Source organism: Apteryx mantelli, chromosome 10 (assembly GCF_036417845.1).
Source record: "Apteryx mantelli isolate bAptMan1 chromosome 10, bAptMan1.hap1, whole genome shotgun sequence".
NCBI lineage: Eukaryota > Metazoa > Chordata > Aves > Apterygiformes > Apterygidae > Apteryx > Apteryx mantelli.
In genome coordinates, this window is record NC_089987.1 from 16,430,235 (window position 1) to 16,502,323 (window position 72,089).

At 38.5% G+C, this 72,089-nt stretch overlaps 1 pseudogene; it reads right to left on the reverse strand.

Annotated features, from left to right (window-relative positions):
- Positions 1 to 15,614: 15,614 nt before the first annotated feature.
- On the reverse strand, positions 15,615 to 44,182 carry LOC106483291 (plasmanylethanolamine desaturase 1-like; annotated as a pseudogene).
- Between the last annotated feature and the right edge of the window lie 27,907 nt (positions 44,183 to 72,089).

Sequence of the window (72,089 nt, forward strand, 5' to 3'; positions counted from 1 at the left end):
AAATCTACAGCGGGCATAACCTGTGAGTAATATATTCAAAGAGAATGACAATCTACACTGACTGAGCATTTACCATTTCGAAGAGAGGCAATCCTTCAACAATTGCATTTGGGGATTTCACTCATTTCCAAATACCTAAGTACCATGCCACAGTTCTGAAAAAGTCCTTATACTTGAAGAAACCAAAAACTAAAGAAATTGGGCTTCTCTTAAGATCAACTTGGCATTAATTTTGGCAGTTGCTCTAGTTTTGGGATTGCTTTTTGCAAGGATAAAATTTCACATGAAAATTATAAGAGTCAAATAAAAAAAAAAAAAAAGCAGGATAAAAACCTTGAGCCAAAGCCGTTTCTGAGATGGCAATGATTTCATTAATGGCAGAGGATGTAGGGGGGCATGCAGAGTCAGACAGGTTTTACGAAGCCTGTTTTTGTTTGCTTATTTTTAAAAGTAGGTGGTACAGGTAGAGGGCAGATAGTTTATTTTTGTATAACATTTACTAACTACGTAATTTCATAAATCTACTAGGGATTTGGAGACTTGCAGGAGGAGAAAGCGTGAAGGTAAAGATTTGCTTTACCTTTAAACAATCATTATAGCATCTTCTTTGTCAGACACTACTGAGTTAAGGGCTAGTAGCTTTCCAGTGCATACAAACTGGAATGGGCACTTTCTTGCCTCCACACCTAAATCTCTCACTTATTGTCAAACTGATTCTTCTTTCTTGGGAAAGATTTAAAGATAGGAATTACAATTTCTCCTCTTTCACTACTTCACTCACTTTGGGGGAGACAGACCTAACCTGGCTCTTGAGTTTCTAAGACTTCAGGACACCTCCTGGTGTCCTTAGCAGTACATCTGCATCCCTTGGGAAACACTGACTCTCTCAGGCATCTGTCTCCTGTGGTCACTTGTGAATACAGAAGGAAAGTGTTTTAAATAAATAAATAAATAAATAAATAAATAAACAGTGTATATGCTCACCTTCTGTCAATGTAAAAAGCAGCACACCAATAGGGCAGACACCTTTTAAATGCCTATTTATTCTGCTATTCAATTTAAAATGTATGCTAATAAAGATCACAGTATACATCTGTTAAACTTATGTTTACCTTGGTTGATACTGGCAAGCTGCTAAGCACTGCTGTAGTATATCTAGAGTATTAAAATCTGGTACACCTTAAACACATGATGACTATTCAGTCCATTCTGGTTTGATGACTCTGAATATGGAGAATGATTTATTGCTACCTAACAAATGGGTGCTAAGGACCTGAGTCCCCTCCCCATGCCTCAAATGGAACAAATTCCTTCTCCAAACACCCCAAATCTGCCTCAGCACTTACTGATGATTGCCATCTAGACAGGCTTTTTAGCTACATATCACCTGACTACAGTAAACATTAAGAACATATTTCCAAATAGAATATATTAAATGGGATTTAATGTTAAAGACACATCAGCAACTTTAGAATAAAATCATTACAGGGGTTCTGAAAATAACTGTAACAACCTCTAGTGTTATAAGTGCCAAAACTTCAGAATTAACCTTAGCTTGCAAATATGCAGGCTTTACCAGCATGGAAAGGAACAGCTTTGACTCACAGACAATATTATTTATGCTTGTTTGTGTGGGATGACCAATTCGTAGCCATTAATGCTGGAAAAGAATTGGTGGCTGTTTTGAGAAATGGGATCTCCACTAAAAAAAAACCTCTTCTGTCCTCACTCCTTTTTTCACACCAAGCCAGAAGGAGGTGGCAGACAGTTTGGAAGAAAGCACTTCTGAATAAAATTCTCTGGGGAAAAAATATTTTAATTAAACCTCCGCAGAGTATGAAAATTTCACTCATTGAGAATTATCCAAAGTTACTTCCTTTGTTTTCCGCAAAGCTTATAAAAATTATTTTAACAGGACAGATTGATGATTCTGTTCATCTTACTAAGACTAAGGCTACGAGGGAAGAAAATCATTTGACATGGGGAACTAAATGTTCTGAAAGATGTGTGTTTAATTATTTTTTAACCTGTAAATAAAATCAATTCTCTAATTTAAAGGGAGTGCTGCGGCATAATCAAAACATGGTATTGTTCACACATAAAAGAGTGTTTTGTCGGCCCACATTTATGCACAAAACTCAATTCATTCCTAATTATGGAGCCATGACCAGTTCTTAAGTAACATATTTTTCCAGTTCCAGTACATGCTGGTAGTATTTGCTTCTTCAGAAGAATGAATGCAAATTCCTTTCTGTTTGCACTCAACAGCAATTAAAATGGTGGCTGCCATTCAGAGGGTGAGTAGTGAACAGCATTTGAAACTTAGTAATGAGAAAAATCAATTACATCCCAGTTGTCCTGCAGTTAGAGCTACAAAGAGGCCCACAATTTGACCAATTAATTAATATCACTGTTTGGTTTGGGTGGACTTGATTTTAAATTCTATTTTATTCCTATTTGACATTTAATTTTCTTGGAATGGTTATCTAAACATTTAGTTTGCACCTGTAGGATCTGCTAAAACCTGGTCAGCCTCTCAAAAAAGGCCATATCTGATTATCATGTATATTGGCAATTAAAAGTACTAAACATTTTCTTCACAAGGTGCCACCTAATGAAGTGAACCCAGAAACCAACCTATTACATCCAGCCTCAGAGAGGTTCAAGAGAAACTCAGTGGAGCCACTTTGGTGACCATTTGCCCAACTTTGTCCGCTTCCTGCAACTATTAACAAAAAGAACAGGTTCAGATAGGTAACATCATAACAGTCATGTCATTTTTAAGGGAATTGATTTACTTACCAGATTTAGAGATGTAATCCATTTTCCTTACTACAGCAATTAGACTGTTTGAATCTGAAGAGAATTCCCCCTTTGCTTTATTGACACAGCCCTTTAAATCTAAATGATAGTTTTAGAAATGCTTCCTGAATTGTAAAATATTATTTTTTCCTGTGTTTTTCATTTTAATAAAATTAAGAGATAATATCAATGGAAGAGAACCTTGCTAGGAGACAATGATATTATGCTGACAAAAAAATGGTAAGGTGAAAAAGAAGCATTTAGTGAAAATAATTTTTTTTAATCTAGTGATTTAAACTACTATTACACCAATTGATTAGCATCTAAAGTACAACTGACTGACAGACTGGTGAAGAAGTAACAAAGCTGGTACCATAAATGTTCTTCAGTTTACATTCTCACTCTTTTTGGAAATTGGCTGGAGCAGCCAGGGAGAATCCTTTCCTCCACCCTCAACTGAACCCTGTTATGTTGCATGAGCAGGGCAGGTGCTTATCTACAAATATGTCACAACAGACACTGTGTTCTCTCCCACTCACTGGATGTTCCTGGTTGTAAGTGCAGCACAAAATGCAGCAGGTCCCTTTAGGAAACCTGCTGTTCATATCAATAAAAGATCTCCTAGCCCAGTGCTCACCACCATTCCTCTTACATGATCAATTCTCTGACAGGGTCTGATCCTTCATGGTGCTGAGTGTGCTCAATATCAGTATTGTATTTTTTAATACCCTACTGGGAGACAGGTTCTAAGATATAGCAATATCTAGGAATATCAGGTCTTTACCTTGAATATTCAGTTCCTATCATAAGAAAGATTAAAGAAAGATTTTCAGTGATAATACATCCTCTATCTTCAAACTTTTGTACATAGCTCATAACGATGTCAGTTCCCCAACTTTTCAAACTGTGCGCAAAGCAGTGGTTGGGCAAGTGAATGCTTAGTGACATGGATGCATTTGCACTTCTTAGCACCATACGCAGGTATTTGTGATAGAGGCACATGTCAATTCTCAAAAGTGGAAGTATTTGTGGGGCGCTATATATTCATTTTTTCAAGGTCTGTGGACATCGTGGACCCTACACAGTGTCCCACATTTAGGCAGGCAAAGGTGGCATAAGGTGCTGAAGACTGATAACAAATGAAAGAAAAAGCAAATAGGATTTTATAAGAGGCAATTTGAGAGTGGTAAGAAAGATGCTTAAAACATAAAGTATGAATTATAACAATAGAAAGTAGGGCCAAACAGCATTAGCACTGTGGTATAAGATACACACAAAGGCAGGAAGAAAAAGGTACTATTTGACGGCAAGTTGACAAAAAGGGAGCACGCAATACTATCATGCAAGGGCACAAGCTAGTATTGGTCTTGGATGAATTACAGGGAATGTGAATATTAAGTAGGCATTAATAGCATTGCCCTGCTTAGTGATCACTACAGCTGGCTCAGGTGCTCGGAGTTTAGGAAGAGTGTTTAAAATACTAGAGGAAATTCAAAAAGGCAGTAGAGGAATTAGAGGATAAGATGTGTGAGGAGAGACTGCGGGAGCTAAACTTATATAGTCTCAAAGAGAGAAGGCTCAGGGGGCCTCAATCACAGTCTATAAATACCTTCAAGGTAATAATATAAATGAAGGAAGGGAATTCTTTGGTCTCAGAAGATCGCAGGACAAGGAGCTATGGCCTGAAGCTAAGGAAGCAGCAGTGTAGGGGAGATTCTAGGGAGAAGTTCTTAACTGCAGCCTCAGCTGCACGGGATGAATTCACTGCAGGGAACAGGAATTGTTCTCTTTCTGCTGTTTTGGCTGTGCTTTACCCGCAATGCATGCACATGGTACTAGATGCATCCAAGAAGGTGCTAATCAGCAAAAGACCCTCTCAGAATTTGCACAGCACAAAGTTGTACACCAGCATGGGCAAAGAGCCACACATCTTGTGGACTACTGCAGTCAACACACTGACTTGCTGGTCTTCCTGGAAGCATGTTTATTGTTAATAAAAAGTAATTTTAGAGTGAAGGCTCTCATTAACCTGGTACCACTTCTGCTAGTAAATAGCATTATGTTTCTCCACTGCTGCACTTCATTACACTGGGATTTTTCTCCTTAGTGCACTGTTTCAAAGACTGGTTTTGCATATTCTGCAAAGGGTGAATGAAGCTCAAACCACGTACTAGCTAGCACACTTGGTGATTTGACTTCCATATAGCCTCTTGGTTCAGTAGAGAACACAAGTTCAGAGCACTGTACCAGTTGAGCGGAATGAGTCCTCATTTGGTTTATCTACTCCTAGGGTACATTCAAGTGCAGAAACAGTAAAAAGATGACTGCTCAGCTATTCATGGGACTGCCCCCTTTGTCCTGGGAAAAGACTATACCAACGTTCTCATTTTTTGTGCTAGCCTATAATTGAATCCCAATTTCAGGTTCTCTGGCCATTTTCTTATCTTCCAGTCCACCTGACATTGTGTTAAGGCAGTTCACAAGCCCCATAGCAGAAAGGGAGAAAATCTTGCAGAAGCAGGGGAGCATCTACATCCAGTAGAGGCAGAAGAATTAAAAATGAGAATGAGCTATAGAGGCCATGACAATAACTTGAAGTTTCTGAAGCAGTTTGGCTGCCTGTGACACAGCTGGTGGCAGAAGAAGAAAGTAATCCAGAGAACATGAGCAAAGTACAGCAAATAGTCATAGCACCCTCCCTAGGTACTGTGCAAGGGGTTCAAACAGGAACAGTAAACAAAAATGGCTTCAACCCCAGTAACCCACAAAGAAGTCACCACAGTTGTCCTGCATTGATGGACAGCTTCCAAACAAATCAGCTCCTCTCCTTTGCTGACAACAGGAAATCGACCTCCTTTCACTTGGAAGGAAGACCCTTTTATCTTTAATAGAGCCCTAACATAACACTTAAAAACACAAAATGGAACAAAATCCCCAGATACCTTATCTGACTGTTCTGTTTTTGTTGCCAATACTTACCTCTATATCCTTGCTTTGATTACAGGGAAGGATTTCAAGCAAAGGGATTTGATGGGCACACTGTTGGTAATAACTATAAATAAATAAATATATATATACAAAAAAATACATTATATATATAGTGTGTAATATATACATAAGTGTTTCTCTGTTTTATTCAAAAAATACCAAGCCTCCTCACATGCTGGCTCAGTGCCAGATAAGAAATTCCTAGGTTGCAACTAACCACCTCATTGTTTCAAATGAAGCAGATCACCCACCCAACTGCCCATCAGCCATGCTCCTCCCTACACTGAAAGCGGAGGGGGTGGGGGGGGTGTCAGGAAATGTTTTGGCTCCATAAGAAGCTGTTGCTTCAGGTTCCTCTAGATTTTCTCATTTGACATCTCCGGATTTTTGCTGTGTGTTTGCAGTCTTGCTATGAATAGGCATCTTGAACACCTCAGCCCCAAAGCTACCAGGCCTCTTAGTGAAGATTTATGTTTTAAAATCCCAACTTGTTTCTAAAAGTTAGAGCTATTTTAAATTATGGTCAGACACTTCACACACGGGGCTCAACCCCTCTGAAAAAGCAGCCCTCTTAATGTGATACTTACACACGTATAAAAACTGGATAGGCAGAGAAACCTGAAGTGTTAACCTGTTACAGACCCATTGCCTTGTTGAACACAGACACCTCACGCTTCAAATATGGAGTCAAAATGAAGTTCGTGTACAGAACTTACGAGTTTCAGAAGGTGTTTTTGTGCTGCTCTGTCCCCTAAATAATACAGTTACCACACAAAAGATTTGAGCAGCTATAAGACATAGTTGTTCAAGGGTTTTTAAAATCTTTTCTAACTCTATAATTGAACATACACAGTAGTATTGTCTCCAGTGAGGGCTTCCCAGCTAGTATATGCATGCTGCAAGTTACAGCTTAAATGTACTAGAGCATATATTTGTGTAAGCTAACATACTAGATATTGATTGAAAGGCTAGGCAGCTTTGTAAGTACACATTAAAAAATGATCTGCCTTATTTGTGCGTTGTCAAGAGACTGGAATTACTTCTGGGTAAATAAGATGCATTTTTAAAATTACCTAATCATGTATCGTATTTAACTTGAAAGACCTGTAGCCATTTTGGTCTCTTAGGAAAAGAGCATACATGTTTTATAACACAAAAATAAATATTTCTAATAAAAATATTAGGAAATATTACAGCCTTAGAAAATTATATAGTCCAAATTAGAGAGAGAACGTCAAGTAAGGCATATACTTGGCATGCTAACCAAATCATAAGCAAGGCACTGCAAACACCTTGAGAATTAATAAGTTTATTTCATTTCTCTTCTGCATATGCTTGCAATTGCTATGAAAATCTGCCCCAAATATTTCTCCTAACACTAATCATAACAGGACATTTGAAAAAAATTACATATAGGAGTTGGTTTTTGAGGGTTATTAATTTTTTTCTTTTCTTGTTTCTTTGTGATTTCTCCTCCAAATTTATGAATCATAAGCCTTGTTTGCAAACCTTCCCTCAGGCAAGCAGTCCCACTAAAATTAATAAGACCACTTGTATAACTAAGCTATTCTTGCATAACTTTTAAAGATTACTTTTTGAGAGGTTGGATGGTAACATGAACTTTCAGTGTGAAATGCTTCTGTAGCAGTAGTTGTTTTCTTATCACTTCTTGTTTACAATATTTTTAAATGATAGTGGTTTTGATTTATATATTCCAAAGCAGAGAAAAACTCTCTAGTTTTGGTATCTACCTTTACATGATTATTTTATAATTTGGAAAATCTAAGTTGCTTTTTTAAAACAGGTATCAGTGATCACCATTAATGCTTACACTTTGCAAATTCCAGAGCTATTCATTATACATAGAATAATACATAACTCAGCAATAGCTCATGACAAATGGCAATTTTACTTTTTTAAATACCAATCACCAAAAATGTGTCTGTCCTAACTAGTTATTCTGGAAAAGTATAGCAAGAAAACAAGCAAGCATTTTAAGATGAAAAACACTGACTCATTATTACAGTTCTTTGAAAGTTTTATTATTTTGTGATTGTTTGCTAATAGAATGTATCCAGAGTTGCATCAAGTGATGGAAATTCATGCAGAACTATGTCATTATGCTTTGACATTCATTATAACCCAGCTTTCTCTTTGGAACAGTATCCTCTGCACTTCCAGATTGGCATTTTATTTTTTAAGACACATTTCTAAATTGACATCTATAGCCAGAGTCTACCCTCTATAATGCACAGTTTGTCAAAACTGGATAAAAAAAGGAGACAAACAAAACAGGAAAAAAGGGAGCGAGAGAGAAAGAGAATATAGCCCAGTGATTATGGAGGGAATCTCAGGCTCTGGAGACGTGTGTTCTACTCTCTGCTCTGCCAAATTCCCTGCATAATGTGAGGAAATCAATTAGTACCTTAACTGTGAAATGGGGATACTCAATTACTCACAAGGGGATTATGAGGCTAAATAAATACTTAAAAATTTCAAGTGATTTGGACAGTATAGAAGTAAAAGGCAAAACAGTACCACCAACAGATAAGCACGTTAAGAATTCTGTTGTTTTGTGCTTGTGCACACACACACACAGAGCAAATCACTTCAATAAATTTATACCCTTCAACAGAAACTCCTCCTCTACACCATAAGTTTTAACTAGAAATTCCAGTGGCCCAAAAGGCAGGTCTCAAATTATACCCCAAATGACCAGTGTCTCCAGGACTGGTAGATTTATAAAATAATTTAACATGGATAACAGTAGCTTACCCAACCAAGAAGCTACAGAAATGTTTCCTTCCTTGCAAAAGTTATCAGCAATGGGAGAGAAGTTCTCATATCCTTAGCTTCCTATTCATGAAACAGTTCCTGCATCTCCAGCAGTTGTCAAAAGATTGAAGGTTACCTCTGAAAGCGGTTGTGATGAAGACACATTCAAGCAAACAATGACCCTACCCCCAATCAGACCTGAAGCATTACTGGCTGCAGGTTAGACCCGTGTTTCTGAAAATAGCAAGGAGAACATCTCCATGGTTTATAGTGAAAATGAGGTATAATTGGTATCATTAACAAGTCACCAACTCCCAACAGTTAGCATACAATGTAACACGAGCTACTGTATTTGGTTTCTGGAGTTAGCGTAGGAAACAACTTACACTTAGCACTGTGTGCTGCTGCTGGCAAATGATATTTTAATGGCAACAGCTATATGGGGCTGCTTCCATTCAGCTACTGCACTGCAAAATGATGATAAATGGTAATGAGAAATTATTACAACCATCAGAAGTATTAGTAAATATTCCTACTGCTTGGTATTATAAATCTAGAGAAGTCTTTAAGACTGATGTCAAACCACACATAGCACACTAAGTAGTTAATTTTATAGTTGATAACTTGAATTTTGGGAGTAAATTCAGCACCACTGGAGCAGGAATCTATTAATTCTTTAGCATGCTATAACAACAGTCAAGTCATCAGTGAAGGAACTTTAAACACTTTAGGAACTGAAGGAACTTTAAAAGTGAAGTCCCCTCCCTTAGCCCTTTTTGAAGGCTGAACAGACCCAGCTCTCTCAGCTTTTCCTCCTCCATCATGTGCTTCAGCCCCCTAATCATCTTGGTGGTGCTCCAGTGGACTCACTCCGGTATGTCAGTGTCTTCTTTTGGATTACAGAGCCTAAAACCAGGCATAGCACTCAAGCTGTCATCTTAAAGCTGCAAAACAGAAGATACTAATCACTTCTATTGACCTGCTAAAACACTCCTGTTAATACAGTGCAGTATGCTACCAGCTTTCATTGCTGCAAGGACGCAGCACTGCTGACTGATGCTGCCCCCATCGTCTCAGACTACTGCCTATGTAGCAGCCACGTGTAAATTCTGTGCTAGAGCACATGCATCTGTGATGACAAAACCTATGACAGAGGCACTGTCCAGATAAAACAGGCCTATCTACTGAAATACTGGGGAAGTGACATAATCTATGCATGTATTATCAAACATTACCAAGACAACAATCACCTGGCAGCTCTGGGTTACCCATGCCTACTGAAGGTGACAAATTCAAAGCTTTTAAAAACAGGTTGCAATCATATAGAATTATCAGAATATGCATGCAATTTAGGACAGACATGGACTAAGGCTAATTAGGAGATCTTCAATATGTGCCAAGCTTTGATTTCACAGGTCTGAATTTATCCTGCCTCATCCACACCAAATTGTATGTATTTATATGAACTTGTAAAAACATCTCTGCATTCCTACTATATACGCACAAATTACATAATTTTTATTTGTCCGTCAATCACTCCAATCAAACCACCGATCCACTTAGCCGCAACAGGGTTTTTATACTGCCTTAAAGGCACACCCTGACAAGAGGCAAAGAACTAACTGTAATTATCCCTTTGCATGAACTTTAGCAAGATACTTGCTTGGATTAGGATTTGGATAGGATTAGGACTCCAAGGGTCCTATTCCTCCTAGTAGTGCTGTAGGTTCCCCATTCCTTGGATCCATTTAATTTTAGCTTCCCTCAGCACACACAGGAACAGATCCTGTTGCCACAGCACAACTCCAAGCAGGTGACCCAAGTGTTTGCAAGCTATTCTTGGATACCAACTCCTGAACCATCTGCCTGAGGCCACTGAGTCCCCAGTAGACATGCAAACACTCACCCAGGGCTCCAGACTATTCCAACTCACTTTTCTTACATAAATGCTAATTGTAGCATGTAAACAGGATTTCAAAACAAATTTGTACTCCAAGAACATGACCATTTGGCTGTGCGTTTCCAAAGTCTCAGCATTTTTTTGCTACCATTTCCCTCACATTGCCACTGACAGTTTCCCAAGGGTGCTCAAAGTTCTTGTCCTGCATTTCATAACTTTTCTAATCCAGTAAGTGTTCACTTGCTGCACATGAACATAAATCAGAGAGAATGAGACCCTTTTCCTTGCAATTTAAAACCACCCTTAGGGATTAGCCTTGCCAAGTTACCAAAAAGCCTATCGTATCGCTACCACTTGCGCTACCACTCTAGCTTTCAAGTTAAGACTTAAAAACTTGGTTTGCCTTTAATGCCTTTAGAAAGGTGACAAGCTACAATCATGATCATTTGTACACTGGTGTTTTTTTTATACATCCACATATTTGACAAGGGGAAAATCCTGTCCTTCTTTCTGAGGGCTCAGAAACAATCAAGTCTCATTTAATCACAGATCAAGAATCCAAGTTGCAGGGGCTGCTGGAGTCTCAGGATACAGTAAGTGGGAACAGGGGGGAAGATACATTAGCACTTAGCAGACCACTGTCTGATTCCTCCTACCTGGAGTCCTCTGGATCTCCTCTAATCCCAAATCACATTCTCTGGCCTTCCCTTGTGCTCAGCTGTGACACTGAGTAGGCTGGCTGAGGTAGACTGAAGGGAGGGAAAGGAATAAGCAGATGTGCTCCTTAAAGATTTAGGACTGAAACAAACAAAACAAAACAAAAACAAGAACACCCAACCCCCAAACCAGCCATTATCTTAACTTGTCCTGACTTCTTCCGAACAACTAAAAGCTAAGGTGATAACCTGTCCTACTCAGCGATGCTTTCTGCTCTGATACTGCTATAGAAGAAGTCTGGCTTTGTGTGGTTGCCCAACCTTTGCTCCCACCCTGTGGCTCTTGGGGCACAGATAGGATGCAGCGAGAATGCCTTCCAGATTGCTGAAAAACATTACCCTTCATAATATTATAACTAGGGACTGAGATCTAAAGAAGAGCCTCCGTACAGGATTGTTACCTCCCAAGAAAGGTTATTTATTAGAAATGAATCATGGGGTGTTTTTTAGAAGATGCCAAACTACTGACAAAATGTTTTCCTTTTTATTCATTTTTTTTCAGTTAGCTAGTAAACATACACACTGTTGGGGGTTTGTTAGTGATCTGACTATTCATTAAAATAAATTAAAAATATAATCCAACATTTTCTAACACCAACAGTTCAAGCCAGGCATATTAATAGGTTACCTTTTCTTCAGATACTGCTGAGCATGCCGTAGGCTGCCATTAGCTTGAAATTACCTTTATTAAAGGAGGATGCATGTGTCTACAGCACACAAGTCAAGAAATGTCTCTAATGAAGCAATATGAAACCACTTAGTGACAGCTATATTTGGAAAACCCAAACAAAAAAAATTCCAAAACATTTGCAAGAAATGTTGCTGTGTTCTCTCTTATGCAGGTCTCTACACTTCTCTCTGTGCAATATTAACACTACTACAGCTGTGTGAGGAGTTGGGAGCTCAGACAGACATTCATGCTCACATGAAGGAACCCGAAATCAACATCAACATTGTTCTCTCCTCGAACCTCAGCACGACACTATACAGCTTAAATTCTCTCAACTAGCATTTACTGTCATTAGATCAACTTTTAATCATCTGAAGTTATGACAACAGCACGTTAAATCAATTCTCATCTCTTTCTATCCTTGAAAGCAACATGAAAAGCATGTTTTGTTTTTTAAAGATATCACCACTCAGTCCTTTAATTATATGACTATGTAAACATTTCTTTAATCAGGATGAGACAGTGATAAAAGACATATATGGTAAACAATATTCTTGAGAACTGAACTTAGATTTCAATAGCTTTTCAAAATGTAATAGTTTTTGAAAAAAAGACAGTGTTCAATTAGAACTGTTTTCCATTTAACTCCATGAGTTCAGATTACAGGTCAACTGCTTGACATTAGAGCAACTCATCTGCTTTTACCATAATTTCTGTCTCTGAATAGATTGGTCACAGATACAGCTGTATTAGCATTATCAAACCATAAGAGGGACCCCTAAGGGTAACTGAACTAACCCAGTCACCTGCATGATGCCATGCCATGCATTTGCTAAGATAGTACATTCCGGTTTTGCTCTGGTTATCTAATACACTTCAGATCCTGCACTGTAAGTTTTGAAATTTTTTTTTTAGAATTAGACTCATTTTTTTTAATGCAATTTTTTATTCTATTCATCCTTCTCATAAATTGAAGCTGTAGATGCTATGTAAATATTCAATGGGTCACTTGGTTGCACCAGCCACCTTCTGCCTCCCCATATATAACACGTTGAATTTGATGTCTTTTTAACATTACTGAAATGCAAATAAATGAAATAATTTTCAAGAAACAACACACTCATATATTATAAGATCAATACTCAAATTGCTGCTCTGACATCAAACCTCCAAAGTAAGAAGTACTCTTGGCTCCTCAGAACTCAGCAAAAACTACAGGTTTTCAGCACCTCAAAAAGCAGAGCCCAGTCTTCCCAACAATTACACTGAACTCATTCTTAAATCATCACAACTTGTGGTCTGGTTTTTATATTTTGGGTTCATCTCCTTCATGGCAGACCCTAGCCTTTCAACTTTTAATCAGCTCAGGCTCATTCTGGCTATTCAGATCAAATAATATTTTCCAAAAACCACATAGAATATTTTAGCTGTATGGACCTTAATGGGTGGTGCTAAGTGTTCTTGACCAATTTTCAGAATATGCTTCCGTTTTAGAGGCAAGATTATTGAGTAAGAGGAATAGCCACAGAGTTTTAATTTTGCTGGAGATTTTACCAGATTTGGCAGTGATCTAGTGCATGGATTGTTGGTGTCCAGGGTGAATAAATTTGACTGAATGCCACGAACTTGTGTAGCCTTTTATCAGTCTCACAGAAGATGCAAGATTCTTATAGATTTGTACATCTTATAAATTAATAGCTTCCAAAATACAGTCCCCCTGCTTTCTCTTCTGACACCAGTAGATAGAGACAAGAGTGTCCCTCCCAATTTTCCTAGATATTTTATTCATTATATAACTCACCAGGATGCTTGTTTCTTTCAGTAGAAGTCTTGGCTTTTTCAAAATATAAAACCTTCTTCCCCACCTATTCTGTGAGTAAGGCAAAGAGATCTCAGGCTTGAGAATGGGACCTGATTTTTTTTTCCTCTCTTTTTTTCATTAGCCATCAGTCAGGCATAATTCCATTAAAGATGATGCAGTTACACCAGTCTGTGAAAAATATGAAACCAGATTCAAGCCATAAGTTGCAGATGTATGGAACATCCATTTCCAGCATTAATAAAAAACTAACATATTCTTCATTCTAATACTTTGGAATGATACTTAAATTATTACAGGCCACTGTGAACAGCTTTAGTATATATATAATTTTTTTCCTAATTGTAAAATGCCTTTAAAAGGCAAGACATACATTTGCTTATTATACTTTTAAAGCAGAACTACTAATTCCACCATTTGGATGTTGCTTATCTTCTTTAGCCCTACCGCAGTAATGCAGCTCTCCAATTCTGGTTGAATCCTGAGGGTGTTAATGCTATGAATACATTGGATAATAACCAACAGCAGCTTCCTCAGGGTAAAAACAAAAGAATCCCCCAAAAAAACAACCAAACAACCCCCCCCCCCACAGCCCCACAAAGGACATGATTTTTAATTCAGGTGTGCCCTGCTAATGATGCAATGTTTATATCAGCAGTAGATTATCGCTGTATTTTATAACTTCAATAAACATCCAAGGAAATTAATTAATTGATTGATAGGATAAGAAAGCCAAATTAAAAACAAAAACAAAAAAGTAAATGACCCTCACAATTTCTGGATTTCAGACACTTTGAGCATTTGCCTTTATCCTATTTCAAAGCGAATAAATACGTATATATGTTGGTTGTAAATGTACTTTCTTTCCAAACTTTCCAATATGAAATTTTTTTTATTACTAGTGACAGTAACAACAACAACATACATCACGGTCTGAAACCCTTTACCATAATATTTCTATTTTATCCTTAATATTAAAGGAAGCTACTATCACTTGTAAACCTCTCCTAGATCAGTCAAAGTGTTTCCCCATTTGCAGTGAAAAGCTTTAAGACTTGATCAAAAAATAAGAACTAGATATAGTGCAATGCTATTAAGTAAAATATACATATTACTTTACAGAATACATTTACATATTTATAAATAATACTGCTTGAAAGTCCATAATATTACAGAATGAGAATACAATAGGGAACTTGTTTATGAAAACATTTTTTTTCCTGAAAAAGGAAGGCTTAAGAGCTTTCCTGAAAAGCCCTTAAGAAAAGTTTGATTTTGTGGAAAATTTTAACTTTTCCCCACATAATGGGGGAAAGTCATGGTTTTGATGAAAATGTTCTTGCAGGCAGCAGAGAACAATTCAGAAAGATGGTGGAAAAAATTTAAGACCTAGGTTAAGGTCAGGTCCACTTAAGGCAAGATCTGGTCAATAACTTTACTCTCTGCTAACACACTACATTATGCAAATCAACACAATACAAACTCTTCAGCACACAAATGGCACACAGCCAATTTCTACTTCTTATTTACATGAAGCCAAACTGTACTTTATATCAATTAACATTAAAAAACAACAAAAAATCATCTCTTAAAGCTTTCTTTTTCCGCTGGTACATTCATAAAGTAAGATTCACTGTGTGTATCCATCCAAATACAGCAACACAAGAAAGAAGTCCTAACAAATACAACTTCGGGAATCATAGCCTCTTAAAAGCAATCAAGATTAGCAATTATGTTTCATGGTTATGTGCTCCAAATATCACTGTGCTCCGGCTCCTAAGGAGATCCACACTGGCAAATGATCAAACTCAGCCATCCCTTTACATACAATGCTGCATAAAATTTCAAAGTTTTTATAAACCCACTTGGGTGATAGTTAAAATCCTCTGAGCCAAAGAAAGACTTATTTCTATAAATGAAATGTTAGTTGTGTGTGAAGCTGCTTTATTCAATATTCTCTGCTCACTATAAACCATCAGTTTGAGGTTTGTGGCCTGTTAAGGCTTCTATAGTATTTTCCATTTTTCTCAAAAAAATCCTATTCTATACAAAGGATTATTTAGCCAGTCTGGAAGACGAAAAAACATTTGGGTTTAAATAGTTTATATAAAATTTTCCAAATCACACCTTCCCTTACCCCCAGTCCCATTCTTTTCCCTCTAAAATATCATCCCTCACTTGCTGGTTGTTGCTCCTCTCAGACCCTGTTGCTGCCCACCCACACATTACTGATGCTACTGGAAATACACAGCGGTTGGCACTGCAATGCAGTATTAGTTCCCTCTGTCCTCTTTCCTCTTCTACTTTCAAATTTTTGTCCTTACCATGGGTTACAACTGTCAGACATTTCATAGCTTTTATTTTACCTAGTGATATAAAAATAGGCTTCATATGGCACCACATGACAGATTCTGTGGTGTTTTCTTGGTAGAACAATGTGCAGATCTTGAGAACTGAGACCCAAAGAGGCTGCCCAAAGTCAGAGCGGGACTACTCATGAATCTGCTTAGTCTTTATGTCAAAAATAGCTAGTGCAAACAAAGCACTTCCAAATGTAAGTCTCATATATAGATTCTGTAAAGGGAAGAATAAACCAAAACAAATACACCGTCCATTTAAAAAGCCAAAGGTAGAAAATAAGAATGATATGTATGTTATTAAATTATGCAGTGCTGTTACAGAAAAGAACAACTCAGACTTCAACAGCTACCTGTATCATTTCAATAACGAAATAACCTTAATAGTCCAGCAGATGCTTTTGCTCCTCAAATAAGTTTAAACCACAAACTGACAACTTTGACCCCTAGAGAGGCATCAACACTATTTTTAGTTTTGGGACCTAAAGCCTTAACGAAAAGCTAGACTACAAACTCAATATAACACTAGCTGCAGCCGCTGCAATCAATTAACGGTTCATAGCAATTCCATTGCAAATGCCCACTTTCATTACAATTGCAGAGGCACGCTTTTTAAGACTTCACAGTTAAAACAGCTCAAAAGAGAACAGTAAATGGCAGCATGGAAATTGGTCTCTGTGAGAAATGCCAAGTACTGCAGTGTGAAATAATTTCATTCAGCCTTGTTAGAATCCAAATCACAGCCTCCCCAGCCCTCCAGCAAAGTGGGAAAAGGGTTAAATTTACACAATTTGTACAGCACAGGAGGACAGTGCTGAACTGATCCTCTTTTCTCGTGTGTGGGGGGAGAAGGAGGATCTCAAAGTCCCTGTGCAGAACACCTCTGCCACAGAGCTTCCTGAAGTAGCCTCTCAGTGAAGGTTCACAGCAACTTCATAGCACCAGATGGCATAAAACGATCCAAATATTTGTTCAAGTCGACGGGGATGCAAAGTGCTTGCCTGGCTAGCTTAGCCATAGCTCAATTTCACAGTCTTCTAAAACGTCCTCAAACAGCGTCCTTTCCAAGTTGTGCTAAAGAACAGCACGTCCTGGAAGAGGGCCTCGCTGGTGTTATAATTAACAGGTAAACCTGAAAGCCATGCAGTTCATTAACAAGAACTAGAGCAAAAAGAAAATGATTTAGCTAGAACTAACAGAACTGTAATTGAAAGACCCACCTATGCAAAGAATGGCTAGAACATTACTGATTAATACTAGCCACAATAATGCAGAATTCGGCTGCTCTATCTACTGTTCAAACTCCAAAAATCATGTATACAGAATTTAAACATTTACAAGTATACGAAACTCATTCTTTCCTTCCTACAAAAAATTGTGCCACATCTATTCCTCTGTAATTCTCCCTACAATACCAGAGGTGAACGCAAAAGCAAAAAGCAAGAACTGGTATATTTATCCCCAGCGACAATGATGCCATATTGTAACAAGCAAAAACATGAGTGTAACATTAACTAATACCGAGCAGAAGTGAGAGAACAGTTAAACAGCATGTCGACAGTCTCTGTTCAGAGGCAGCAAAGCAGGCAGCAGCAGCTCTTGCTGTTACCTGACAGACACTGACAGCACCTGCACCTCTTCCCTGTGCTGAACACACTGCCACAGTGTGGTCCATCCTCTGACTAATGTTGCAACACAGCAAACTAGTCACCAAATACTTCAGCATTCCTAAATCTAACAAATTTCTAAATTAAAATTTTAAGCATACTTAATAAATCAGTTTAACATTAGGTGGAACTAGGAAGAATATTGGCTGTATAAAGCTATGGAGCTTTACAGAGATATGAATGACTAACCTTGCAGAAGAGTGGTATAAAATATGCATATATTGAGAAGTGAATGAGATTTAAACTTCTGCCTATGGAATAAAATAAGAACAGAAATTGATCATTTTGGATGCTTATTCCCAACCACACTCTCCAGAGAGGCCTCTGTGCAAGGCTAGGGCATAGGAACTCCTAGACCCGATAACCCTGCAGCTTTCATTCTCTGCTCTTTGCGAGCCTTATTCATCCGCTGGTCTAAAGCGGGAGTGGGCCAACCTTATCAGGCCGGCAGGCCGCACACCGAAACCTTCCCCCGAGGAGAGCGCCCAGGGCGCAGAAGGGGAGCTGTTTCTATCGCTCAGGCAAGAAAAGGCAACGGCTCTCCAGGTAGCTGAGACCGGACGCAGGCTGGGCAGGGCGCCCGGCTGGGCCACGGGGGAGCTCGCGATGCTGCCGTCAGCAGTCCCTACCACGTTCCTGTTTTCCAGGCCACGCTAGCAATCGCTATGTCAGCTCAGCCCCTTTCCAGCCACGTGATGTAGCTCCCGGAACAGAAATTGCATCTGACCTGCTAAAAACCCCACACCTCCTTTCTACTGCAGTTGGGACTCCCCGTGCAAAACATAACGTTTGCCACACGGTGACCACAAAGCTTACCCCTGCAGTCAGGCCAAAACAGGCGCCGGTGTGGCAACCCTTAACTCCTCAATGATCACTGCTAGATTGATCAGCTTTCGAGGCCAGACTCGATTCCAGAAGAGAAGAGAGATGGCGATGCCTAACCTGAACCCCCTCCCCACACAGTGCAGCAGTTCCCCCACCCCGCTTTGCTCTTCTTGCTCTCCTTAGCCAGCACGCTGCTGCCATGTTGTGCAACAGAACCACAGGAGCTTGCGACAATTCAGTTTTTCCAGGAAGATCATTGAGCCCACAAACAAAAACCTACTCAGTTTTGTTTTTCTGAGCTAGCAGAGACATGAAAAGTTAGTGCACCGCAATCAAGTTTCCTTTAAAACAAAACCCGCACAAAAGACAGAAGACTATTTGCCCACCTTCCAGAAAAGTAAAATAACTTTTTTCATTCTTTGTTAAGATACGGCTATTAGTTTCCACTGTAGAGTTGAATGATTTAGAAAAATGTGGAGATAACAGTGCATCTGTATTGCATATAGATTCATGTGTATCATCTATATTAGGTAAATCTTTCATCTTTTGAAAAGAGATTTAGAGTATTTTGTGAATATTTTCCATAGTTATAACAATTTTAGTTACTTCCTTACATCACCACCAGATGGAGCTCCCTTATAGCTGAAATCGTTGGACATTACACAATTTTACATTATACACAATTTATGTTGTACACTCACAGACATTTCTATTACATGCACATTCATTTTCACAGCATATTTGCACACTTTTCATCTCATGAAAAAAATCCATATTTTCAATTTACCAATACAACTGGTTATGGATTTTTTTTTTTAATATAACTACATTAATCTCCGAACTAGTGTTACACTGTATGCCCAGTTTAACTCAAGTTGATAGCAGCAAGAAGAGGGGATGTGTTGTTCAAAAATTATAGCGCCAGCTTTCTAACTAGTTGCCAGGTTCATGAGACCCGTGATGTAGGCTGTCTCATTACATGGTTCAGAATTACAGAATGCTTTAAAACATGCTACATGCACTTCCAGTGTAATCAACAACAGCAAAATAAAATGCAATTCTTTTAACCAGAATTTGAAATCTATTATTCTATTATGAAACATCCAATATTGTTTTGATGTACAAACCCCCCCCCCCCCCCCACACACACACCTTTTCTTTATCTTTTTTGACCTTAAAAAAGAAAAAAAGAGAAGAGTGAAACCTCTTGCTGTACAGCCTGGAAATTCAGTCAGGGAAATGCCCTATTTTTATCACCTACTTTCTCTCTTTCTGAAGGCTTTCCTTGCTACATTATTTTCCCCCCTCTTCCCAGTTATACATGAGCAATAATTCCCATAGAAAATAACTGAGCTTCCATTTCAGCTATTCAAATTTCTCAGGACTGACTTTGTGAGTGAGAAAGGGCTTTAGCCTGTTCTCTCAGCCCAAATAAGCAGCACTGGGTACTCTCTGGTTCATGTCAATCAGAAACATACTGTGCTTAGGATAAGCAGCAGCAGGAACCCCCAAACGCCTGTTTGATAAAGAGATGCCATAATGGCAGCCAAAAAGAGAAGATAAGAATCGCAAAATGGGAGAGAATAACTAAAAGTCCATCAGATGCTTAGCCACAGTGGTGAGAACAGACAGCTAAAATTAACATGCATGCCTGTAAATCCATTTCATTATTAATAGTTTAGAGCCATAGTCAGTATATTAGAAAAAAGAATTTCTGTGATTCCAGCTTTGAAGACCCCAGGAGGGCTTATCAGACCTGGCTCCTGCATAGGCTAATCCCCAATCTGCAATAAAACCCATTTCTCCAGCACAGAGCGCCTCCAACTACAGGGTTTGGCAGCACCCACTTGATTCACATGGTGCCTACCACTGTAGCACCCCATCAATATCTTTCAACAAAGATGATCACAAGTGCATCTTTTCAGACCTCACAATTGATTAGCTTTCAAGATGCGTCAGATTTTAAATAAAATCTGAATGCAGAAAAGAGCCTTTTCATCCAGCATCAGCAACATACAGTGACATGAGTCAGCCCTGAACCGACAATGTTGTATTTGATGCCAGTTCTTTTTTCTAAATGGGTGCCTGAAGTCAAAACCCTTCAGTCCTAAGGCAGGACTCCACAGAAACACACAGATTTTGCAGACCACATCACTCATTAAAGAGAATCAAAAGTTAAGATTCCAAATAATTAGGCACTTAAAAATATTAGCCTACATCTGCAATATTTTGTTTTTGTGAATACTGTATGTTCCTCCGGCATTTTGAATTTTATTTCACACGAACACACTTCTGAGATAAAAATCTCTGAAACCATAAAGTTAGAAAAACATAATGTTAGGAAAGCAACTTAAGATTTCATGGGTCTTTCCGATGACACTTCCTAATTTCTGCCTTTTGCAAAACACCACTAGAGGTGCCCCCATTTTTAGAGCTCTTCATTTCCCATCCAATGCTGGAGATACTTTTCTGATTACCGAGCTAAAAAGGAGATCAGCTGCTTTTCCTGGCCAGCCACTGGAAGGCAGCGCCTCTGCCCCTGCTTGCCCGCCTGGCTGCGCAGCCCCACGGGAAGGCAGGCGCACGGAGCCGCCAGCTCACCAGGCACCGGCTGCCACAAACAGCACCCTGTCCCACTCCCAGGCTGCTGCTACAGCTGGGTGGCAGGAGGTAAAAGCAAAGAAACGAGCAACGAAACAGAAGAAAAGGGAACTAAGGACTGCTAATCAAAAAATAAGAGAAGGTGGAAAGAAGCAAAAGGAGTTAGCTCCTGCTTTGCCTACTCTCCTAGCAGTCCGAAGTAGCGGACAAAACTACTTTTGCACATGCAGAGAATGGGAGGAATGAAGTGCCGGGGAGCTGTGTGAATAAGTAATGAACATCACCACATACAGTGCTGAAAGGTGTTCATAAGCTTCAGATCACTTGGACTGAACTTGCTTTTTAGATGTTTATATGTATCACCCTCATTTCCCAAACTTTCCTGGGTTCTTCCATTATGTGGACAATACCTAGTTTTGCATGATAGCATCTGTGCTAACACTGACTCACAAACATTCAGTTTCTCCCAAGAGTTCTGGGATCAGGAAAAGAATAATTTTAAATGAGAAATATGGCCAAAATTCCCAATATAATTTCTAGAGAGGCTGATTCCTCTCACACATTTCAACTTCTCAGCATAGGCAGGAAGGGTTAAAGCTTAACAGTGACCTCCTCCAGAGAGGAACAGTGACTAGGGATGCTATTTTGTTACTTAATATATTGTTATTAGAATGGATTTGGAGGGAAAAATCAGAAGTTATTCTGTGGTCAGGACAGTAGCAGGCAGTGATAGTGGAACGCCACCAGTATTTAGTTGTTTATATATCAGCATATCCAAAACCAAAACTAGCAGCAAAACAGCTGCTATTGAGCAACTTTAAAAGCTGGATGAATTCACTCAACTGAACAGCTACAGTTCATACCCCAGTTCATTTACTCCTGACTTCAACCACCATATCCAGCAGCAGAAGCGCACTTTACATCAGAAGGCAATACACACTCATTTGAAGTCTCCATTCCTTTCTTCTTCTGTGTCCCAGACTTATGCGGTACAGACCAGTAAGGACACCTTTGAAATGTGTTTTTTGTTGTGCTATTGGAGTATGCCTGCATGTTTACCAGATCCAGTTTCTCCAGTTTTCTGTAACATATAAGCATATTCTTTTGCATTCTAGCCACTACCATTACTTCCTCAATCCTATGAACAGTCCCTATCAATATCCTCGGGTCCCATGCAATCTGTCACAAATTTATGTTTCATGTTTGCATGGCCTGAGCCAAGACATTATTTCTCTCTAAAGGCAGCGGAGTCCTGGTGGATAAGGGCCGATTGCCATTCTTAGTCCCATCCATATCCTTCAGTGTAAGGCTCATGACTCAAATATATCTGAAAATAGGTTCATCTTCTGCTGTAACAGCCCTTTGGTAAGATGAGCACCAGGAAAAGGTTAGACCAATGTTGCAGTAGCTCTAAATTACATCCATAGTTTGGCAGTAAAGGCTAGTGGACATAAATCTTTGAATTTGCTCATTCTGCTGGATCCAAAGCACAGGAGAAGAGTTTTGGCACATCAAATAAACTTGAGTAGACTGACCTTGAACATTCATTTATTCTTACAGTGCACCAGCAGCTATAAAGAAACATATTAAAACATAAAGCCCTTCCCCGAAGAGCTTACATTTGAATGCCTGACAAGACCATGACGAGTGATAGGGAGGGAGAGGGATGCACGCTGAGAAAAGGAAGAATCACAGTAATAGGATCACAAGACAACTTCACTTAGCAAGGGTACAGTTTGCAGGTCTATGAGCTTTCTAAGAACTAATTACTGCTCTTGTGGGTGAAAAAATAAAAGTGAACACTTAAGAGTTTTAAATGGAGCTCAGTAAATGGGGAGACAGAAGTAATGTTTGAAGCAAAGTGTAAAGGAAAAGCTCTCAAGGCTCATATCATTTACAAGGGAGGCAAACAAGAATTGATAGGTCACATAGGTAGGCCAAGGCAGAGTTGTAAGCGGCTTTGGAAAAGCAAGAACAAGCTGTGGTGTTTCTCTCAGGGAAGAAGCTGAAAGGGTCAGGGAAAAAAAGGGGTAAAAAGCTAGACTTGAGACAACATAATAAAATATTAAAAAGTCAAGTACTCAAATGTGGCATTTCTACTGAACACACTTGACTGTCAACCCAAATGCCATAAAGTTTAACATTTTAGTTTGAACAGATGCTTAATTGTATGCACTTAATGAACCATCATAAACCAAGGAAGATTCCTGTTATGGTTGTAAGCAAAGTGTTACACTGCATAATGGCAGGGACAGATAAAGGAATTTCAACCTGATGATGAAATGGTTACAGTGAACAGGGTATGGCAGATATACGAATAACCAAAAGAAGTGCTAAGATCTTGATTTTTAAAGGCTTTTAAAAATTAAGCAGATAAAATTTCATCTGCAAATGATGATGAAGGTCCCACCTGCCAGAAGGCACCACTGACTTTCATTAAGGTTAAAAAAAAAAAAAAAAAAAAAGCATTGTATTCTCCTCTAACAGAGGCCAGACATAGTAATGAAACATTAGAATGATGCAGAAGGTGCATACTCTTTAAAGAATTCCCTAATTATGAGGAAAATTTCTTTACTAATGTCTCCCTCACAATGAGAGACATACTAAAGTGGGGGTTAATAAGACTTTCTAAAGGAATAGTGGAAGATTCTCTTAAAAATATCCCTTATCAGAAACTACCCCTGGTTCTTTTCATTTACAGAGAAAATCGGAAGGAAATAATTCTTTCTATTACCCTAAGTGGCCTTAGCACATATCCTCTGGAAATTTCAAGTTCAAACATAATGAGAAAAGTATCTGCTTTGTTTTTTCCTATTTTTACAAACTGACACCCTTCAACTTTTGGAACAGTTTGTTAAACTAAGCTCACGTCTAAAGGAAAATTTTAAACAGCTCACAGAGGCTTGTGTCATTATGGCCTGCAGCACCAAGAGAAAAAGTATACAAATACACAAAGCCCAAATCTGCAACTAACCCTTCAATGTGAAGCCATTAAGCAGCTAAAACACAGCAAAGGAAGATGCTTTGAATGCATGGAAGAAAAAACAAGAAAACCTACAACTGCTGCAAACACAACAATAACAGAAAACACAAAATCACATATTACTGTAAGAGAGCAATGGGCATTTGAGACTCTCATGGGACTTGAGGCACCATGTGTCACAGTGCTATTCATCTTTGAGCAAGGTGCTAATAAGGTTTAAGGGGCCAATGGGTGGGTATAGGGGTCTCTGCCACCTCCTCTTCCAAGCTGTTCAAATCTGTAAAGTCAAAACCTGTTCTGGGGGAACTTCTTTCCACAGTGCAGGAAGTAAAGGCACACGATGGCACTGACACATTCCCGCTCCGTGCCTCTCATGTGCAGGCCATCCAGCCGAGTTCTCCCCACACTCCTCCAAAGCCACTGAGCTACACACGTAGCTCTGCTCTGGTGCTCTGCCAGGGAGGTGTCCCAGCAGCCAGCAAGGAGGAGAAAGAGTGCAGCTGAAGGAGGACACCAGTCCCAGCACTCCCAGTAGCTTCCATTGGCCCTTGAAGGCATATGAGGAACGAGTGGACACTGCTCAGCAGTACTTTTCACTTCCTCTGCCCAAGGATAGGTTGCGGAGTATTCCCTTTGCAGTCCCGGGGGAGGGAGACACACGAGGAGGTGAGACTAGACACTGCACACAGTGAGCTGAAGTCTGCCAGGGTGAATTCACTACAGGTTTCCAGCTTCAGTATCTACTACTTTTGGTACGCCGGATGTTATTCTCAGTATATTGCATATTACTACAGGAGGACATGTAATACAGTACATTGGGGCTTGATCAGCAAGACCTTGAATTTCTACAGCCTCGATTACAGGAAGTATTAGTTTTGTATAATGAACACATATGCACATTGTGAATAACCATGTTAATTATCTGAAGAGAAGTTAATAGTAACACTACACTCACTAACATTGCTTAATTTTTATTATGTGCAATATGCATGCTAAACTAATCTACAGCTCCTACACCAAACAGCCAGAAATTCAGGACTCTAAAGATACAACTACTGAAGTCGGATCATTTCTCATACTTGAAGTTTGGCGTTTGTGCATTTTCTGAAATCTTTTATTCTATTTTTTTAAAGGATCCAGCTATGGAATCACAGTTTGTCAAAGTACTATTGATCTGTATGTTTTTCCCCCCTCTTAAATGAGCTGTAAGGGGGAACTGAAGCGCCACTTAAACCTAAACCACTTAAATACATTTAAAGGTAACTTGTGACACGCACTTTAAGAAACGGTTGCTCTGCATGTTTCCCAGCTTCCAGCTCCTTGATGCTCTCTGACATTCTGTAGGTGGCATCCAATCAGAGAGACCGCCACTGAGGGCCAGGGAGAGGGCTGCCGGGTTTTTATTTTATATTCCAGCTGCAGTGCAGGGAATGTAAGGCAGTAAGTGTGTATAGCACGAATAATGAGTTGTACTAATTCACAGAAATTCACTTTTTTTTGCCATCACACACTGCTCCTTTTTCTATAGACCAACACTTTGAAAGTTCATTTTTATGTGTCATTTACTTCCCCGGGGTGTAAAGCCTGCTAAAAATATCACCATTTCTTCTCCTCTGATAAAAGATTATTTATGCAAAGGCAGAATAATTATTCTTGACATACTAGAAGGTTCCCCCCTGCAAAACTAAGGTAATTTCAGAATGAAACATTTGTAAAATACAGCAAAGGTCAATATTGTCAGTTAAAGCTCAACACTGAACATGAGTCTTCTGAACTCAGGATACTGTAAGGCTTGTTAAATGAAGGAAATTATTTTGCAATTGGACAGGGCATTTGATTTGAAAGCATGAAGGGAAAATGACTGGGACAATGAGGTTTCTGTAAGCAGTTACCCCTTTCAAGCCTAAAGAAAATGAAGTAAGATCTGTGTGGTGTAGAAATATAGCAGCAATTAAATCAGGCAGAAATGTATGTGGGGGAAATCCTGACAACTGGCATCAAGAGGTTAACTCTTCTTTTCTTTTTAATCACTAACTAGTTCTGTCATCTTTTGGTTCAGTGCAAAGTCTCCCCAGAGAAGCGCCTCCATTCTTTGAATGTCCATAAGGCAATTAGGTTTTACATTTTTAAAACTGAAGGGTTTTACAGGATGAGCCAATTTATATGTTTCCATAATAAGAAAAGACTCAGGGCTACTGAAGTATCTATTTCAAAATGGCTTAGGTGGTGCATTATTGAATCCTACAAAGCCAAGGGGCTTCCAGGTCCCAGAGTCTTTAACAATCATTTTGAGGGAACTACCTGGGCAGAATACAGAACAGCTTCAATTTTGGAAACCTGCAAAGCAGCCATTTGCTATTTGGAGTTCCTTGAACATGTGCAGCCGAAAGCATTGCAAAGAGAGGGTCTGGCTTGAACACAGGCACCCAGAGGTAGAAGGGTGCTGCAACAGTAGTGGGTGGTTATGTTTCTTAGCTTTTGAGCCTTTTTATTGTCTTAATAACGTTGGTCAAGTCCCAATTGTAAAAACAATCAGGTGGATATAGCTGTGAGCAAAAATGGGTGATAGCTTTCAAACTGCAATAGTGTAACAGCTCTATCTACCAATTAAAGCCATTCAGTGAACAAATCTGATGATTAACTGGATATGTAATTAAGCCTTTATTATTAGTCTAATTGGATGGTTAGGGAAATTATTAAAGCTGTTAAGATTCTGTGTAGCAAGCTGGCTGTGCAGTACAGGCAATATAAAATTCAGCTCATTACAAGCAAGGCCAAATGAACATATTTGAGTGGAAATTTGAGACAGCTGCATCCAAGTCTTTCGAAACAAACCCAAACAAACCCAAAAGCCATGACTTCAGCTCAGCAGAGACAGCTGTACTGCCCCGCTGCAACATACAGGGCAACTAGCCAAGCACAGACCCACTCCCAAGAGGCAAAGGAGAGGGGAGAGCTTTTCCTGTGATGCTGGCTTAAGTGTCCTCCCTGCTCCTCCCATCATTTCTGAAGCCAGGATAAGAAGGAACTTTTGCAACAGAGAAGTCTGACCAGATAGGGTGCTGAACTATGGCAAACCCTGAAGTGTTAAGAGGAGCAAAAATCTGGTTAATTCTTGAAAAACCTTGGTGCTCCAAAATCTGGTTTTGGGAACATAAGAGAACAAGAAGGAAGATGCATGCAGATTCTGAAAATTCCCCAAGCCACTGTGTAGGCCCAGCAAAACATTGAGCTTTCCACAGTCATTTAGTCCACGTTACACTTGTTCCAGGCCTAAGTCTGGGCTGAGCACTAAAAATGTACTTCAGCACTTATGCTCTGCAATGAGGAAACAGCAACAGGCTGCTGGAGGAATATATCTCCACCCTACATTAGAGCACATCTTTGTGAATGGAGGACTAAAATTCAGGAGAGGAGACAACCAGAGAGTAGCCTGTTACCATCTGAGAACAATAAGCCTGATCTTCCCTTTATCCCAGGTTTTAATCACTTACACAAAGGCAGAGCAAGTATAAGCCTCTATTACTGGTGTGGGTGGAGAACATCAACCTGAAAGCACTAACACTTTGCTGCGATATAAATGACAGCACAAACCACAATATAGTTGAGAACCAGGTGTCCCATGTCCCTTAATAAGGGCAAATGTCACTTAGCCTTCATTTTCCTTACCAAAAATGATTAATAAAGACATCGGCAAGGAAATTCTCAAGCTAACCTGATGTTTGAGAAGGGAATTGATGTAACGTGCAGGCCAGTGGAATTATGGTTATTGAAGAGTTATCTCCATTGGTCTCAATGAAGTCATGCCTTATTATAGCTGTTGGATCCACATGATACTAGACTTGTCTGATATAAGCCTGCTGGAAGAAAAAACAGTATTTTTTTTTCCTGACAACCAAAGCAAGCTCCTCCTAAATTAGAAAGTTCACTGACCATGTCATCTATTGCTCTTTCCAGCTGAAAAAGTGCAATATAAGCAAGTTATCCAAATTATGATTTAGTCAAATAAATACAGATTGAAAGCAATAAAACAAACATGATTCCATTGATGGAACTGAAGCTGAAACCTAGGTACTTATCAGCCACATCAATAGCAAAAGTAAAAGAGCCTACATCCTGACCAGAGAAACTTCCAAGCACTGCAGCTGGATGAAATGTGGAAGTACAGAGTTCTCCCTGGCTTGCATACCCATCCAAAGCAAGCTGCAATCTCAGTAAAACAGCAAAGGAGGTCAGAGTTGCAGTCAACATACGTGTGCACGCACACCCACACCCATGCATCACCAGTCCTACCAAGGAAAGCCATTCAGCTCTGTGCATCAGCAACCCAAACACCTAACAAAAATCTAATGACAAAATGGGTTGTCTCCCAACAGCCATCTCTTCTGCCTGCAAGTAATGTCAATGAGAAAACTCCTACGCATTCCAATTGCAGTCAGACTGTTTTTAAAAAGCCAAAAACAAGATGACACATGATATCAACGCTGCGGCATGCATATAGAATGTATCTGAACTCTCTGTGGAAACCAGAGATGATCTGATATGCTCTCACACTCTGGATGATAAGATAAACCTTACAAGCGACACTTAAAATGATACAGAATGTTACAGAACACACATAAAGTGTGTCTTTGGGTCCAATTAAAGTTCTCCTTTTCCCATGTATGAGCTACAAGCTATTATTGCTATTAAGGAATTTCATTTTGAAGCAGTTGCCTCAGTGTGGAACCACGTATCAAACTACAGCATTGTCTGTGAGAAGGTCTGGTGTGGGCAAGACATTGACACATCAAATTGAATGAACATAATGAAATGAAAGAAAATAATACAGAACTGTATAAATTCAAAAGAGTTATTAACAGAATAACACAAAGAATTGTAATTAAAATATATGGTAACCACAAATAAGTAAGCATAAGTTTAAAAAAAGACAAGTGCACACCAATATGAATAATCAAAATTAAAAAATCTTCAACTTTATCTATACACGTGAGATTAGTTTTGAGTAGATACAAATGTCTAACCCCAAAATAATATGGCAAGGTAAAAACCCAATCATTTAAAACAAAAGTATTTTTAAGTATAAATTTTTTTATAAAAAAGTAAGTATACTTTAAGTATACTTACTTTTTAAGTAAGTTAAGTATAAAAACTTTAAGTATATACTTTTTTTTTTTTTTTAAGTATTTTAAGGTTTGGTTTTTTTTAAGTATAAAAACATTTTAAGTATAAAAACAAAACAGACTTTCAGACTCCCTTTCCTGTAAAAAAACATATAAATATAGACCTTAAGAGAAAAAAAAGTCTTCTATTGGTCTTTAACTCAGGACAGTTAATTTCTACTTTTACATGTACAAATGCTTCCTTATTCTATATACTATCATATCACAAGATTTACTTAAAAAAATCCCATACTCTGCGAAATAATTTACTTCATGGATAAAAATGATTCTAAGATTAAAGCTTCACAAACAGACCAAAGATTTTCTCAAAAACTCAACCTTTAAGCAATTTGAACCTTTCTATTCAAATGGCCACAAACATAATTAAATATCACACTCTAAAGCTGGAAGATTTGGATGTAACAGAATACGGAAGGAAGGATTCCACTAGAGAAAGGCACTTACACACAAGAAAAACACTGGAACAGTAAGTATTAGATAGTAAGCTGGAGCAACTGCAATTAGAAGAACAAAGTTCAAGAGAAGTATGCCTGCACAATAATAGGGATGCATCTTTTTTTTAAATAGAAAGAAACCCTAAAGCATCTCATTCTGATGACTGAAGAAAAAGCCATACTAAGCTCTTCAGAAGTATGCTCTTTCTTGCTCTCCTTGATAAAGATCAGGTAATATATGGACCGCAGTCACCACACGCATGCAAACAGTAGGAAAAAACGCTGCATGCTATCTTAACCATGGTGAGCTGCTTTGGGACAGTGTTACAGATGTATCCTGTGTTACCAATTTTCCTAGAAAACATTGAAAAAAATCTCCTTTGAGTTATTGGAATGTTTCAATTTTATTTATTTTTCCAGTAGTTAAACATTTTGTTTCTATAAAACCCTTTGAAGCTTATATAAAACAAGAAATAGACTTGTGTGAAAACCACTGTCCCAGAGTTAATTATAAACAGGTACTGAGTTTTTCCACAGACAAAATTGTTTTCAGTTGCTATTAGACTCGGAAGGGAAAATCACAGTTTGATGAAAACCGGTTGGCAGTTATAAGCCCCCCATCCAGCAACAGGTTGCACATCTGTACTGGCGTGTCTTCCTAGAGCCCCTCATCAATGGTGCTCCGAGCACAGCAGCTCAGCCGCCCACAGTGAGCTGCAGAAATGGAGCCCTAAACGGCTCATGAAAAAAAAAAATAAAATAAAATAATAATAGTAGTTGAAGTAGAATGAAAGAAGAACTTACACTTTGGTGACAAATTTATCATTTCCAAGGTGGGGGAAGGGATGGTGTTTCTGAGATCAATCTTCCAGAATATTAAAGCAAATTTGAAGACTTCTACGTATTTTCACAAGATGGCAATAAACCCCAGGAAAAAAAAAAATCAGTTATCACCGGAAAAAAAAATACCACTGGTTTAAGGATGTTATTGCAACTTACAGAATATTTTGTAACATCTCTCAAGAGAAAGGTGAATCAAAGCTACTATTTTGCAACTTTTTTCCCCTATGAGAAAGAATGAAGATCTGTCATTCATCAAAGTAGGCCACTTAAATTTAGAGAAAAATAGAAAAAAACTACCATGTAATGTTTCAAAGAATAAGAAAATTTTCCAGTGTCATCGGCCATCTTTTTTCTAGACTCATCATTACATTTATTATAAAGCACAAATAATATACAGTACATTTGTATAATGACAGAAATAATCAATTGGAATACTTTTCCAAAAATGGAATTGCAAAAAATGTCCAACTTGGAGACACATGCGCAGGATTTCAGCACTGACTGAAAGACTGCATACGCACTTGTGTACTTCCAGATCCAAAACCAATTCTACATGGGGCATCTGTAAGTAGTAGCTATACTCCATCGACAAGGCTGGGGGAGATTTTCCTGGGGACTTTTTTTTCCCCCATTCAACAGTGTATAATGGAATGAGACTCCCCAATAAAGCTGTTGTTTTAAAAATCGATATTTTTAGAATCATTCACAGCAATGAGGTATAACCTCTCTGACTGATCAGCAAAACTGCACAACTAATTGAGATACTGTCAATCAGCAAATAGCAACTTAATTAGTATTATAATTGTCATTAATAAAACAATAATTAAAAATTTCATAGTGCATTTTTAGCTTGAACCTGATTTATAATATTAAACAAAAACATTATAAAGCTGAAAATTATTTCATATAAAATAATATCATTATATCCTCGATGAGTTAATAAAATTTTATTCACAATAGAGATACTCTCTCAAAATATTCTCAGTAATGCAAATACCCACAGTGAATAAAGCACACATACCCCAGATTCCTGAGGCTGTACAGAAAAGTCCTCCAAAACATTAGACAGGATATGGGGCCAGCTGGAGAATGCCATTCATGAGAAAATACATGTGAAACTTCCCTGTCCCAAAGGCTTTTCATAGCACTTCTAATTTTATTAAGATTGAAAGTAATTTCATTCAAGTTTTGGAAGAAAGCTCTAGGTGGAAGCAGTGCCTTAAGAGAGAGGAAAAAATGTATTTTAAAACCTATTTTCATCCATTCATACTAATCCTAATTCATCTTTTTCCACTTAGGAGCCTTGAAAAAGCCTATGAAAGAATTAAAAAAATGACATCCTTCCACTGTGTACTGCTCTGCATTGCTTGCTATAGCTACAGTCTTTAGTTAACCCCAAACTAGCTCCTTTAGTAGAAAGCCTAATTTCAAGGTTTTACTGTATTGTTTTGAGAACTACACTAAATGTCTTTGTCAAGCTCCTGCACACTTGCTTGTACTTCTGCCCAAACGTACTGTAATTACCTGCCACTGTTATCAGACATACATGGCTCAAAATAGAAGCATTTCAAGTACATTGAATAACATGATTTAATCCATGCACACAGAGAAACAATCAATTTTAGATTTTTCGTAACATCTGATAAGCGTTATGTGATACACAACAAAAATTAAGCCCTTGAAATTCAAGAAGACAAAACAGCATCTTTAAGAAAGAATGCCTCCCCTCTGGTAACTCATGCTTTGAAAGTATAAAGAAGAATAGTCTCAAACAGAAAGAGATCTTGTATTATTAACAGATCATGACATTAGGAGATTTTGCCACATGGTATGCAAGAGCAAAGAATTTCTCAAAGAACTTCCAGGAAAAAACAGCAAAAACTTAACTGGAGAGAAAGTAAATTTACCTTCTTGCTAGGCTAGTAGGGTACAAGAACTTTTGGTATTTGCAAATCACCATCATTTATGGCAACAAGAAGGCACAAAAAATTAGAGCGATATGAGAGTGAATGGGAAGCATTCAGCTGAGCACCTAACAATTACCCCAAAGCAACACATCCTAAATGACTGTTTTGAGGAGGAGGACACTGATGTGAACTCCTTTCAAGTGAAGCAAACACTCACACATTTAAACAGCCCAATCTCTGCGGGAGGGTTTGGGAATTCTCAAGTTCTTCTACTTCCAAAAAAGCATGAAAACATGAATAGCAAGAATATAAAAGGAAGCCTAAGAAGGTAATGCACACCTTGAAAACTGAGGACTAAATTGATTTATACAAAGTAATAAATTACACAAGAAGAAATTTAAAATATTCATATCCTCTTCCTGCCCCTCAAATATATGTACAGTTCTGCTTTTCTTCTTTTCCCCCTGTGGGTATTTAGTTACTGTAGCAGAAGATGAAAACATAGTGCTATCAGAAGAAAATTATGTTATTAAGACTTTATTAAAACCACAGAACATCGCTCTCAAAAAATGACATGCTTCTTGACTTGGGAAGCATGAATGGAGGCATGATAAACACTGATCACTGTGCTTTAAAAAAAAAAAAAAAAAAAATCCTTCCACCAGTGAGATTTCATTAAAAAAAAAAAAGAAAAGAAAAAAGGGAAGAATATATGCTAAGAGTAAATGCATTTCCAAATAATCAACTTGAATAGCCAGAGTTTAGAAATGAGGTACTTGAGAACTATCATACAGACCCATAATTTCTATGTTTTTAAGTAGCTAGCAAGAAAATCTCTTAGCATCCAAGAAATTACTACTTCTATGCACCAAAAAAAGTGAAGCTATTCAGGAAATTGTCAGTGCTTGGTATTTCCAAGAGTCTCATTTAAAAGTTTGGACAACAGATGTGAAATTACTAGGTATCTATGTACTAAAAATGGTGTCTTAATCACTAGATTTTTATCATTAACTGAAGTAATAGCAACTGTACCTGTATGCCAAAACTTCAACTGCACTTCAGAAAGGATGGTCAGAACGATTTGATTGACTCTACTTTTCAGAGAGGAGAGATTTCAGGCCTTAAAAAGCCTAGTCAGTGTTAATTACTCATGTACACAAAATTTTCTTTTGGTTTAGATCTTCAAGTCCCACTGACCTTCAACATGACTTGCACGCCTAACTCGGGACAGAGCCTTTGGAAAATTTTCCACTGACTACGGACTGCTGTGGTCTAGCTCATCCAGGGACCCTAAACCCCAGTTTTCCAGAAGCCTTACATGCCTGCTGGGAGTTGTGACCTACATTAGCAGGACTTGCAAAGCCTCCCAATGTAGTTTGTCAGCTGCTACTTAAATAGGCTCTAGTCACAGCCCTAAGAGAAAGCAAGAATCAAAAACTAGTCAGACAGAATAAGATCAGAGAGAGGTAAGACGACCAGAATATACTACTGCCATTTTGCAGGTGAGACACTGAAAATCTCTCTCAAAATAGCATAATTAAATGCTTGTAGTTGTGGAAGGCTCAAGGTAGGCACTTCCAACATGCCTCAGGTTTGGTGCCATAACTGCTCATATGCAGCTGTGCATATGCCCTGGGCCTGAAATGCAGATTCTCATCCTCACCTCTGTATCCAGCGTTCTTTTCAGTAATTCTTCTCTAACTCAGACTGAGGTCTGTGAGGAGAAGTATTTTCCATCCCTTTGTTCCCAATGTCTTCATTTAGGAAAGCCAGAGAAGTCTCTGTCCTGGTCTCTTTTTTATATCAATTTTACAACCCAAGAGCTGCTGATGGCCACCTCTGCAGAAGGCTTCAGTGAAAATTCAGGACTTAAGATATTTTTAGTTAGGTCCCAAACTATATTAAACCTCTGATGCCGAGTTCAAAAATTTTGGACAAACTCATGGAGTTATTGTTTGTCTTCTTCTCATTTAGATATTCAGGCAATGTGTCAGAAGTTGGAAAACAGCCCATAAACAGGCCTCCCTCTTATACTGAAAAGTTTCTGTCCTGCAACTTGATGTGAACATTCAGGAGAAACTGATGGAATAAATATCTTTTACATGATGCCAAAATTAGAGCTATTACCTGTCAGAGGTGAGAGGAGATACAGGTAAGGTTCATGCATGCATACGGTCTTAGCGTTTCTGCTTCACTGTAAATCCCCTTGTTTTTGCAGCTGTTGCTAACACGCGAATAACAGCTCTCAGGATAAACAGTGTTACAGGAGTGCGGTCTTCTAGCCTGAAAATGAATAAAATATAAACATTACTGGGAAAGAAAGACCTTGCAAGGTCAACTGTAGGGCAAGGGCAAAACTGGCAGCTACACGCAGAGGCATCAAGCTGCAGTATGTGTGGTTCACATGCAGGACTCCAAGGAAACTCTGAAAACAACGGGTCAAAGGAGAAAGAGGAAGAAGTATTACAGCATCAGCTAGGTCATGGTCTTAGCAGCTGAGAAGCAAGAGATATGTGAGGATTGCTGTGAATATGAGGAAAAAACAAAACAAAAACAAAACAAAAAAAACCCTTTCTGCCAGCCTCTTGAACAGAGTCTCAAACCCATCAGTATCTTGTGACTGATTTTTAAAGAAGGAGCTAAAAAGTGCTTAGCAACCATGAGCACCAAACACAGCACTGAAAGGTCAAGAAACATAGTATAAAAATAATCATTTAAATGTAAAGGGCAAATTCTCACTTGTGGTTTTTCTGCTGAACAGACCCACCCCTTAATCAAGAACAGTTCAAATAAATATACAGGTCAGCCTCAATTATCCAGTCTCAAGTCACTTGAAATTCCAGGATAATCCAGGATAATCCAAGGTATACTGCCTTATTCACTGGAACATCTCTTATAAAGAGATCTATTTCCTTAAAGATTTTAAGAAATTTGGCGTGTAACAGGGCAAGGAAAAAGCAAAAGTCAGGAATATCTCCTGGTGTTTAGCAACAGTAATACTTAACGTTTATATACAAAGCTTTCCAGATCTGTATCAACGTACTTGAAAACGAAAGGCAGTAATAGGCATAATCATCATTATGTGAAAACTGCAGCAGAGAGATATAAAGAAACACGCCAAAGGTCTAACAGAGAAACACACGTAGGAACCAGGTCTCCTGACTAAGAGTGGTGTAGCAGAAACTACGTCTGAGCCTTGCAGTGGAGCATCGTGTTTCCAAACTGGTGCAGAACAAGCTAATTCCAAGCTCAAGAAGTAAGGACAGCATCAGGTTACACGAAGCCAGCTAGATTAATGTCTGTGGGGCACAGCGCCGTGCCATCACAGCTATATTGATTTGGGAACTTGAGTTGGAGCCAGTCCGTATGCCCTTATGTAGACGCAGTACACTTAGAGCCCTCTGCAATCGCTCTCCATCGTACCACACTGACAATCCCCCCCTGCTCGCGCTCGCACATGCGGCAACAGCAGTTACTAGTGACGCACAACACTCAGCACAGGAGTATAAGCACCCAGAAGACTCAAGCCCTCCATTTTGAAAACCTAAGTTAATAAGTTTCATCTAAAAAATGCAAAGCACCCAGCCATTCTCAATAACTTCAACATTCACTTACCAGTTCAGCATCATTTACAGTGGAGATTTCAATCCCCAGGGAGTTTTATTCTCTGCAGTTTTTTAGGTCTTGGTCACATTCCTTCTTCACCTGAACAGCTTAAATGCAGCTGTTAATCATCTCCTTTGATGAAATAAATGAGTACGTCACTCCCTTGTCTGAATCCCATCTACTGAGAAGGAATCCAACGCTGAATCTAAATTAAGCCTGTCTGTACATAACTATACCTATTTCCTAATTACTGACCATGTTAAGGTTCACCCTGCCCCAGTCTCTGTCTCCATGAGCTCTCTCACCTGTATTTGTTCATGTTGTTCTTACCTTCTTTTTGCCATGTAACTACCTGTGCAGATATGAACTACCTAATTAAGTTTGCAAGGCCCCTCCCATACCCAGAATTCTGTTCCTCCTAAATATCCACTTTAAATACCCAATCTCCTTCCCAGAGAGAACCTAATGCATTCATATAAATCATCCTTATTGGTTATTCCAAAATTATCTAAATTCTATTTACATGCCTTAAACTGTGAGCTTAGAGAATGGATAGTCCTTCCACAAATGTCACTTCACACTGTCACTAATACCACGTGCTTAAGTACAGAAATAATTTTTTTTAAGGCAGACAGTTTAAAGAAGATTGAATTCACATAAAAATGCATAACTAATTTCATTGTAACATTATGGCTACGTAAAAATTAATATCATTTGAATTATGAAACAGGGATAAAATATCTGCATTGTTTACATATCACACCAAACTGATTCTAAATTATAATTAATAATTTGATAGCCATGTTAAAAGATCTTTTTTGTCATATGTGTAAGAATATATCAGTTTTAAAGCCATAATATTGAAAGAAACACACACATACACACAGAGCTATCTATGGTATGACCCTAATTATTGCTGTTTGGAGGGAGGGATGGTGGGTGTGTTTTAGTGAGCAAGACACACACACAGTTTTTTTGCTTAAACCCCATCTACTACAATTCTGACCCCCTTCCTCACATATTTGTTAACAAATTTTGTTTGGGGAAAGGAATGAGTCTATCTTTGTAACAGAAAACAGAATTGGGAGTCTTTTTTTATATGTACACATACCTCATACACAAGGTCACTACTTCTCAAGCATGTAACATTCAAACAACTAAACAGATTCATATATAGTAGTTTGATGACCTGATTAAGTGCCAGAGTTGGCACACACACACAAAAATGAAGACAAGGTAGATTCTTTTGTCAAAGACGTATTTGAGATTAATGGCAAGCTGGCAGACTGAATGGGTTCCACTGCACTGAGGCAATTACTGTAGTAGGTAAAGCAAGTGATAAAGATTTATTTAGTACGAGGCTGATATTCATTAATCTCTTTAAACCCCATGTTAAGGTTGTTTAAAGTACTGTAGCTCTTCTCTGGAAAAGTCTGTTGAATCTATGACAGAAAAGGCAGACCTGCATAAATGCAGTGCAGGTCTCTATGGACTATGACATTTCTATACCTCCACAGGGAGGCAAGTATTTTAGATTAGTTTGGTTAGCACTGCAGATGCAGCATGCTGATTTACTAAACTCTGATGCAAGTTCCAAAAATAATTAGCTTATCAAAGATCCACTTTCCTTCCTCTCTTTTATTAGCGTGCTAAATATGGCATTGTTGCAAGGAAATAATTCATTTCACTAGTATTCAGACTTTAATTGCAGATTTGTTTAAAATGAGTGCTTTGTTTTTTTTTTTTTAATATAACAGCTCATTTTCAGTGCTGGCTTCTTTTGAAAAATGATCGCATTATATGACTAACTAAACAAATATCATCCAGCTATATGTCTGCTTCCATACTGGTACGATAAAAGAAATTAGTAAGCATTAGTAAGCATTTCTAAAAATCAAGTTGTTATTTTGTTGGTCCTTTATCCTCAGAGCAAGCATCTCAGACAGCTAAACAGACATATGGCACACAAGCTTTTATAAACTGCATTTGAGGTGTCACACAAAAAGACCTGTTGAATGGAAAAAGAGGCTAAAGAGCCCTAAAATTTCATGCTTTTATGGCAGACTTTCTGTAATAGATATGCATTTAAGAGGGCTCTCTTTTCCAAGGAGAAAAATCATTTTTATTCAGCATACAGAAAATACTCCCTTTGAAATGGGTTAGTTCCTTCAGTGTTTAAACAAGAAGTGCTTCACAATACATCAGTAAGAAAGAATATTATTTCAAGAACTATGGTCAAGGTTCCCAGATATTGCTGGTGTGCATATAAATAATCAGCAAGACAGCCACTGCCCCTCCTAATTTTTTATCTTCAGAAAGCATATTAAAATGATTTATTTCTAGTCTGCTGCTCATAGTGAATGCAAGTCAACCTCTCCTTACCTTGCCAATGACAGGGATATCAACGGAACCCCAGGTATCAGCTCCCCAGTGAACCGTGCCCGAGGCAAAATCAGCTGTAATAATTCCAGCAACTGCAAATAAAAAAGAATGTTAACAGTAGAAGCTAATCCAACACACACTGAAGTTACATCAGCGACTTTTACTATGTAGCAGATAAAAATAAAAACCAATAATTCTAAATGCAAAAATACATTCTACAAGATCGCACATAAGCGGCGAAACACACTTTAATCAATTTCAATTACAATGTATTTAAAGTCTATATTAAACTTCCTCTAACTGCTTCTAGAATCACACAGAAACAGAATTAGAAAAATCAGTTTTGCACATAAAAATGCAGCAAGTCAGCAGGTGTCTTCATTTTAATCGTAATATATTAATCAGTTTTTTTAAAGGTTTCATACTGTAGGCTTACTTAACCCAGGTTACCACAAAATAATGGGGTTGGCCCAGTGCCTCGCTAACATTTTTCCACCCATATTCCTCCTTATCTCTTCCCTGCGCTTCCTCTCTCTATGTGGCCTCTACAGTTTCATATCTTCATTGAAATGCCTTCCAGAAATGCCTTTTATTCCAGCAACATAAGATGGTTCCATTGTGCTGACAGAGTTGCCTTTTCCAAAAGAGCAAAATTCTCCAGAGACCAGGGTTTCCAGATCTGAATGCTTAATTTCATATTCCAGCCCAGCAAGGGCGAGGATTCAAAAATACTGGATCGGGTGATCAAACTACAAGAGCTAGTTATGGTGAAATAATCCCTCATTTTCAAATGCTGTTTCAATATTAGCATCTATCAAAATATTTTTGAAGATCTGCATTAACATTTCATAAGCTTAATATACAGCATGCCAGTAACTGTACCCACTATCCACAGAATTCTGTTCCAGTTGTTCACAGGAACCTGAAAAGAAAGGATCTTCTTAATGGACTAATTACCTGTTTTCCAAGACATACGCTTTTCCTGTGAAACAAAAGCCAAATACTTAGCAACCACCAGTTCCTTTTATCCCAGCTATTACTTGCTTTGCTCTCCTTGGCTATGAGGTAAACAACCCCCCTTACCACATACAAATTTTTAAAAAGCAGAAGGAAAACGCTTTGCCCTGAATTTAAGGAAAAGTATGTCAGTATCACATTACAGCTAGATTTAATTGCAAGCTTAAATTTGTATTCAGGTTAGAGAATTTGTAATCATGATATTTTTCCAAATCTTCCATGCTTATTCTAATATTTCATGCTTATTCTAATATTTGAAACGAATCATTAATAGCGTCTAGATTGTTTCAAGGACAAAATCTAGAAATCAATTTATCTGAGCAAGAGTTGTTGATTAAAATCTCTAACAAATAAAATAGCTGTTCCTCTTTCAGGGATTACTTCAAAGATACAAATTTAGATGATTTCAATGGAAGGAGAATTATGTCTTTCATGTTATCTATCTTGAGTTTCAAACTTTATTGCCAATAAAACTGTGTTATAAAAATAATTTTATGGAATAACTTTATTCTATGCAGTGACTATTACTGATTCACCGACAGGGAATATCTCTGTCTTCTAGGTAACAGACAATCAAGGCACTCAAAATTTTCATGCTCATTGCTGCCTTCCAACAAACAATATAAAAACAAATTTCCTAGGCAGCAACTTCAAGATCTACATAACACAGGGCTGTCTATCCTGCCTTCTAAACACCACACAATCACAAGATCCCTTTCTTACATGAAATACTCTACATATGAGCCTGTAACATCAGGATCATATGTAAACAAACAAAAAAACCCAGGGCTGATCAAAACATAAAAACTACTTTCTGCCAAAAAGAAAAAATACCCTTTTGAAATTTTTTCAACCAGCTCTACAAAAATAATAGCGTATGTCTGTGAATGGTGCTTTCAACATCTGGTACAAACAGATAAGCCAACACAATTATTTCCTGTCATTGCTCCCTCCCTCACACATACTACCCCCAAAAATTGCATCTCTGCTCTAATGAGTTTGTCCTTGCAGAGGAACATCTGAAGGCTTTCCTCTTGTTCAGGAATGCTTGGTTTCATAGGAGAGGTCTTGAAAGGGATTGGCATACAAAAGGCCAGACAGCCTGTGTGATTTAGCTACGTCTTCTTGGCGTTGTAAGACACAGGAATGAGGTTGGCATGGTGGGAAAGCAGATGCAGACCCTGGGAAGCAGAAACTGAACTCTCTTTGACAGCTCCATCTCCACACAGTTGAGTGACACAGACAGGACACTTCTACCACCTGTGCAAAATCTGACACGAGATTTAGAAAGTAGGTACAAGACAAGGCTGAAAAGGGGCCATATTAGAGAGACTGTGTGAAGAGGAGTGCTTAAGCCTAGCTAACAAAGGCAGAGCTACAGATCTACGCTTTCTGCAGATGGGTACAGAGCAGAGAGTAAAAGCAGGATGCCATTATCTCAAATTCAGCTGCCCTTCCTTCTTCCTTCTCAGTGGAGAAGGAAACCAAGAAAAATTCAGCCCACCACGAATTGCTCCAAGAACAATAAGCATCCCCAAACTAGTTTGTACCTCTGAAGGAGACCCAGCATGTCCTTGTTCCAAGGATGTCCAAAAAAAGGTGATGAAGGCAGGATTACAATCCTGGTGACATTGGTAGCTCCTTCCTTACTTCTTTTTTCCTCCAAGTTGAAGATGGAAGAAGGTTGGAAAAGCTCAAGATAGCATGATGCCCTGATATTTCATGAGAATAAGGCAGAAGTCAGCTAGGGGATCTGGTTGCACGGAGGTCAGAAGAGAGAGCTGGATATAACGATTCCTGTGTCCTTTCTGAGCACCACCTGCCTGAAGAGAGGACATGAATATATCCACCTGTGTACACTACTGGCAAACACAAGACGAGAAAGAGAAAATCCATGATATTATGACAAATTAAAGATGGCCATCTTACTTATAAATGGTGAGATCACCTGTGAATTTATTTGTATTCATCAAGAGTGCTTGCCAAACCACAGCACCAGATGATCAGATTTTCTGTGGGAACCAAACCATTTACAGAAAAAGCTATTTTAAACACTGCTTATAAGAATTTCCAATATTTTCATGTCCCAATACCTCTCAAGTCAGGCTCCCTCAGTGCCTTTAGTCAAATGATATCAGCCTCAGAATGAGAGAAAGATTTTAACAAATACATTTTAGAAATCTCAAAGTGATTAAAGTAGTTTTTCTATGCATAGTAATGAGGTGGTTTTCAGGTTTGCTCTTAAAGGGCTCAAAGCAAGTTTTAAGATGTGATCTCAGAGCTAAAAGTGGCATGCCCACTGGAAAGCTGGTAACGTCCCCTTTACACTACTGTGTAGAAGCTTAGTGTTTCCAATCTAGTAGGTTTTAAAGTATCCGAGTTTAAACTCATCATTACTACTAAAATTGACCCTAGGCATCAAGACAATGCAGTCTGGTTGGAAATTCCACTTTTATGTAAGTAGAAAAATGTTTACTAATAGGTAGATTTTAAAAGACCAATAAATAAATAGACATCAGTCATTTTAAGCCAGAGCTGAAGGTTAGAAACAAACCTAAACAATATTTAGTCACCACAGTGTCACTAAAGGAACGAAAAGTATTTGATAACCATTTTTCATGTGGTCCTGCAATTAGTACTATTTCTCTGCCACACAGGTATTATCATTATTAAAGATTTGTGCACAGTGATAGCTGTCACTAGCAACTATCTATGTAAAATACATTTGATCTCAAGCTTCATAAAAAAATTGCAAAAATTTTGGCTGCTAAAATTGGTTATACTTTCTTGGTAAATTTTTTGATATCCTTTATTTTTAAAATATTGCTTGAAAACAGTGAAAACTAGGAAAAAAGAAAAAACCTCTTAAAAAACAGGACAACCACAGGCTTTTAGGTCTAACTCTCAAGGTCAACTGATATCATTAGACTTACATGAACTCAATTCGAGTTACAGCAGGGAAATCATGTTAGAAAATATGGGTCAAGTCATCATGCAGTAATAAAGCTGTTACCTCCAGACTCAGTATTTGAAATATTCTTTAAAACATGTCATAGGTTAGTATTTCTAACATTAAACTCATAACTGAACAATGAAGCATACCAAAGGCTTATTGCTTATGTTTAACAAGGGCCACTTAAATATTTATTCAGATGTTTCAAAGAAAAAATAACAACATACAAACCTAAACAATCTCTCAATTTAGTCCACAGCCATTTCGTCCTAACCATGCATAAGAGGCAAAAAATATATAAATAAATGAAAGTGTCCTGTGCTTATGTATAATGAAATATTTAGGATATTTAAAGAGCTTCTTTGAAATGTATTTTGGTACTGTTGTGGGGCTGGACTGATATGACCAAAGTAAAATACAAGGACCAAAGAGATACAAAGAATAAATCACATGTAAATACGAGCTACAGTGCCAAATTCAGAGGAGGTGATGAAGTGACATCATCAGGTAGGTACAGTGATAAATCTAGGGCACTCAGTTACTACAATCATAAGCTCAGGATAAAAATTAGGTTGCAACATTCTCAAATGTATATTCTCATTTACAGTTTAGGGAGGCATTTCCAAGCACTCGGTGTTGGCCTAACTACTCCCATTGAAGTCGCTAGGACTTTAGCAATTGATTTCTAAGGAAGCAGGGTTAGGCTGAGCACTTTTGAAATCCCACTGTAAATGGTTTTCATAAAGAAAATCGGAGCTTGTATGGCATCCTTAGGATTATAAGCATCTCCAAGGGCTTCAAAAAAGTAATGATTAGATACAAAGTAAATGCTCGGTATACACTCAGCAAGAGCTTGCAGAAACCCTGGGACATTCAAACCTGCTTAGCTAGGAGGAGAGCGTGTGCAGGTAAAATGGCCCTACTTTTCAGCAGCTGCTGCTCATATGAGCAAACTGGTGGTTGAAGATTATCAAAAGACAGCTGCAAAGGGAGAGCTAAGAGCCCCACGCGCCACCCCCACGGACGCTCCCCTCCTGTCTGCCCAGTCCCGGCTTGAACCCTCCTCGGCCCCTCCGGAGGCATCACGCTTCAGTCCCGGCTTCCTTCTCACCGCCAGCCCCTGCGTGGAGACAGGGCAGCGCCGGCTGCACAAGCAGCCGCAGAGCAGACTGGAGGACAGACAAATGGCCCTGAGAGGAGGACGGGAAAACACAGGCTGCTGCACCTATCCTGCCTAGCCACTGGGTGGGTTTACAGGGGATGCAGCCCCAGCTCAAAAGATTTCGATGTGTAGAGAAAGCACCTGAATACTCTAAAATTAGGTATCAGAAATGCTGACATTGTTTCAATCAATCATCGTAATTAGCTGAATCAGTATAGCTTTTTTGTATAGTTTTATTTTTGCAGTCTTTAAGTCATGTTAAATGTAACACCTTTTCTGAGTTCAGTACATAAGCACACACACAACTGTTCTATATGCAACTCAAATTTGGGCTTGGAAATAATAGTCAGATCTCTTTTTCAAAAGCTAAATAAAGTGGAAGCCATTTAAATGAATAATGCATTTTTTTTAATGGAACAGCAAAGTAATATAAGTGGGACATGTTAATTCCCAGGCATGCGAAATTTATTGTCACTAAGGTGTCCACTGGGAATAATTTATGCATCCTCGATTAAGAAAATATTTTTAATTTAAATTTGCATATTTTACTCATTACAACTAACCTTGACACAGTCCTTTTTGGAGGTGCCATGCCCTCAGGTGGGAGTTTACAAAGTGTCCACTTACCAGGAAAAAATAATGAACAGAAAATGCACATGTGTTTTCTAATGAGAAAAGCAATGTGCATCCTGGACAACATGTACCCTCGCTTACAGTAGTCTTTGACTTTGTCCTGTACAATCAAACCCAGGTTAGGTTTTATCCTTTCTTCTTCAAAGGACACCTTTATTCAAATACATGAAATCAAGCTAAGCCAAGGACAGCATGTTAAATTCCAGCACAAAAAGACAACTTAAAAAAAAAAAAAGATAAAAAAACCAAACACAACAGCACAAGAATCAAACTGAGAGAAAAACCTTCTGTAAACCTACTTTCTCTATCATCTGCCATTACAACAAAATACACGCTCCAGTGAACAGTTTCTAGAAAAGCATTTAGTCTTCACAGCAACTGTGAAATTCTGAGATTTATAAAACCAGATTTTAAAACTGTTCTCTGTCAATCATAGGCAAAGCCAATATTAAAACTCTGGTCTCTAACACATTCAGAAGCACATACACTAGTGAAGTATTAAAAAAGAGCCATTCAAACCACAAACCACATTCAAACCACAGCCATTCAGTGTTCTCCTGGCCTCCATCTGAAATGCAAGAGGGAAGACTAGAGAAAACCAGAGAAAACCGGGTACTGAAGAAAAACTTCCTTCAACAGTAGGGCTCTTCTCCTCTCTGAGGAACACACATGGATCTCAGTACCATGTGGAAGAAATGGCCAGAGCTGGGGCTGGTGAGGGAGCAAGGTAGAAATATCAAGAGGTAGGTTAGACTACAACTGTAGGTTGCACCTTAAAACAATATACTGACTCTGTTCTCACCCTTATATAGTTTATGGAATGTTATTACCCCTCACAACAGAAAATATAAAGGGAAGTATAACAAAAAATGAGTCCCTCAGGAGGCTGAGGCCTCTAGAGGTCCTCGGATCCACAACTTTCACCTTTCCTGGTTTGGGCTGGTGGCCCCAACACAAACCACATGAGCTAACCCAGAGACTCTGTATTAGCAATACCGCTCCTGGATTTGAGCAAAGACCTGGAAATAGTTCACAAAACAGTCAAAGTAAAAGCCAAGTGTAAAGAAGTATTTGCCTAAGATTTCCTGCCCCATTTCAATGGCCCTACAGATTAAGATAGTTGAGAATAAGCTTCCAGACTTTTACACATTCACCTGCCCCAATCATTATTGATTTATAGCATCTTTAACACAATTTAGTTTAAATGAACAGTGGAAACATGTTAAAAATGGCTCTCCTTTAGTTATTAAAAAAACAGAGAAGAATCTGACTAAGACGAAAATACACTGGAGCGAGATCACTCTGAAAATGTACTGGGGGAAAAACGCACACCATAAAAGTGGAAAAAGAAGAGCTGCAATAGACATTAGGGAGGGAAAATGCCATGTCTGAAGTTTTACACTGCCAACATGTGGTTACCTGTCAGCTAAAAAGCAGAAAAAACAGGTGGTTTCAGAGAACAAATAACCAATAAAAATGAAAACTTAGAAAAGACTTTCAAATATATCCATTTGCCTACACCGTTAAAGGACTTTTAAAAGCCCAAAGGACAACTTAAAAGTAATCTTGCACTTTACGGGCAGCTGATGCAAAGGCAAGGAGTATAGCACGAAGACTGCCTATACCAGCAAATGAGAACACTGCTGAAAGCTGCCACCAAGAAGAGGCCATGTTTTCAGGGACTGAAAGACACCAAACCCCAAGTATGGAAGGACAGATAGCCTGCAGAGTCACAAGCATCCCTGAATAATCCCACTAAATGTCATCCACACATGACTTTCTCCAAATAGATTAATCTTTATTTTAACTACAACTGAAGATACATTATGCCTCATGGTCTAAGGATTAACTTTCCAGGATTCTTAAAAAAAAAAAAACAACAAAAAAACCCCACCTTGCTGTGGAAGATGAGATGAAATTCCAGGGAACCTCAAAGGCTTCTATAGTTTATGTTTTAAAGCTCTTGTTGTTCTCCTATGTGCTTCCTAAAGAAAGAGGGTGTAATTAAAAAAACCTGCTAGCATTCTAATAGCGCTAAATCAACTATCCTACAAAGGCAAGTAAAATCACAGCACAACTACTCTACTACAGACAGAAACTAGCCAGACTCAGGAATTCAAGTCCTTTCTCAGATCCTCCATCCTAAAAAAAAAAAAAAAGTCAGTTTAACAATTTATTTCATAGGGAGGATAGCAGATTTCAGAACTGCTTAACAGGAATGGAGCTGAAATGTCTTGTGGGTTCCAAATATGATTGAATTCAACTTGATTACTAGAAGGGGTTGGCACTGTGTCAGGTACAGGCTGAATGCTACAATGCTAAATTTAATTTGCAGGTTGCAGTCAAACCCATGCAGGTGGACCCTAGTAAGCATGCAGATTCAGACCACAGTAGCCAGAGCTCTGTGAAGAGCACAAGCCTGTCACTCCTCAGGTGACATTACAAGAATCAGGAGCAACTCTCAGCAAATGAACTACGACTTTCAGAATACCTGATGAAACATATAAAGGAACAAAGAGCATCTTTTAAAGAATTAGCTAAAGAATACATGCGTGCCCCGTTACGAATAAATACTACAGTTACATATCCATAACAGGTTACTCAGAAAATCCACTTGTATTAGCCTCAAGACTATACTCTCCCAATTATAACTTCTGTGAAATGTAGCTAGCCCAAAACTTTCTCATAAGGTCTCTTTCTGAAATAAAGTCAAATAGAAGTTCAGGAACAGCATAGTATTCCCACAGTGTTTTGTCAGCTGTCCAGATCCCAAAAGGTCTAGCAAAGCACAGAGGGGAAGAATTTCTACTGAATCTGGTCCTACACTATATGCCTCTATAGCTAATTAGGCTGGATATACTAAGATTGCAATGGCAAAGCCAGGGGGCTTCATTAGAGGCGAACAGCTGCTTCCTTAACGGGACACCATTCAACTGAAATATGTACAGTCCCTTGAGAACATCTCTATTTGTATTACAGGTTCTCAGTTGCAGCTTAGGAATTACTAACTCTGCAGAGTTAACTAGCTGCTTAGACCAGTGGAATTACAGAGCAAGGTATTCTTCACTTTCCATTTACAACAGTAGAGACAGTATAAATAGCATATTTGTATGTGTAGGTGTGTTTACGTACATGTATTTGTGCATGCATCACTGTAGTTCCAAACTTTTACTTTTCAATGGAATTTTTGCCTTAATACATACCTGCCCAAGATTTGTTGTTACAATTTTATTTAATACATTTAATAGAGGGATGAAATGGACATTAGAAATCCTACTGAAATATTTATAAAAGCACAAAGAAGCCATGTATATGGAAGAAACAAAAATACCTGGGATCAAATGCACCACTTAGCTTTTAACCTGACAGTTTCCTTGCAATTCAACAAATTACCCTGCCATCATATCACAGATGTACAACACCTGAGCTGGTAGAGAGTGGAAAAAAGAAAAGTGATTAGAAGAGGGTGTAATCATAGAATTCTGTCCCTAAGATGTATATCCCAAAATACTCATCTGCTACACACACAGCTATCCTTAAGAGTGCAGTGCAGCGTTTCAGACAAGAGGATCTCCTCAATCACTCACACTACACAAGCATTCCACTGCGCTGAGGATTTCTTCCCTCCTCCTCCAACTTCGTAGAGGTAACTACACGCCAGAGGAGAAAACATCCTGTACTCTGCTACAAAAAACTGATATTCCAAAGGTAATAATTTCAGAAAACATATAAAATCTCTGGAAATATCATGAATAGAAAAGCATAGCTCAAAACATACTTTAAATGCTATATGAATAGCACAGCCATCATCAATATGAATAACAGCCATCTAAGGAGCAACCCTAATTTTTCACATGCATAAACACAGAACATAGATGTTTTGCTGAATAACTGCACTTGATTCTTAAACATGTCCTTTTAAAAAGGCACTCTTTCTAAGTATCACTTAACCTTATTTTGAAGTTCCACATTTCTCCTTACCATCATCAGAGTATCACACAGCTTCATTAGAATAAAAATAAAATTTACAACATTTTCTACATGGCTAAATAGTGAAAATTTTTAAAGCACTTGATTTTAATATATTTTAAAAATTGAAAGTCTGAAATACTTACCTATGCCTGCTATTTTTCAAAGACGATTTGCTGAAAAATGTATTAAAAGAAGCAGCAAGTCATTTATGACCAAGCTCATGCAAATAATAACAGAAATCCGTTCTTGAATTCTTTATCTAAGAAGAAAAGAGACAAAAATAATTTTATGCAAACTGAGCAAAGAGAAGGGAGAAGAAAGAAGAAAAGAAAACAGAAAAAGGGCATGGGAGAAAAAATTAGAAGAATTAAAAAGTGCTTGTTTTAGAAACTTATTTGTTCTTTTGCAGCATTTCCCCAGAAAATCTCACCAAGAAAATAGAGGCTAAGTGTGTGTAAGTGAAAAGAATGACTCAATATTAATAAAAAATAAATAAATAATCATAGGCAATAAACAGTTTTTTCCTGAAGGTTAAACTCTTGGATCAAGAAAGTGAAGAAAAACTCTTGGGCATGGAGGCTTGCCTTCCCATGGGAATTCTCTCTTATCTGCTAAGCAGTCAACTGATATAGGCTGCTCTGAATACCTGCATCAGAGGACTAAGCAGTATAGAAGTTCACTGAGAAGCACCTCAGTGCTCCTGTAGTCTGCCAGAAGGTAAAATAAGGCCTTGGTTTTGTACTGTGATCCACTTGACTTTTTCCTGTCTTCAAGACGCAAGGTGTCTTGCTAGATGTTGGACAGAAGAGGACACGTATTAGCCTGGTACACTTATTTCTGCGAACTCTCCACAAACAAGGAGATTAACCTCTTTTCTCACTTTCTCTATCCCACACAGTCATCAGAGAAAAGTGCTAGGAATGAATCATTAAAATTATGGTTTCTAATTCAGTTAATTTAAAGACCCTGGAGCCCTAAGAAAAAAGCAGAGTGAAAATCAACAAGTAACACCACATGATACAAGACAGTTGCTAACCCCAGTGTGAAGTCTGATCTAATGTGGAGAACCTCATTAGCACCTGCACCCCAGGTGCCACAGGGACACAACCCACCAGCTGCGCACGTTGGCCCAGGACACAGCAGTGCCAAGGGCTAAGCGCTGCCATCTCCAAGTGGGGTTCTTTGGCAGCATCACCAAAACTTTCTGCTCAGTGCCTCCACGCCTTGCCTCCAAGATCCACTTCTCCCAGGTACAGGTTACTTGTCATTAGGAAGAAAAGCTTAGCACTTGGCGCTGCCATCTCCTAGGCCAAAGTGTGCAGCTGGTGGGTGTCTTTAAATTGACTGAATCTTAAATTGCCAGTTCATCTTTAAACAAATCAGTTGATTTTTTTTTAATAAAATCTGTACTATTCAGTCTTGAGTATATCATTTTTCTGAATTTTAAGTTCTTCAGCAAAAGCTTTGTTGACATTTTCTTGTTGCTCCTATTATCTGTAACAGTTCAGGACACGTCCTTTACAAATCAGTCTACTACAAGTCTACTATTTTTAAAGGAAACAGACTGGGAAAAAAAGGAGAAACATGCATACCAGCCCATCCCCTTCCCCTGAAAGTGGGTCTAATCTAAGAGCAGTACAGGTCCAGTCCTGGTTCAAGAGTTCAAAGTTAAAATGTTAATACTGGGGGGAAGAAAAAAAAAATTGCTTAGTATAAGCACTTTAGCATCAATACTGCCGGGCTTCCAGGTGCTAAAACACAGTTTGGACTTGATCTTTGCTACATGTTAGTTGCAACACTTTGGGTATTTGGAATTAAGTTCCAGCATTGCATATAGCATAATATTAAATCACACACAATGCACTATAAGCAATCCTCTGCTGGCCCAATCTACCAAAATGATTTATGCACAGAAAGTTTAACTGTACAGCAGGGAGACTACTGCACATTTGCACCTTCACAAAGAAGTCTTGTCAAGCAAGTCACCGGTATAAATGCCACTTGGGCAGGTTTTAGACTGGTATGAGATTTAGAGTTTTAAAATAAACCCACCTTCTTTCAATTTGAAAGGACAACCAACACATTATATGGAAAGTATGCAGTTTCTTATGCACAAACATATAAATACATTTTATGGCAGTCACATAACAAAAAAACCCCACTAGCATTAAATAAAAGACCTGCCATAATGCAACCTGTTGTTACTCCTCAGAGTGATTAAAATATGACTTCACCATGCTGAAGTATCTCTCCTCCCCTTCACACCAGCAACCCCTTTCTTCCTTACTGTATTTGTTATACATTCTCCTTTATATTATCTGTCTAGCTGTCTGTCCTTAGATTGTAATCTGCTTAGAGCAGGCACTCTTCCTTCTTGACCATTCAAAGAACACTGCAGTTGGTGGTACCATGGACAAATATTAAATGAACCTCTCTGAAAAGAGACAACCCTAAGAGGGAGTTCTATTGTGTACAACAAATGTTCCCACAGAAGACAGCTAAGGTACTTTACTGAACTGGTTTTTACTCAAAAGACTATTCAAAATATTGAAACACTCTTCTGCGCATTGTTTGCTTGCGAGTAGACATATATGGCATGTTTTAAGGGGCCTAATTCTGACAGCCTTTCAGAAGCACAAACTTCGACTGATACTGTACCAGGCAAAGTGGCTCATGTTTGGGAACTGTTTGGTGAAATTCAATCAACACTGTTCAAAATAAGCCAACACCAGAAATGGTAGTTGGTTTGTGATTCCCTGTTAAAAAGCTGATTATACAGTAAAGAAAGATTTTAAGCAAAATCATATTTCATCCTGTGAATGGAACAGTGCCTGAATGAAAAACGGGGGCTACTGGCTGTCAGTATCTCTAGAGCACCTGCTTTCTGCCTTGCTGTAAATTTAAGTAGCCTTGCAGCATGCAGTAGCTTTGAAATTAGAACCTGACAGAACAGACTACATTATTTGTTTTAGTGCCTCCAAGTTTAGTCTTTCCATTTGAGGATCTCCATGTAGTTTTATAAAATTTGTAAGAAAAATAGTTTTATTGAAGCTTCACTAAAGTGGCAAAACAATTCCACAATTAAAAACTTTATGGAAAAATAAAATTACATGAGATGTATTCAGGTACAGCTGTGAAAAGGGTTTGCACAATTTGCTGCTCAGCTCCACTCTAACCCCCTCCAATCCAGTACCCTTTTGCCCTCAGCATCCACCTTCTCCCCTGTTGAAATCAAGAATGCAGAATGGATATTCAAATTAACTAGTGCAGTAAGTGAACTGCAGAATTAGTGCCAGTCTAGCAAATTAAACAAGGGAATAACCTAAATTTTTTTCCATTTTTCCTTTTTTATTTCCAACAAATTAGAGGGCTCCAGTAGATTTTATCAAATACTGAGCTCCCCACTCTCTTTCTCAAACTGTATAAATGCCTTGAACTCCCAAAAGAACATCACCATTCCTTAGCCCCATGTAGTCCTCTTTCATTTACCCACTTCCACAGCACCATTTTCAAAGACTTGTTTTAGCCAAAGGGAACAAAAGTGGAAATCCTGAAAGGATCTCTGCAGATTTTTCCAGAATTTTTACTCTGCCCCCTCCACCAACTGTCCACAAGACCTCGACTCCCCTGCTGGGATATCCTTTATGGATGACTCCTAAGGCACTTAAAGATTGAAACAAAGGACAAGCCTCACAAGTCTTCCACAGCGATGCCAGCCACAATAGTTTAGTCGCACTCTCTGAACAGTAAAGGGAAGCCTAACCTTGCCTTTGAAGTTGTAAGCATTAGTCAAATTCCAGAAAACAGCAGACAGGCACGACACAATATATTATATAATTTATTTTGTGAACTACACAGAGCCATATACATACTACACAATATGATCAAACACGTGAAGTGCAAAAAGTAGTTGTTGTCTACTAGGTTGAAAATGTTTTCTTTAAAAAGTACTACCGAACTAAACAAACAAAATTTACAAATAACCTAATGGAACAACACCATAAACATTCAGAAAATAAGAAAAATGTCTCTTTAATGCATAAGCCATTCAAAATTGGGCCCCAAGTGTTGTGTGAGGCTAACTACAATAGATAGCCTGCAGGCTGCTTTAGAACTGTACAGGCGCTGAATGCAAAAAAGAACCACAGTGCTTCGATGGTGGCATCAGTTCCAATTCAAGCACAATAATAGGGCAGAGCATAGTATTCTTCACTTGCATCACAAAAGGAAAAGACTAACAATCTCAAATTTTATGTACTTGCCCTGAAATGGATGATTAAAAAAACCCTACTCAATATTATACACATAGTTTGGTTTTGCTCTTTTTTTTTTCCTCTCCAAATTGCAAACCTCTACTTTATGTACACGATTGTCTAATTTATGGCAAATCTTTCTTCCTTACAATATAATTTGCTTTGCTTTCAAATAACCCATAATTTCCAGCCATTCCCACGGCACATTTTAACCTAAATAAATCCATTCAGGTATGCTTTTGTAATCAGTTATTTTGCCGAGTACTAAATTCTAACCATGTATTACGGATTTGAATTTTGTACATAGATATGAGATTAATTGGTGATATAAATAAAAGGGCAGCTTCAGTGATAAATTTCTTCCAGTGAGAACTGAAAGCCTTACCCTTAGCAGCTTCTCTACAACTCTGGAACAAGGCCATATTCCGTGTCAATAATTCTACCCAGAGTGACATCTTTGGACGGTTCCATCACTGGTACCTGTTCTGTTATGGCCATGCAGCTACAAAGCGTATGTCACCCCTGGAGCATTCTGCATATGTAAAGAGACCAGATTTAGAAGGATGACAAATTTGATAGTGTATTGAGGTGCTCCTACGCACCATCTCTCTAGAATGGCAATATCCCTCAGGATCAGGATATAGCTTGCTATGTCATAAAACCACAAATCTCATTAAAATGGTTAGTGAAGACTAACAAATAATGAAATATCTTTTACCAGGTCTAACCTATGCTACACAGAAGAAAACAAGCTATTTTTTACCCGCTGTAACAGCAAAAAACCCCCGTCATCTTTGTCAAGGAAAGGGGCAGAGAAAATTTTAAAGGAGGAGGCAAGGAGACCACTGAAAACAGGAGTTCTGGAAGACAACTGGTGAGTTATGGCCTGATGGGAATCTCCGATCATTAATTTGCAGATAACCTAATGCCTCGTTTTGCAACACCTTTAGGAACAAAAAGCATATAAGTGACATGATAACTGAGTGCAGCAAATTAGCCTATGGGACGATACCTTGATACAGCCATACATTTATTTTTTAGAAGCTAAGGAAGAGTGCTTCGACTGTTTACTCTGAGCTCTTGGATAAAAAGGACATAGACTTTCAGTCTGTAACTCCTCTATCCAGCGCTCTAAATTTTAGATGAGGTAGAACATGTATCTTAAGAAAATTACAGTGTTTAAATCAAGACTTCAAGTGACAGAGAACCTACTGGGGCAAGATGTTCCAATGGTTAATTACACTATGTTCATTATGGTACATAGGGCAAAACTACTCTGCTCAGGAGACATATTAAAGTCACTAGAGGACAACAACCTAATCTGCCAGCTCCAATTTACTTTGTGAAAGAAATTCAAGCTAAAGAGACAAGGCATACGCACACATTTTTTCTTAAAGCAGGAAGTGGTATACTATACTTCACAAATAAGTGAAACCTTCTCTTATCTCCTTAGTTATGGCCAACACATCATCCATCTCTGTTTAAAATGTGTGTCCATTGCCGTGTTAAATAGCCATCAGCATTGTGACCCAAGATGAAGTCTCAAGTTTGGAAAGAGTGTATATCTATTGGGTGTCGCAAGTAACAAATAACATGTGCAGTCTAACAAACAAAGTTACATACATTAGTTGATAATACACAATATGCACCAGTCATGCACATTAAAGATAGTGTGTCTAATATATACTATATCTGAAATTGAAATTTCAAAACATATTTTTTCCAGCTAAGTCTTTTAAAATCTGAATTGTGCCCTGATAGTCTTGTAAAAGCACAATAAATATTTAGTGGACTTTTTGTTACTGATTTAACAACATTTAATCATTGCAGACTGGAGGAAGCAAGGAAGAATACAAAAACATAATGCTTTTAATCTGAAAATACTGAATAGCACACAAAATAATAATCTAACAACCTAATGCAATGCAAGTGCTTATGAGTTGAGATACAGCAGCTTCTTAGTAACACAAACTGTTTAGGACAAGAAGAGATTAATATTTTATCCCAACTGAATTTCATGGGGAATTTTGATAAGAATGTAATTTCCCAAGCTGACTAACGAGCCAAGCCTGTGAGGAGGTATAACACCCCTCCCTGTACGTGAGGAGCCTCAAATCTATAATTATCACATATGTTAAAGAGTTTAGTTTCACATATCATCCAAAGTCAGCACTTCCAGCTACACACTGGCTCCTAACACTACTTTTGGCACTGTTTATAAAAGGCATACCATTCAATTTTGTCTTGAGCCCCACCTAAAAGCTCTCCACAGGATATTTATCCTAAGGGGCATCCAAGATGACCTTGCTCATCTTGTAAAGTCTGGCAAGATTACATGAAAACTGGATGTAGGCTATACTAAAGAAATTTCAGCTGGCTGAGTAAAATATCTATTCAAATGTTTTCATCTTTAATTTCTACACACAGTGTATGCAGTATGTATTAACAGTGAAAAGCAACTGCATTTGTGTTTATAATATAAATAGCTCAGTGCTCAAATTGAGACAAAAATGCTGATATTTTATGTAAGATTTTAATCTGCAAAAGATCTTGAAACAAATATGAATGTTTATACAGAGCAAGTGAAGTAAATCTCTCATCTCAGTCATATTTTCAGGTAACAGTTCTACCTCTTTCCTCTAAATCATGATTTTGGTGAAATTCACTTTTCTGTTACAGGTGCATAGGGGTTAAACAAAATGATCAGATATTTTTCATACAGGCTTTTTAACCAAATTCTAGGGATATATGTGTTTCCCTAGAATGAAGAAATAAGAAGTTTTAGTATTATATGATTACCAATAAACATTTAATCCAAGATTACTGCAATTACTGTACTGAAGCCTTTTCCACATTAAAAAGATTTACAGTGATGTAAGTTGATGCAAGAAGTTATACCAATACATACTCTTAAATTACTTTAAGAGAGTAATTCAGACAGAAATTCACACTAGAAAGCTTTCAGTGTACATTTTAAGATATTCAGCACAACATTAAAATCACCACAGTAACATGATGCAAAGCACTGTACTGGTATCAAATCACTCTGTTGGATCAATATTGTTCAAAGGATTTTTAAAGGAAAAGCCCATAAGGATCACGTAACTGCAATCCCCAGACTGCACATCAGTCAGCTCATAGCTCTTTGCACCACAGTCCTTTCTTATCCTCTTCTTACTATTAATGCTTTGAGATCATTAATTACCCCTTGATGCTCCCATGGTATTACCACCCTTCAATAGAGCAGGGCCCCAGGTGTTTCCTCAACTCCCGTCAAACCATCACAACCCCAAACAAACCAGCCTCCAACAGTTCAACGCCAGCACGGCTCCACTGACCAAGCAGAGACAACTGTAAGAGAGAGTGTGTGGCTTCTGAACATATTTCTCAGTCTAATGAGGACTCTGGCAGAGCAGGATGAACTGGTATGATGTTTTTTTCAAAAGGTGACATCTTAAGCGAGCTACGTACCATTATGCAACAGGACTGGCATCTGAGAGCACACAGTGCGAGTTCGCCGAGGATAAGATGAAACACAATCTGCGACACCAAGCAAAAGGCTCATTGCACATGCCACTACCCCTTATGAGCTGGTAACTTGCTGCGTGCTCACAGCTGATCTGGAAGAATTTGTAATGCCACGTGAACTGCCAATGCACTGAAGCTATGTTAATGATCTGGAAAGCATGGAGATACATTCTTTACCTTGGGGTAAGCACACTGATACATTTACACCAGTGCAAATGTCTGCCACACTAAGCCTTAGTTTACACTCAAGGGAGGGGGGAAAAAAAAAAAAAAAAAAAAAAAGGACCAGCCCCATGAACAGCCTACACAAGGGAAGTTATCCAGCAAGTGACAAAACATACCAAACACAAAGACATTATGTACTGTATAGTATATGTATAGTATATTCTGTTTACCTATTCACTTTTGCACAGAGGCCTAATATTAAACAGAGTAATTTCTTGTCTGGATTTTCAGAAGACTGTTGACTTCAAACAGGGCTATCACTTGTGTACACAGTTTTTCAGACAGAAAATAAAGTGTGCTTGTATTCTAGGATTTCCAAGTATCCAGATGATATATCCCGGGAAACTTCAAACATGTTCAGATACATGTTAATTTAGGTGGTCTGAATACATGCAGTAATCCAATATACTTGCAGCACACTGAGCTTTTCTGTATACAATCAGCTCAATGGTAGTGATTCATATTGAAGGTCCTACACATGTAATAAGGTTGTATTCTAAAAGGAGGTAACTAAGTCACGCATGATCACTGGAGAAATGATCCTGTTCAGCTTCTTCAAAAACAAGACACATGGAGAACCTGTTATTCTGAAGAAAGCTATACAACAACAAACGCCTCCTGTATTTTCCATAGTTAACAGTGTTAGGGTTAATTTCTTCTCTGTGAATTGGGAGTAAGGGATGATCACTGCTGAGGAAGCACGTCAGATAACTATGAATGAAGTGTCATGAACAATGAATTAATAGAATTACTTGAAGATAAAGTGGAAGACCAATGATAAGACATTATTGATTAAGTACAGGAAGTTAAGGGAAACAGATGCATGAGAACTGTTTGTTTAGAGAAAGGAATAACAAACAAAAGCATCAGCAAGCTGGAAACTGCCACTGTTGCACAAAGACTATGCTTTGGGTCAGACATGCAAGTAATGCTGTCAGCATGAACACTAAAGGCCCTTCTTCTGAATGACTAATAAAACCTAACCAATTTTAAGAAGTCTGTCCTATGCTACAGAAAACACCTGCTGGTTTCACCAGTCCCAGAGGAGCATAGTTTCAAATTCCTTTAGACTCAGCAAGAAATATGGATGCTAAAGCCAGACTTCAATTTTGGAGTAGATAAACTGTAGGATCTCACATTAAAAAGGAAATACCTTTGTGAAATACATGTGAAAGCAGGAAGCAAACTTGCCTTATGCATTGGAGATACTGAACACAAATAAAAATTTTTACATCTGATAACGATGCAACATGTAATACTTAATATCAATCTTAGACACAATATATTCCTGGATATCACATAAATCCACAGTACCATGCCAACAGGTAATTTTGCAAACTGCTGAGCACAGAATATCTGTATTAAATAAAAACTATGCATTACAATCTATTTATAAAAGCATTTTCTTGTCTCTGGTAAGTTCATTTTTTTCCACCAGAAAGTAATTTCCTATCCTTCTTCCCCCACTTATCCACAACATAATGAAAAAGAAGCTATAGTACAGATCCAGAATCTGTTCTGCATGAACTGCGATTTAAAACAAATCTGATTTCAGTCTTTATTTAAATAAGAAAATTTCATATATTTCTTTAAAATGTATAAGCTAATAATCCACCTTCTACATAATATACTTCAGAGGTATCAATTCAGTGAACTGAAAGGACAACTCAGAAAAAATATACCAGACTTGGAAAGATACCACAATTTACTAAACTCAGAATATAAATGATTACAATTATTACCCATTTGTCAACATAGAGCTATCACATCAATTTTGAATTAGATATTTATATTGAACAGGAAGCTAAAGTAAACAGAGCACATCATTTTAACATGCTTACTTAGTCCTGTGTAACTTTCAAATTTCAAAAAAGGCTACAAAACAGACATCTCTAAAGGAAAAATAAAAACAAAATATCCTCATGCCTCAGATCCAGCCATCAGATATAAATTAAAGGCTCACAAAAACATGCATTTGAATTGTTCCCTTACAACTGGCCAGTAAGGCACTTTGTGAAAATTACTGGTTTTCAAATGATATTTAAGTCTTACTTGGAGAGGAAAAACTCTTTCAAAGAATAATACATTTTTTTATTCTATCTTCAATGGTCAGATTTCCATAATATGAACTGCTTGATAGTCACTTTCCCTTTAAATTATTTTTTAACCATACAGGCAGTCACATCTGATTTCTGATTCTCCTTACCTTACTTTTCCTTTCAATTACTTCAGTTCTTAATACGAACAATAAGAGTGCTCATTGCATGTCCTCTGTGGGACTCCTGGAACTTAGATACTCAATAGACAGGTGCATAGATAAGGATTCAAAGTCTTTGTTCCACTGTCCAGACAGAATATGTTTAATCTTTTTTTCTACCTTTTCTATGCCATTTAAACTTTAACCTAGTAGTAACTTTTACTGCCTTGATTCACAATTCAAAGGTATAAAGATGAAAAGTCCTTGCCTTGGAACGTAGCTTGAAAACTTCATTCTTAGTCTGTATTTCTTTTGAACTTCTTCTTGTGGTTTTTGTCTTTATTTTTCCAGGGTGCCAACTTTACAGTATAGGACTTTCCAAACCTAACAGCAGGGCTGCTTGGAAGGAAGAAAAGTAGAGCACATTTCCCTGGAATCAGCTCACCTTAATGGAAAATATTTAAATTACTGACCAGGGTTGATTAAGTGGGTAATCAGTCCATTTCCCCCCCCCCCCATCTTTTTAATTTTTTTAATGTAGACACAGACTTTTGCATATGGTTGTACACATACACATCCGTCCATCAAGTACTGGCACGGGACAAAGACCCAATATGAACGTAACAGAACAACCACATTCTGTATGGTAGAAGAAATATTTTTCATAAATGTTTCATGACTAATCATATTGAAATACTAATTTACACTAGTATGAATGACATAAAAGCAATGTATCCGGTACCTAAGAGAAGATACCCTTTATGACTGTTGAGATGGCTGTTAAAGCATACTTTGTTTCAGAGCAGGTAAGACGCACAAATTTCTGTAAAATTCAAATACCTTCCAGGAGTGTGAAAGGTGGTGCTGCAGTATGCCATGCTGATTCAGTCTTGACTCAGTAATCAGGCTGACTCAGTAAGGCACCAAGCTGATGAGTGAAGTGCCAGAGGCATGGGCACACAAGCCGATCTGCTGCCCTATGCAGGGGACTAGTCACCAGCAGTGGGGCTACACACTAGCTCAATTTGCCAGAGCTCATCCGTGAGAGCCCATTGTGCTATTTCAAACTTTGAACGGGAGCTATCCTAAGAAATAAAAGGTTTCTCTGACTCTTAAAATTTATTGTCTCTCACCTCTCCCTTGGTTTAGGGAGAAAAGAAGTTGGAAATTGTGCAAGATGCCTGTTATCTATCCCAGTGAACTGCTTTTTGAAGCTATTAGCTGGAAGAGCTCACTTTTGTAGCTCCTTTAAGACCTTCTAACAAGACTGTCAGTCAGCTCTGAAAAGCAGCATTGCCTGCCCACTGCTAAGGAAAAAAACCAGCAAGGCCAGGAGGACACTCTGTGCCTCTCCCAGCATCACTCCCTGGAGTCCAATTACCATATACTGCAGTCAGGCTAGGTGAAGAGCAATCTGTACTTTTGGGCATGGGGCTCACTCAGGTGACCACATAAAAATAAAACCAGCTTTATATAGCCAAAGCCAAGTAGCTGCATGTTCCTTGGAATAAGACAACCTCCAGAGATGGTGATCTAGGCTAGCTGCAGAATTTTCCAGGGCCCTACAACACATTCAAGGACCAAGCTGGATAATTTTCATCCATAAAACATCAACACAAACAACATTCACTCACTCAGGAAGGATTTTAAGGAGCACAAAGGAACAAGACAGTTCTGTCCCTCTAGCACCCTTTAATTCATCATTATACTTTCACATCAGGACATCACATCCTCCTCCCTTTCTTTAAGGAACAGCCACTAAATATAAAAATGATATATTGTGAAATCTAGCCTATGTATTACTCAATACCTTTATTAAAATTACTACTTTGAGAATAAAACCCAAAAATCAGTAAGAAGTTTCTTCAAGAAAATGCACATTACTTATAGATGTTATGACATCACTCAGATTACTTCTGAGATAACAGAGCTCTGTTCCTTACTGAAGTTACCTTTATCAATTAAAAGATCAAATGAACACCTCCTTCAACAAGGTGAAAACCATCAGGAAGACAGGGTTACAGCACACAGACTGTCTGGTAGCAATGTGATTACCAACATAAAACCTGAAGCTATAAAAAGCATTTAAAGTAATTATGCAAAGGATATGCCCTCACACTCTATCATTTAAAAAAAATTTAAATCATCGTTTAAATTTACTAACAGATGTAAACTCTTTTCAAACACAAAATGGATGTCCATCACTGTATTCTCTATGCTTTTAAAGAAATTTCAATTTTAATTTATAGAGCTATGCAGACTTCTAAGGTGCTTCATTTACCATTCAGTCTAGATTTATAATCAGGCAATAAAAAAATTACAGGGCATACTTACACTGTACTTTCCAACTTTTGTAATTAAAAAAAAAAAAAAAACCCACATCAGTAAAGGTCTTCCTTCCTCTAAGGATGAGGGACTTCAAAGAACACAATGGAGAACAAGGGGTAGTTCTGGACAGGAAACCAGAGGCACTATCCTAACTATCTCAAAAATCTGAAGTCTTCAAAATCTATTTAAAATTATACAGATTAGGAGTTATCTTTATCTTCACTGGGGAGAGGTGAATTAAAAATCATAAAGAAAAGACATGAAAGATCCAGGACAAGAAAAGGTTGGAAAGAAAGAGTGTTGGAAGGAGCAGGGCATACACTAGATTTTGGACCTTGCAGTATTGCTCTATGTTCAAGCATCCTCCACACTGAAGTCATCAATAGCAAGATCTTCAGACTTCTGACTCCTCTCTCAATTTTTTTTTTTTTTTTTTTTTTTTTTTTAAGTTAGAGAAGGAACTCAAGACTCTGTTTTGACCTCCTCTTTCTTGGACTGTGCTCTTCAAATAGCCAAGAAGCAAAGGATGCTTGGTGATCTAAGAGACTCCAAGCATCTCTGATTTTCATGCTGCTGCTCTTATTTCCTTTCCCAATTCATTCTTATTTTGGGGACTCTTCTTCTAGACCAATAATAACAAGAACAAAAATAAGTTATTTGGAATGCAAAATATCAAGACATTGTCCAAAAAAAGAGAGAGAGAGAGAGTGGAAAAAACCAAGTGTTGACTGTGACCCATACATCAAACTGCCACAGTATTTCCCATGCAACTTAAGTGGACCAGCTTTACTCAGGTGTTTTTCCTCTTCATTTATAATTTTTAACCTCCATGGGGTCCAAGAAAGCAGTTATTAGCTGTTCAAACTAATATACAGTCCTTGTGCACCATACAGAAAAATGAGGTCTGAACATTTCTCATTTAGTTACATGATTGCCCAAGAAACAGAAGATTATACAAAAGTATCAGACGAATTTTGAAAAAAAGCCTGCAGAGACATTTTCACTGCATTAGAATGTGTATAAAGAAGGCTTGATGGGTTTTAAGTTCTGCTATCTATTTGATTCATACCTCAAAAAATATTTTAGATATGTTAAACCTACTCTTTCCTGGTTTTCCTGTATGAGTTATAGGTGATATATTTCAAAATTTAAAACTTGAACAAAGACTCTTCTCTCAGATATTACACAGAGGTAGCTCAGATATTTTACACACAGATATGAGTCAAAGAAATCCACAAATTCAGATTTTTTACAGAATCACAGAATCACTGAGGTTGGAAGGGACCTCTGGAGATCATCTAGTCCAACCCCCCTGCTCCACCAGGGTCACCTAGAGCACATTGCACAGGATTGCATCCAGGCGGCTTTTGAATATCTCCAGAGAAGGAGACTCCACCACCTCTCGGGGCAACCTGTTCCAGTGCTCTGTCACCCTCACAGTGAAAAAGTTTTTCCTCATGTTAAGATGGAAGTGTCTGTGTTTCAGTTTGTGCCCATTGCCTCGCGTCCTGTCGCTCGGCACCACTGAAAAGAGTCTGGTCCCATCCTCTCGACACCCTCCCTTCAGATACTTATACACATTGATAAGATCTCCTCTCAGCCTTCTCTTCTCCAAGCTAAACAGGCCAAGCTCTCTCAGCCTTTCCTCATAAGAGAGATGCTCCAGTCCCCTAATCATCTTTGTGGCCCTTCGCTGGACTTGCTCCAGTAGTGCCACATCCCTCTTGTACTGGGGAGCCCAGAACTGGATGCAGTACTCCAGATGTGGCCTCACCAGGGCTGAGTAGAGGGGGAGGATCACCTCCCTCGACCTGCTGGCAACACTCTTTCTGATGCAGCCCAGGATACCATTGGCCTTCTTGGCCACAAGGGCACATTGCTGCCTCATGCTTAACTTGGTGTCCACCAGCACTCCCAGGTCCTTCTCAGCAGAGCTGCTTTCCAGCAGGTCAACCCCCAACCTGTACTGCTGCATGGGGTTATTCCTCCCCAGGTGCAGGACCCTGCACTTCCCTTTGTTGAATTTCATGAGGTTCCTCTCTGCCCACCTCTCCAGCCTGTCCAAGTCTCTTTGAATGGCAGCACAGCCCTCTGGCGTATCGGCCACTCCTCCCAGTTTTGTATCATCAGCAAACTTGCTGAGTGTGCACTCTGTGCCTTCATCCAGGTCATTGATGAAGAAGTTGAACAAGACTGGACCCAGTACTGACCCCTGGGGGACACTGCTAGCTACAGGCCTCCAACTAGACTCTGTACCACTGATCACAACTCTCTGAGCTCTGCCATTCAGCCAGGTCTCAATCCACCTCACTGTCCACTCATCTAACCCACACTTCCTGAGCTTGTCTATGAGGATGCTATGGGAGACAGTGTCAAAAGCCTTGCTGAAGTCTAGGTAGACAACATCCACTGCTCTCCCCTCATCTACCCAGCCAGTCATTCCATCATAGAAGGCTATCAGATTGGTTAGGCATGATTTCCCCTTGGTGAAGCCATGCTGACTACTCCTGATCACCTTCTTTTCCTCCACATGCGTGGAGATGGCTTCCAGGATGAGCTGCTCCATCACCTTTCCAGGGATGCAGGTGAGGCTGACTGGCCTGTAGTTCCCTGGGTCCTCCTTCTTGCCCTTTTTGAAGACTGGGGTGACATTGGCTTTCTTCCAGTCCTCGGGCACCTCTCCTGTTCTCCATGACCTTTCAAAGATGATGGAGAGTGGCTTAGCAATGACATCCACCAGCTCCCTCAGCACTCGTGGGTGCATCCCATCAGGGCCCATGGATTTGTGGGTGTCAAGTTTGCTTAAATGATCTCTAACCCACTCCTCCTCCACCAAGGGAAAGTCTTCCTCTCTCCAGACTTTCTCTCTTGCCTCCAGGGTCTGGGGCTCCTGAGGGCTGGCCTGACCAGTAAAGACTGAAGCAAAGAAGGCATTCAGTAACTCTGCCTTCTCTGCATCCTTCGTCACCAGGGCACCCACTCCATTCAGCAAAGGGCCCACATTTTCCCTAGTCTTCCTCTTGCTGCTGATGTATTTGAAGAAGCCCTTCTTGTTGTCCTTGACATCTCTCACCAGATTTAATTCCAAACGGGCCTTAGCCTTCCTCGTCGCATCCCTGCATACTCTGACAACATTCCTATATTCCTCCCAAGTGGCCTGTCCCCCTTTCCACTTTCTGTAGACTTCCTTCTTCTGGTTGAGTTTTGCCAGGAGCTCCTTGCTCATCCATGCAGGTCTCCTACCTCCTTTGCTTGACTTCCTACTCATAGCGATGCACCGCTCTTGAGCCTGGAGGAAGTGATGTTTGAATATTAACCAACTCTCTTGAACACTCCTTCCTTCCAGGGCCCTCACCCATGGGATTCCTCCAAGTAGGTCCCTGAAGAGGACAAAGTTTGCTCTCCTGAAGTCCAGGGTTGCGATCCTACTTGGTGCCCTGCTGCCTCCTCGCAGGATCCTGAACTCCACCATCTCATGGTCACTGCAGCCAAGGCAGCCCCCAACCTTCACATCTTCCACCAGTCCTTCTTTGTTTGTTAGTACGAGGTCCAGCAGCACACCTCTCCTTGTTGGCTCCTCCACCACCTGGGTCAAGAAGTTGTCACCAATGCTCTGCAGGAATCTCCAGGACTCTTTGTGCCTAGCTGTGTTGTCTTTCCAGCAGATTTTAAATCACTTATTCTCTTTGGCATACTCAATTTTCGTTTTTGTTATGCTTACAATGACACCAATTCTTTAATTCTCTAGCTGTCTCACTCTTCTCCAACAACACCTCAATTTCTTATACAAAAACAAAGGAAAGTCTGTAACAAATAAACCTCACAGGAATTTTGTTCTTCATAAAGCAATAATAAAAGACACAAACACATTTATAACCTTTATTGGACTCTTTTGGAAATAAAAGTTGGCTACAAGAAAAAAAAATAGAGACATGGAGCTGGTTTTCATGCGATTTACTGAAGCTTTTTCCTCATTCTTTTGGAAGTAAAGCAAATCTGCGTGTTTTCTCTGAGTTCTCAGTCGGTCAAGTAATAGAGTCACCTCTAAGGTAATCATGAACACTGCGGATACTGAAAAGGTATAAATTGAAGTAGTAACTTGAATCAAATTGTCAACATAGGAAAACTAATTCTAATAGTACAAATTTATTTGTATTTAGAGCCAGTGTTGCCTTTTTTTTTCTCTCTCCTTTTCAGGGGCATGTGTCTTAGTTTAGTGCTCTAGAGACAGTTAGAAATCATTGTATTGGAATCAAGGAGTATGGCATATTCTCTCTAACAAGAAGTCTAATATATTTCATTGTAAGTATTTAATAGATTAAAAATGCTTCCTTTACCCTTCTTATGAAAAAAAAAACAAAAAAAAACACAATACATTTCACCCCATATTTATCAAAACACCAAATGCTAATGATATCTCAGGCAAAATCACAACTGCCTTGAATACAGAGTAAGTCTAAAGTGGCAGTAAATAGACTGATTATTTAGCAAAGCTATGATACACACACACACACACACTACAGTTTACCAAAACTGTCACAAGTGATATCAATTCTGCAGATAGCTTTCAACAGGTTAACATTCGTTCTGGCTTCATCTAAGACATCTTGGAGCTTTTGTTGCTACAGGCTAAAAAATTAAACCAAAAAAAGCATCCCCAGTGACTGAAGCAAAACAGTTGTGTCCTGTTCTCTTAACTCAGAGACAGGTATTTAGCCTCTTTCAGTTTATCCTCAAATGGATAATAGAATCATAGTTGCCTTATAAGTTTACAACTATTACTGTGCTTTCCTTACATCGTATTAGCACACAGAGCAAGACTGCTGCTCAGGGCTTCACATGTTGAACGCACACACATGAGATTGCCTCTCCATTTAAAATCTCATGCGAGACAGCAATTCAGTGAACAGCTTAAATTTCTCCAATAACAGCTTTACAAAACCTGTAAAACGGAAAAAGAGTGAAAACTGTATCTTAATCTCAGCAAACTGATTTACAACCTCTGTGCACACAACAGAATTGCTATGGGCAGTTACTACAGGACTTTTGTGGGTGAACATGCACGTTTACCAGCTAGCTGAAACTAAGCTAAAGAAAAGAAGTGCCATAACAGAGGATCATGAGGTAAGTTATCTAAGAGAGACTGCAGATTTAGTACATTAACCTGGTTAAATTACATGAGAACTGTATATTGGGACATTTTAATCTCCTCAGAAGGAATCACTGACTTGAAAAATTTACCAAAATAGTACTTTCTGGAGTCCTCTTTTCTTTGGGGACATGTACATCAAAATCAGTCATAATTCTATAGGCACTAAGATACTAACAAGACACAACTTGCCAGATTTCTAAATTGCAAACTGTTAGCAGAGCAAACAAAAGGAATTGCACATTTCCACCAAGCATCTACTACCTCCCGCTAAGTACCAAGGCAGGTGACTCGCTACATATACTCCTATGCCCTTGGTGAATACAGAGACCAGGCAACAACATTACTACCATCAGCTGTGGTCACTATTTCTTATCAGAGGTTACCCACCTGATCTAACTAGACTTACGAGCCTACCCCAACACAGAAGCATCCCCTCATCTCATTCTGTTAAGGTGATCTATGTTTTCTGCTCTCAGTCAAAAAGATTAAGTCAAGGAGCAACAGTATGCATAGTCATGTCAATGTGAGAGGGGAATTTCCCATAACAGAAGGGTAGTGCTGACCAGCAGGGCTGACTGGGGATGCGGATTCATTAGCCAATAGTTTCAGCTAGATTAAGAAATACAGACGCAGCCTTATTTCCCTGACACATTAAGGATATCAGCTGTAGAAGGAGCATTTCTGTGCTCTGCGCTATAGTTTGGTGTATCCTGACTCTAACAGCTCCTGCAAATGCCTCAGAGAAAGTAAGGGAAAAAAGTCAAAGGCAAAGGACATGCTTGCCTTGGGCAGCTTCTGATGGGGTGGCATTCAAATAAAGCATATGGAAAATTGTGGAACAGTTGGAGAGAGGTTATAAAATGATGCCTGAAATTAAATTTCTCCACTACTACAAAATGATAGTCCCAAAGAACCCTATTGACTGCCTTCTCTGAACCTAATGGTAGAAGGCAGCAGCTTTTATTCTCTTGGTTAACGTGATCAATGTGTTTAATGCTTGTTAAACTTTATGAATTGTAGCAGTTCTTGGAAAAAAGCCAGACTGGTCAGTGTGGGTGAGTTGTGAAAAGGCTAGAGACAGTCAGTTTGCTATGATTTTTCACTAGTATTTTACAGTCTAGTTTAATTAATGATAATGCTCAAAAGGCCTCTGGATGAAAGATTTGATACATCTGATATAAGAGAAAAATACACAGCACTTGCATCCAATTTTGGACAGCCTCTGAAAGGTTTCTAATGGCATTCTCTGTTGAACTTCTGTTTTTCTCCATTTGCAACTTATTTTTCATAGGAAGCATTAGCAGCCATCCATTAATGGGCTCTAGGTTCCTTTTAAGGTGAACTGCTCTTAAAAAGGTCTTCTAAATTCCTTGCATGACACTGTAGGTGCAGAAAGTATATGTAATGGGCATTCCTCTATTATGTACTGCTTATATAATCTGTACTGAAACAAATTTCTCTTTGTACACAAAAGAATTTCCATTGGGTTTAGCAGTCTCCCCTAAGGTTGACTATCTTTGCATTTTAGGACTTGATCCAACCTCAGTGCCACCTTAGCCTTAGACTGAGACCCCAGTAGACTCTACCGGGCTTTGCATTAGGTCCATCAAAAAAAATTTTTTTCTTCCAAAAACAGTAATTTCTGTATTTGAAACCCATTCTCTTAAACTGCATCAAAAAAGGAGTAATATGAATTCTCCAAGATTCTCTCAAAACATCACTGGGCTTCCTATACCACAGACACTATCTTCAATCCTTTATAACGTCTCACAAGAGTAGAGCAATTTGCCCAGTACAACAAAGTGACAGAAATAAAATTAGCTTTCAGGCACATGATAAAGTCAGAACAGCAAAACTCAGGTTGGTTTAGTAAATTTGCACAGACATCTTTTCATTCCCCTATTTTTACATCATTAATTTACTCCCCAGACTCCTATTGTGGCTATCACTATTGTTCACCTTTCAGCCTTTCTTTACATGAGAACAGGCCTCACCTCTCAAAAAAAAAAAAAAACAAAAAAACCCCCCACCAAAACAAAAAACATGCTTTTGTTAAAAGAATGTGCCAGCTGCTTATTTGGTTAGAGTCTGGGGATTTGTTTCAATATTTGCCTGATGCCGCATGTCCAGAAGGAGTGAGTGGACCATGCTTTTCTGAATGTGTGCTCAAAAAAAAAAAAAAAAAAAAAATCCTCACAGATGTGGATTTACACTTGTAGCCTGGCCATCTGCAGAGTAGGTCAAGAAAATTGTGTTGGGGTTCCATGCAGAATAATCAGATGGGGCAAAAAACAAACATTTATTCCATAACACTGCATACAGAAAGCATTCATACCATGCCCCAGAGACTGTACTGGTGACTCTTCCCAGATACAATTCAAAGTGTTACCTTGAATATTGAGAGAGTCTGTTTTAACTTGGAGATCCAGAATCTGTCAGGCACCCCCATCTGGCTAGGTAGGAACTAAGTATCTGCCTAAGCAGAAAGCCTGATGCTGGACATGTCAGGCAGAGCCTGAAACTAAGACCTTAAGGGAAAAAACTGCAGGGCATTATGCCATTGTCCTCCTCAGGTGAGGAATGCAAAGAAAGGACTCTTGCGGGGGAGGGAAAGAAGGGAATTATATGGGAATGAGAAGTTATTACAATATCAGTGCAAATCAGATTTCTGAAGAATAAAGAACACATGCAGCAAAATGCCCAGGAAGCTATAGAAAGTTGTTGCACACATAAACCAAAGAACAAAAGATCAGTCATCACCACTCTACCCACACCACTTTAAACATTACTACAGCAGCTGTTTGAACAGAAACCTGATATCAGACATTCCCCAGGACTATTCACATGAGCAACTTCTAATTTCTAGAAAACTGACATAAGCAGTACTCAGAGACATTTAATAGCGCAGTTCCCAAATGTTAAGAAACTAGTCTAGTATTAAATGAGTATCCTTACTGAGGACAATCAATCTATTGCTTTACTAATTCAAGAATAATATAAATCAGTATTTTTGCATTTCTAGTTGTTTACCAGTAGGTGAATCTCACAGCTTTTTACCAACACTTAAGCAAGCTAGCTTTACAACACCTGCCCTCTCTCCTCCCCATCCCAGTACCAGTAAGGAATTAGATATAGCGGTCACTTACTTTATCTATAGCTGAAGCTCAGCTGCCTACGTCACAGATGAAGGGCATCATGCATAAGGACTCACGCAGCTGAATTACACAATTGTATTAGGGCATAAAGTGACTCAAACCACCTTAGCCAAACATTATTTCTTGCCCATTCAGACTGGCAGCGAGCAAGACCCTTATTGGGGGAAGAAGGATCATTAGAAATTTAATTTCCTCTGCCAAAAGGAGGAGTTTCAAACAGCAAAATCTGGTACCTTACATATCTCCTCCAAAGCCACTGACATGATCCTTCCCTGCTTAGTTTACAAAATTTAATGGCATGTTATTGAAAGATGATATAGTAAAAATAGTAGAATAAACATTTTTTTCTGAAGGATAACTGGAAATAAAAACAATGTTCAAGATTCTTCGATACAGACAATTTTATCTTTAGAAGCTTGTATTTATACAGGAAGGTTTTGTTAGTTTTTTAATCCAGCCCTTGCTCTTTATCATTTTTCACATAGCCATGATCCAAAAATGTTAAGGACAGAAGAATTTATTAAATTTCTTCACATTATTAGCAAGAAAAAGAAAATGTTACAAAAGAGGTTCTATCTTGAAACAAGTAATGCTTTAAAATTAAGGGAAAAAAAGTGTATGGACAGAGACTGGTGAGAATAAAGCTAAAGAGATTCTAAAACTTTAAGTCTCCTGAAAACATAAAACAATCAGAGATGAGAGAATACCAGAAGTATGGATAAAAAAACACAATGTAAAAGCTTAAACAAAGAGGACGAAGAAAGGTAAAGATCAAAAACTAAGTCAAACCTCAAAGAAGACACTCAAGATAAAGAATAGAAATTTTACAGCTTATGTAAGAGTTAGTAAATGTTCTTCTTAAAAAAAAAAAAAAAGTGTTGCAACTTTAAGGAAGGTTCCACCTTTTAGCTAGAAGCCTTTTATGTGATACTCCATTATTAAAGATCATCAAGAGAATTATAGTAAAAGCTAATCTTTCTCTTACTTGAAAAGTTAATCTAGCATAGTGTGTCCTTTAAAACTATTACAACTTAAGGTCCTTTCATGAAAGCTCAAAAAGAGAGGACTGAAAATGATACTCCACAGCCCCAATGACAGGGAGCATAAAAGAATAAACAGGACATGTTCAAACCTATTTTCTATCTAACCAGCTTAAGAGACACTGTAGGACCTGAACTAACTCTGCTTAATATTTTTTATTAAAAAGATATTGATAAAATGGTAAAGAAACTACCACACAGAAAAAAAAAAAGCAGTCATATTTAACTTCGAATACTCTATATTTGCATTACAAACATTACACTCTTCAGTTTAGGCATTAATGTTGTATTTTCTATCACTTCAGTTAATGAGCTGCAGAAGGCAAACAGAAAATGTAAATTGTGAAATACAGCTCTGAATTACAAGTCCAGTTACTTGGGATGTGATGAAGAGCAAGCAGTACAACTTAGAGAGTACCGTGCAAATGACTGCGCACTCACCATACAAGACAGCAACCTAAAGACTGCTTCAGTTTTCACTAGCAGCCATTCACTGCTCCTGATAGGGATTGACAGGGCAACTAAGTAAGAACAAGACATAAGAAAGCAGTATTTGGGCTCCTTTTCCTCAGCTGCATCCCCCACATCAGCAGGAAAACATGTTAATTGCTATATTACTTCATAATTATCCCAAGAAATTCCTCTGGTAGCCACTTTGCTATGGTGCAGCCTGTTCTTACCGCGCAGCATGACTTTTCAAGTTCTCCTTATAAGACAAGTATGAGTAATTTCAAACATAAGGCTAAATTCATGCACACACACACAAACCTTCCTCCCCCAAACCTGTGAAAGACATGAGCTTTCCAATGAAAGGCTATACTGTCTCTCATTGCTCCTCTCCACTGTGGTCCTCCTTCCTCCTGGCAGCCAAATCACTGTTGTGCTACATCACTAACATACAGACACTGATCAAATAGAGTCCTCTGAGCTTCACTCTCCAGCTCCTGGAGGCTATGTAGCCCTAGCACTGCTAAGGACCTCTGCTGCTTTCAACTTCTGCTACCTTGCTTTAAACAGAATACCAGTAAACACAGCCCAGAATTTTGAATTGACAGTGCATTCCTATATTTATTTATAAAGCCTTTGTCACAATAGTAAAGAAGAACATCCAAAGTAGTAACCCCACAAAACTCTTCTGCAAATTTTGAAAGTATCAGTACAATGAAGATCAGCCATCATTGCTAAAATTTGTGTTACAGTCCATGATAAGTGCACAATGACCTACTTATCACTTCTATCTCCAGAAGTCATTTCATAGGAAACCTGAAACCCAAGCTAGCCAACAAAATGGGCATAATGCTTAGAGAAGCGCAACCTCAAATTTGAGCATTTTGCAATTAAGGTGCTAGCTAAATCACTTTAATTCCAGTAATTTCTCAAAATGTCTTTGCTACCATTCTCACAGGAGGACAAAAACATTTTCCATTAGCCAGCAGAGGCATACAGAAAATTTAAAGTTAAAGCATTTCAATTCAGAAAAAAAAGGGTTATGTACCTAGAAGCATGGGCAACTGTCTTGCTGGGAAGATCTTCCCAAGATTTGTTCATACCCAAAGCTAACCCAAACACTTCTAAAAAGCCCGAGAGAAAGGTCACTTGAGGTCTTGTTGGAAGACTGCAGCAGAAACAAGCCAAAATTCCACAATCACAGTCCATTACCAGTAATCACAGGCACTCTTTACCTTCTGACCTTCTCAACAGTAAACTCAAATGAAGAGAATTGTTTGACAGACACCATCCTATAAATATGCAATGCCTAAAACCATGGAGGTTTGGGTAACAGCAACATTCTTGAACTCTATGTAATTTTTCTGAGAGTTGCTAAAGATAAATGTTTCTTGCCACCAAGTTACAAAGTATATTCTAAATAGTTTTCTACTCAGTAACAGTAGATACAGCAGATATACAAGCAAGCCTTTTCATTTTAACCTTGGGTACTTGGATTAAATGAAAAAATATGTGTTTAAAGGTGTTAGAATGTATCCAGCACTGTTTTCACTGAACTTCTAGTGCATG